The sequence below is a fragment of the Triticum urartu genome, chromosome 1A (genome assembly GCF_056163025.1).
Source record: "Triticum urartu cultivar PI428250 chromosome 1A, HENAU_Tu73, whole genome shotgun sequence".
Lineage (NCBI taxonomy): Eukaryota > Viridiplantae > Streptophyta > Magnoliopsida > Poales > Poaceae > Triticum > Triticum urartu.
The window spans coordinates 448,572,860-448,644,948 of NC_141873.1; the positions used below are offsets into that span (position 1 = coordinate 448,572,860).

General features: G+C 44.6%; 1 protein-coding gene and 1 long non-coding RNA gene across 11 annotated transcripts; both read left to right on the forward strand.

The window, feature by feature from the left end:
* Window positions 1–9,876: 9,876 nt before the first annotated feature.
* LOC147991647 (uncharacterized) lies at window positions 9,877–13,435 on the forward strand. The gene is made up of 4 exons (XM_087538754.1): window positions 9,877–10,583; window positions 10,670–10,769; window positions 11,298–12,804; window positions 13,323–13,435. The coding sequence occupies exons 1-3, from the start codon at window positions 9,877–9,879 to the stop codon at window positions 11,730–11,732; spliced, it is 1,242 nt and encodes a 413-aa protein (XP_087394880.1). The 3' UTR covers window positions 11,733–12,804; window positions 13,323–13,435.
* An 8,710-nt stretch (window positions 13,436–22,145) lies between these two features.
* On the forward strand, window positions 22,146–27,451 carry LOC125517371 (uncharacterized). Of its 10 annotated transcripts, none has more exons than XR_015603612.1 (7): window positions 22,146–22,238; window positions 22,497–22,668; window positions 22,757–23,714; window positions 23,884–23,957; window positions 24,507–24,792; window positions 26,071–26,120; window positions 27,008–27,407. It is a non-coding gene; the product is annotated as an uncharacterized LOC125517371 (long non-coding RNA). The 10 variants fall into 10 exon arrangements; XR_015603619.1 differs by lacking the exons at window positions 22,146–22,238; window positions 22,497–22,668 and adding an exon at window positions 25,357–25,423 and having other exon boundaries at window positions 22,675–23,714; window positions 24,507–24,568; window positions 24,659–24,792; window positions 27,008–27,451; XR_015603614.1 differs by lacking the exons at window positions 22,146–22,238; window positions 22,497–22,668 and adding an exon at window positions 25,357–25,423 and having other exon boundaries at window positions 22,675–23,714; window positions 27,008–27,451.
* Window positions 27,452–72,089: the final 44,638 nt, after the last annotated feature.

Sequence of the window (72,089 nt, forward strand, 5' to 3'; positions counted from 1 at the left end):
TGCTTATTATGCCATGCTATGCTAGTAGACGTGGATTGGGTGAGAGAAATCCATGACAGATGTGAGATTGTTAATTAATGGTTTATCTAAGGTGGCAACCTAACACACATCTGGGTGGATTGAGGCACCTGGTTTCCAGGACTTGCCTGTTTTCTTTTGGACCGCCACCCAGGCTCAAAGGGATCATGAGATTATTCATACTAGAAACTTCCGTGTGCAGCCACAAGCCATTATGGGCTCTGGCATAGTTGACTAAGTTGTGCGAACTCTTACAGTGGTAGACTAGCAGATGTAGGGGATGTAGGTGGTACGGTCTACCTGATCGTAAGGTGCTAGCGCTTCTGAAAGACTATGTCTCGGTCATCCGTCTTCTCAAACACCCTGTAGTGCGAGAAACCAAACGGAGGCGATCGAGTCTTGTGGGGAAAAGTGCGCAAACCTCTGCAGAGTGTAATAAACTAATCATGATTAGCCGTGTCCCCGGTTATGGACATCTTGAGTATCTAGTACCTGGATTATCATGTGAATCTCAACATGTTACTCTAAAGTTAATTTTGTTGGGTTTAATGATGCTATTTTAATTGGGATTGAGAATGCTGTCAACCATTCTCAATGTTTAACAACGACCATGATAGTAATTAAATTTATTCCTTTGAAGTAGGGAAAAATTGGCTTTATGCAAAAACTGTAACCATAGAGCTTTCCACCAGCCAAATATGCATATAGTATAGTTGTTGCATTCCATTACTCTCTATGTGTTACCTTGCCAGCATATTCCATGTGCTGACGCGTTTTCGGGCTGCAACATTAATGTTGCAGACTTTTCAAACGATGATTAAGGAGTTTTTAGGTCGTGGTTCTATACTCAGTGATGCCGTTGGAGTTGATGGACTCACTTACCTTCCAAGCCTTCCGCTGTTATCGTTATTAGATGGCCTTAAGCCATATTTATTGTAATAAATTCTCTTTTGAGACACTCGATGTAATAAGTGTGTGATTGCTACTCTGCTATAAATCCTTCGAGTACTGTGTGGTGTCAGCATTACTAATCCAGGGATGACACCGGAGCACAGAGATCAGACTGTTTGAGGTCTGGTCACTACACATACTTTGTTAGCTCCCTTTGGATCGACAAAACCTTCCAGTTGCATCATATACAACTCTTCTTCCAGAAATCCATTCAGGAATGCAGTTTTGACATCCATCTGCCAAATTTCATAATCATAAAATGCGGCAATCGCTAACATGATTCGGACAGACTTAAGCATCGCTACGGGTGAGAAAGTCTCATCGTAGTCAACCCCTTGAACTTGTCGAAAACCTTTTGCGACAAGTTGAGCTTTGTAGACAGTAACATTACCATCAGCGTCAGTCTTCTTCTTGAAGATCCATTTATTCTCAATTGCTTGCCGATCATCGGGCAAGTCAACCAAAGTCCATACTTTGTTCTCATACATGGATCCCATCTCAGATTTCATGGCTTCAAGCCATTTTGCGGAATCTGGGCTCACCATCGCTTCTTCATAGTTCGTAGGTTCATCATGATCTAGCAGCATGATTTCCAGAACAGGATTACCGTACCACTCTGGTGCGGATCTCGCTCTGGTTGATCTACGAGGTTTAGTAGTATCTTGTCCTGAAGTTTCATGATCATCATCATTAGCTTCCTCACTAATTGGTATAGGTGTCGCAGAAACAGTTTTCTGTGATGTACTACTTTCCAATAAGGGAGCAGGTACAGTTACCTCGTCAAGTTCTACTTTCCTCCCACTCACTTCTTTCGAGAGAAACTCCTTCTCTAGAAAGGATCCATTCTTAGCAACGAATGTCTTGCCTTGGGATCTGTGATAGAAGGTGTACCCAACAGTCTCCTTTGGGTATCCTATGAAGACACATTTCTCCGATTTGGGCTCGAGCTTATCAGGTTGAAGTGTTTTCACATAAGCATCGCAGCCCCAAACTTTAAGAAACACAACTTTGGTTTCTTGCCAAACCATGGTTCATAAGGCGTCGTCTCAACGGATTTTGATGGTGCCCTATTTAACGTGAATGCGGCCGTCTCTAAAGCATAACCCCAAAACGATAGCGGTAAATCAGTAAGAGACATCATAGATCACACCATATCTAGTAAAGTACGATTACGACGTTCGGACACACCATTACGCTCTGGTGTTCCGGGTGGCGTGAGTTGCGAAACTATTCTGCATTGTTTCAAATGTACACCAAACTCGTAACTCAAATATTCTCCTCCACGATCAGATCGTAGAAACTTTATTTTCTTGTTACGATGATTTTCAACTTCACTCTGAAATTCTTTGAACTTTTCAAATGTTTCAGACTTGTGTTTCATTAAGTAGATATACCCATATCTGCTTAAGTCATCTGTGAAGGTGAGAAAATAACGATATCCGCCACGAGCCTCAATATTCATCGGACCACATATATCGGTATGTATGATTTCCAATAAATCTGTTGCTCTCTCCACAGTACCGGAGAACGGCGTTTTAGTCATCTTGCCCATGAGGCACGGTTCGCAAGTACCAAGTGATTCATAATGAAGTGGTTCCAAAAGTCCATCAGTATGGAGTTTCTTCATGCGCTTTATACCGATATGACCTAAACGGTAGTGCCACAAATAAGTTGCACTATCATTATCAACTCTGCATCTTTTGGCTTCAACATTATGAATATGTGTGTTACTACTATCGAGATTCATCAAAAATAGACCACTCCTCAAAGGTGCATGACCATAAAAGATATTACTCATATAAATAGAACAACCATTATTCTCTGATTTAAATGAATAACCATCTCGCATCAAACAAGATCCAGATATAATGTTCATGCTCAACGCTGGCACCAAATAACAATTATTTAGGTCTAGTATTAATCCCGAAGGTAGATGTAGAGGTAGCGTGCCGACCGCGATCACATCGACTTTGGAACCGTTTCCCACGCGCATCGTCACCTCGTCCTTTGCCAGTGTTCGCTTAATCCGTAGTCCCTGTTTCGAGTTGCAAATATTAGCAACTGAACCAGTATCAAATACCCAGGTGCTACTACGAGCTCTAGTAAGGTACACATCAATAACATGTATATCACATATACCTTTGTTCACCTTGCCATCCTTCTTATCCGCCAAATACTTGGGGCAGTTCCGCTTCCAGTGACCAGTCTGCTTGCAGTAGAAGCACTCAGTTTCAGGCTTAGGTCCAGACTTGGGTTTCTTCTCCTGAGCAGCAACTTGCTTGCCGTTCTTCTTGAAGTTCCCCTTCTTCTTCCCTTTGCCCTTTTTCTTGAAACTAGTGGTCTTGTTAACCATCAACACTTGATGCTCCTTCTTGATTTCTACCTCCGCAGCTTTCAGCATTGCGAAGAGCTCGGGAATAGTCTTGTTCATCCCTTGCATATTATAGTTCATCATGAAGCTCTTGTAGCTCGGTGGCAGTGATTGGAGAATTCTGTCAATGACGCAATCATCTGGAAGATTAACTCCCATCTGAATCAAGTGATTATTATACCCAGACATTTTGAGTATATGCTCACTGACAGAACTGTTCTCCTCCATCTTGCAGCTATAGAACTTATTGGAGACTTCATATCTCTCAATCCGGGCATTTGCTTGAAATATTAACTTCAACTCCTGGAACATCTCATATGCTCCATGACGTTCAAAACGTCGTTGAAGTCCCGATTCTAAGCCGTAAAGCATGGCACACTGAACTATCGAGTAGTCATCAGCTTTGCTCTGCCAGACGTTCATAACATCTGGTGTTGCTCCAGCAGCAGGCCTGGCACCCAGCGGTGCTTCCGGGACGTAATTCTTCTGAGCAGCAATGAGGATAATCCTCAAGTTACGGACCCAGTCCGTGTAATTGCTACCATCATCTTTCAACTTTGCTTTCTCAAGGAACGCATTAAAATTCAACGGAACAACAGCACGAGCCATCTATCTACAATCAACATAAACAAGCAAGATACTATCAGGTACTAAGTTCATGATAAGTTTAAGTTCAATTAATCAAATTACTTAAGAACTCCCACTTAGATAGACATCCCTCTAATCCTCTAAGTGATCACGTGATCCAAATCAACTAAACCATAACCGATCATCACGTGAGATGGAGTAGTTTTCAATGGTGAACATCGTTATGTTGATCATATCTACTATATGATTCACGCTCGACCTTTCGGTCTCCGTGTTTCGAGGCCATATCTGCATATGCTAGGCTCGTCAAGTTTAACCTGAGTATTCTGCGTGTGCAAAAACTGGCTTGCACCCGTTGTAGATGGACGTAGAGCTTATCACACCCGATCATCACGTGGTGTCTGGGCACGACGAACTTTGGCAACGGTGCATACTCAGGGAGAACACTTCTTGATAATTTAGTGAGAGATCATCTTATAATGCTACCGTCAATCAAAGCAAGATAAGATGCATAAAAAGATAAACATCACATGCAGTCAATATAAGTGATATGATATGGCCATCATCATCTTGTGCTTGTGATCTCCATCTCCGAAGCACCGTCATGATCACCATCGTCACCGGCGCGACACCTTGATCTCCATCATAGCATCGTTGTCGTCTCGCCAATCTTATGCTTCCACGACTATCGCTACCGCTTAGTGATAAAGTAAAGCATTACATCGCGATTGCATTGCATACAATAAAGCGACAACCATATGGCTCCTGCCAGTTGCCGATAACTCGGTTACAAAACATGATCATCTCATACAATAAAATTCATCATCATGCCTTGACCATATCACATCACAACATGCCCTGCAAAAACAAGTTAGACGTCCTCTACTTTGTTGTTGCAAGTTTTACGTGGCTGCTACGGGCTTAAGCAAGAACCAATCTCACCTACGCATCAAAACCACAACGATAGTTTGTCAATTTGACTCTGTTTTAACCTTCGCAAGGACCGGGCGTAGCCATACTCGGTTCAACTAAAGTTGGAGAGACAGTCGCCCGCAAGCCACCTATGTGCAAAGCACGTCGGGGAACCGGTCTCGCGTAAGCGTACGCGTAATGTTGGTCCGGGTTGTCTCGTCCAACAATACCGTTGAACCAAAGTATGACATGCTGGTAGGCAGTATGACTTATATTGCCCACAACTCACTTGTGTTCTACTCGTGCATATAACATCAACATATAAAACCTGGCTCGGATGCCACTGTTGGGGAGCGTAGTAATTTCAAAATTTTCCTACGCACACGCAAGATCATGATGATGCACAGCAACGAGAGGGGAGAGTGTTGTCTACGTACCCACGCAGACCGACTGCGGAAGCGTTGACACAACGTAGAGGAAGTAGTCGTACGTCTTCCCGATCCGACCGATCCAAGCACCGTTACTCCGGCACCTCCGAGTTCTTAGCACACGTACAGCTCGATGACAATCCCCGGGCTCCGATCTAGCAAAGCGTCGGGGAGGAGTTCCGTCAGCACGACGGCGTGGTGACGATCTTGATGTTCTACCGTCGCAGGGCTTCGCCTAAGCACCACTACAATATGATCGAGGTGGAATATGGTGGCAGGGGGCACCGCACACGGCTAAGGAACGATCTGAAGGATCAACTTGTGTGTCCTAGGGTGCCCCCTGCCTCCGTATATAAAGGATCCAAGGGGGAGGGGGCGGCCGGCCAAGGAGGGCGCGCCAAGGGAGTCCTACTCCCTCTGGGAGTAGGATTCCCCCCCAATCCTAGTTGGAATAGCATTCCTCGAGGGGGGAAAGAGAGAGAGGGGGGCGGCCACCTCTCCTTGTCCTAATAGGACTAGGGGAGGGGGTAGGCGCGCGGCCCACCTTGGGCTGCCCCTTTCTCCTTTCCACTAAAGCCCACTAAGGCCCATATAGCTCCCGGGGGGTTCCGGTAACCTCCCGGTACTCCGGTAAAATCCCGATTTCACCCGGAACACTTCCGATATCCAAACATAGGCTTCCAATATATCAATCTTTATGTCTCGACCATTTCGAGACTCCTCGTCATGTCCATGATCACATCTGGGACTCCGAACAATCTTCGGTACATCAAAATGCATAAACTCATAATAACTGTCATCGTAACGTTAAGCGTGCGGACCCTATGGTTCGAGAACAATGTAGACATGACCGAGATACGTCTCCGGTCAATAACCAATAGCGGGACCTGGATGCCCATATTGGCTCCTACATATTCTACGAAGATCTTTATCGGTCAGACCGCATAACAACATACGTTGTTCCCTTTGTCATCGGTATGTTACTTGCCCGAGATTCGATCGTCGGTATCCAATACCTAGTTCAATCTCGTTACCGGCAAGTCTCTTTACTCGTTCCGTAATACATCATCCCGCAACTAACTCATTAGTTGCAATGCTTGCAAGGCTTATGTGATGTGCATTACCGAGAGGGCCCAGAGATACCTCTCCGACAATCAGAGTGACAAATCCTATTCTCAAAATACGCCAACCCAACATCTACCATTCGAGACACCTGTAGAGCTCCTTTATAATCACCCAGTTACGTTGTGACGTTTGGTAGCACACAAAGTGTTCCTCCGGCAAACGGGAGTTGCATAATCTCATAGTCATAGGAACGTGTATAAGTCATGAAGAAAGCAATAGCAACATACTAAACGATCGGGTGCTAAGCTAATGGAATGGGTCATGTTAATCAGATCATTCAACTAATGATGTGACCTCGTTAATCAAATAACAACACTTTGTTCATGGTTAGGAAACATAACCATCTTTGATTAACGAGCTAGTCAAGTAGAGGCATACTAGTGACACTAAGTTTGTCTATGTATTCACACATGTATTATGTTTCCGGTTAATACAATTCTAGCATGAATAATAAACATTTATCATGATATAAGGAAATAAATAATAACTTTATTATTGCCTCTAGGGCATATTTCCTTCACGAACGATAATCTGGTCATACTGAGAGTCGTAGCTGGCATCGACGGCGGCCATCCACCAGCCGGTCGCCAACACCGTGTGGAGACGATCCACGGTGCCATGCCGCAGGCCGGCGTCGTGGACCATCTGGCACAGCCGCTAGCCGCTCATGCGCGTCGCCTCCATGGGTCTGGAGTGAGCACTTTTGTGCTTATTAGTGTAGGTGCTTAGGCAAATGCTTAGATGCGTACGATGTGGTAGATGCATTGGAATGGAGGGGCGCCTTTATATGAGTTCAAACTAGGTTGCATTCACATCGTGCTGCCTCTTTTACCGGTCCTCCTCCCATTACTTCCCTCATGAATTCAAACTATACTAATTGAAGGAGGATGCATCATTGGCCGTTCAACATTTCAGGAACCGTTACCCTCTCCCTCGACGCATTAAAGTCGTATCAGGAACTATGCCACCCGCAGTCAAATCGAATAATACTACGCCGCCCGCTTGTAGCGACCCGACCTTAGACGGTCAAGTCTCTGTGATTCAGTGTCATCCCTGGATCGATAATGCTGACACACACAGTACTCGAAGGATTTATAACAGAGTAGCAATCACACACTTATTACATCGCATGTCTCAAGAGAGAACTTATTACAATAAATATGGCTTAAGGCCATCTAAACTAAGATAACAACGGAAGGCTTGAAAGATAAAGTGAGTCCATCAAATCCAACGGCATAGCTGAGTGCATGACAACGGCCTAGCGAACCATACTCCTTGTCTGAAAAGTTTGCAACATGATACGTTGCAGCCCAAAAATGGGCCAGCACATGAAATATGCTGGCAATGTAGCACAGTAGCGTAATGAATAGATAAAGGCTATCATTATATGCATATATGGCTGGTGGAGGCTGTATGGTTAATATGTTTTGCGAAAAGCCAATTTTTCCCTACAACAAAGGAATATATTTTATTTAACTAGCATGATAGTTGAACAACATTGAGAAGGTTCCTCCAACTCAATCCCAATTAAAAGTAATTATCAATCCAACAAATTAATTTAGAGTGATGAGATCCATATAATAATCCAAGAACCGGATACTCAAGATGTCCATAACCGGGGACACGGCTAACCATGATTAGTTTGTACACTCTGCAAAGGTTTGCGCACTTTTCCCCACAAGACTCTATCTCCTCCGTTGGATTTCTCTCACTACATGGTGCTTGAGAAACGGATGACCGAGACAGTCTTTTAGAAGCAGTACCTCTTTACTCTAGGTGGACAGTTACACCTACTTTCCCCTATATCTGCTAGCCCACCACTGAAAGAGATCATACAACATACTCAACTATGCTAGAGCCCATAATAGCTTATGGATGCACGCGGATGTTTCTAGCATGAATAATCTTATGATCCCTTTGAGCCTGGGTGGCGGACCGCAGGATGATCACACGGGTACTCCGGGATATCCTAGGACAACACTGGATTCTCCAGGTGCCCACAAGCAATCCACCCAGATGTGTATTAAAGTTGCCACCTTAAGTTGAACCATTAATTAACAACTCATATTTGTCATGGATACACTCAAACCCAATCCACGTCTACGAGCATAGCATGGCAGCATAAGCATAGCGTAGAAGTAACTCCCAGGGGTTTGATAATAAAACAGGTAATAGGTTCTACCACATCATCTACTGCCCAGACCCACATGTTAAGAGATCCTACTCATGCAATGTGTGAGGGTTGAAACTAATGCATAAAAACTGGGTGATAAAGGGGTATGATCAAAGTATTACTTGCCTTGCCAACGATCCGCAAAACCTAGCGACTCGTAGTAGCACGCTTCGCACTCCTGGTGTTCTATCGCAAACAAACAATAGCATACATAAGCAATCAAGCAAAGATTCACAGGTAAAACTCAAATAATAAGATCTAACCAGAAAGTTCAACTGAAGAACTCTGGTTTGCAAAAAGAATCAAATCAAACGAAGCAACAAAACTCAAACCACGAAAGAAACAAGATACGATTACTAATCTGAAGTGAAGTCAAATTTTACAGTACCAAAATCTTGTTCAAGTTGGTTAAACAGAAAGAGGACTTCGGGACGAAGATCTAGGCGCTTATTTCACCCAATTTGGATAAACAAGCGAGAAGTTATACTAGATCGAAGATTAGGGCAGAAATCGCAATCGAAAAATAATCGCAAAAAAACCCTTGGAAAAAGAAAAACTGACGAACAGGCTAACGAACGAATGTTCGTTGTCTGCGGCTAACGGATGAACGACGTTCGTTAAAACGAACGTACGGACGAACGTCCGCTAAATAAATAAACCGACAGAAAACCGAACGAACCGATCTATTAAAAAATTAGATCTAGGGTTTCTAAAAATGAAGGTTAACCGAAAAATACGACAACGGTGGTGGCGGCGTCGACTACCTCCGGCGAGGCGGCGCGGCATCGGGCTTGCGGCGGCGGGGCGTCGGCGAGCTGTGTGGCGGCGGCGGCTTGCGGCGGCGAGCTGCGGGGCAGCGGCGGCTTGCAACGGCGGGGCGCGCACGCGGCGGTGGCATTGGGTGGCGGGGTATGGCAGCGGGATATTTAAGAGGGGGTGTCGGGGTCGAGGCCGACTTGGAGGAGGGGGCTGCGCAGCAGCGTGGCGCAGGCGGACTCCGGCGAGTCCGTCTCGCGCACGGGAGGGAGGCGGCGGCGCTGGCTGGGCCAGCTGGGCCTCGGCCCAGTCCGGTCCAGCGGGATTTTTTTTAAAACCAGAATTTGCCCGAAAAAATCCTAGAAAATAAAATCTCTCCCTAATAATAAAGCATGGATTGAGTCTCCGGGTTCACCGTCGCGGCGCTCTTGCATAAATGCCCCTACGGTTTCTTCTATTCAACCCGCAGTCCTTTCTTTATTTAGTGAATATGGGGAATGTTTCAAAATTTATAGAAAATCCCCTGTACTCATCAAGAGATATGAACCGGATGGATGCCGGAGGCTCCTCAGCGATCAGGCACTCTTGGCCGTCGGATCGAAAGTTCCTCGCGACACAGACCGTCGGATCTCGATCCAAATCTTTGTGGGTCGTTGGATATTTACCCGATCAACATCAGCCGTTGGATAAAATTCCAATTGCAACAGAACGTAAATACAGTGCCCCTACCGGGGCATTTTGGTCATTTCGCGGAGGGGTGGTATAAAAGGGGTGGCTCCCGTGGGAAAATCCCTAGCCGGCTCCCCTCGCGCGCGCCTCCTTTCCCCTCCCGCACGCCTCCTCTCCCCTTCTCCCACCCACATCGCCGCTGCCGCCACCTACCGCCTCGAACCGCGCCGTCCGCGGCCAGATCCGCCGCAACAGAGCCCCCCTTCCAACGACGACGAGCAGCAGTGGAGGGAGGACGAGGAGCACGACGATGGCGGCAGCGGGGAGCAGCAGCGGCAGGCCAAGGCGACGCAGTAGGCAGCGGGGGGAGGACGAGGAGCACGGCGGCGGTGGCGGCAGGGAGCGGCGTACAACGCCGCCAGGGCCGTGCTGATGAGTCCTCCTCCTCCTCCTTCCACCCCTGCAACCTCAACCGCCGCCCGGAACCCTACCGATGGCGCCATAGATCAGATCCTCCTCTCTCCTCATCTCCCTCGCACTACGCCGGCTGCAGGCCATCTCCGACGAGCTCATCCACGGGTCTCCGACTATGGTGCGTGCGCATGATCCCTAAATCCCCTCTCTTGTCGGTTTCTTAATCTCCCCTCCTTATGATTCCTTTGTTTGTTTTGTGTGCAGCTGCTCCGATCTGGAAGAAGGGGCCGGTGGAGCTGCTGCTGCTGCAGGTGGACGAGGCACGAGCTCTCATGGCTCCTCCCTCCTCCTACCCCCTGACGTGGTGAACTCCACCCCCTCTTCCTACCCCCTGCACATCTATCTTATTTTTATTGCAATTGTGGTTCTGGACACAACCTGGTGGTGATTGCTATTGTGCAATCTCATTCAATTTTAATCAATACACGTTTTGTTTCAGTTTGAATGTGTGTGCAACCAATCGGATTTCTATTGTGATGTTTAATGCTTGCTGGCCCCTTGTTGTTAACTAGGGGAAGAAGAAGAAACCTTATCTATTTGATTTGAGGAGAATCATGTGTATTTCTTTCATTAGAAGTACCACTGCTTGTATTTGCGTGTTTCCAGCAGCCATCTATCAAAAAAAACTACAGTTTTGGATTGTTGATTTAGCGGCATCAATCATTAATTGTTCTGCTATGTATGTTCTTAACTATGACTACCCGTTTAGGCGGCTCTTAGGTTAATATGGTCTTGGTTCTGAGTGGATCTCTGACTATTCCGGGTGGCATGAATCTCTTCTTTGTTTCTTCATCTCCTATTATTCTGATTCCTGCGTTTATTTTATGTGCAGGTTTCCCTGATGAGGACAAGCTGCTTCTGCAGGTGGACGGGCCCTCATGGTTGCTGCACTCTCTCATCGGGAGTAGGCAGGAGAAGTGTTAGCCGCCGAAGCAGACGAGCCGAGCCATCAGTGGTTGCATCTTTGACATCCTTTCCTAGCGTGGTCGCCAGCAGAGTGCTCGAGTCTGGAGGGGCAGCAGACGGTGGTGGGCGCTTGCGCCGCCGCCATCTCGTTCGTCCTGCCCGCCCGACCCCCGATGCTCACTTCCTCGGCGTCGTCGCCGTCGTCCACAACCACCGCCACCGCGCCCCCACCCTCTCCCCATCGCTGCAGGGCCCCACCTTCTCCCAATCCCCTCATCCTTCTCTCCCGTGGCCAGTGGATTCGCCCCTCACGGGATCGATTCTTGTGTTTGTATTTGTTGGATTGCTTGCTTATGTCTAATGAAGAGAGTATATGTCCTGCCGTATACCTAGAACTCTTATGTTTGGTTAATTATTTTGATTTAGTTCCTTAGGTTAATATAATTTTATTGTGGTTTTTTTACAGATGTTTCATTTTACCTAGGGATAAAAAGTGCAATATAAAGGTTCATTAAACAAACTGAACTTATATATGATCATTTAGGTGCTGAATTTGTCTATCTGAACTTTATTGGTACTGAAATTATCTCATATAAAGTAAGTGATTCATTTCCCCTCGAGTGGATAAACATATAGTGGAAGAAGGGCTTCTATGTCATACCCATGCCTTCATATTTAGTTCCATGCTAAAGGATCACTAAATCTCGGCTCATCCATTGTTTTTCTTATCAAACTAGAGGGCTTCATAAATATTGTATATATGTCTTATCAAGACATTTTCTAAGTAACATAGTGAGTTCAAATTGTTTTTTCTGTAACCTTTGATAGAAGGATCCACACATGTTTTGTTTTCTGCGTGTATATTTGTGCTACCAAGATTGCATTATATTTTTCGGAGTCCAGAGAGATGGACCTTGCTCATGATGGCAGTCAGTGTTATGTTTACTTGATAATCCTTAATTTTCCAATTCACAGCTTTGTGTACTGCTGTTATACACACACTTCCAAAAGAAATATCAGATTTTGTTCTTTCTTCTTTTAAAATTAAATATGCTTGAATTTCCTTTTGTCGATTTCTAAACTCACCTTCCTGATAGTTTCCATACATGCATATACCCTTTTTGGTCATTATAGAAATATATTGTTTTAACGATGCCTGTTAGCTACATATGTCAGAATGTAACTAATTAATTTTACTTCTTGCGAAGTATATTTCTTTTGTTTCAATAAGAATTATGCACAACTCGATATTTAAAGGTGCATTTGTCTAATTTTCTTTATTTCAAAACTGCATATGCAGGAGAGGCTCACACTAAGGGAGGGCTAAATTGTGAGATATCCTTGTTTGGTCCTTTCCATGTACCTACAAGGCATGAATCAAGATGGCATGGTTTATCATTGAACTGAATGCTTCCATGGAACTTTGGTTTCAGGTGATAACATGAATATATACTTTTTATGGTTTGGCTAGATGGTCCTTCTAGATTTTGTCTGATTGTGTACAAGTAGTCGGGTTATAATTACCAAAACTTACTATTTTCGACCGTGGCTGTTACTACCTTAAACAACGCTGATTTTCTTTTAGTACTACAGTTGTTGCCCACTGCCGCCACGTCCGTCCAGCTAGCGCGTCACATCTGCCACTTCTCCTCCACGGTGTTTAACATAGGTAGCACGTGGGTTGTGCCTATGTGAGCCATGACGGTGCTGCCCGCACCCCTGCCTCATTCGTGAGCATCTCCAAGCACTAGGAGTCTAGGACTGACATGTAACTGGAGTATTGAGTACTGAGTTTCAATACACCACGTCGATTAACCTCTGTCCAAGGCGAACATGAGAATGATACTCTAGATATGGTCCCACTTATTCTGGTTCACAAAATGCAGTAGGTAAGGAATTCATTTATATTTTCCATTACATTTGGTCATAAGATTTTACTTTGCTTTGCCAGGAGAGTTTCACTTCATGTAGCGGCGTGGATGTCCGGGGAAGTGGTTCCTTGCCGGCTGGATGGCGTTCAGGCGCAACCCCGGCGCCCACTGATTACTGGCTCGGCTACAACCTGTTGGGGAACATAGTAATTTCAAAATTTTCCTACGCACATGCAAGATCATGATGATGCACAGCAACGAGAGGGGAGAGTGTTGTCTACGTACCCACGCAGACCGACTGCGAAAGCGTTGACACAACGTAGAGGAAGTAGTCGTACGTCTTCCCGATCCGACCGATCCAAGCACCGTTACTCCGGCACCTTCGAGTTCTTAGCACACGTACAGCTCGATGACAATCCCCGGGCTCCGATCCAGGAAAGCGTCGGGGAGGAGTTCCGTCAGCACGACGGCGTGGTGACGATCTTAATGTTCTACCGTCGCAGGGCTTCGCCTAAGCACCACTACAATATGATCGAGGTGGAATATGGTGGCAGGGGGCACCGCACACGGCTAAGGAACGATCTGAAGGATCAACTTGTGTGTCCTAGGGTGCCCCCTGCCTCCGTATATAAAGGAGCCAAGGGGGAGGGGGCGGCCGGCCAAGGAGGGCGCGCCAAGGGAGTCCTACTCCCTCTGGGAGTAGGATTCCCCCCCCCCCCAATCCTAGTTGGAATAGGATTCCTCGAGGGGGGAAAGAGATAGAGGGGGCCGGCCACCTCTCCTTGTCCTAATAGGACTAGGGGAGGGGGAGGCGCGCGGCCCACCTTGGGCTGCCCCTTTCTCCTTTCCACTAAAGCCCACTAAGGCCCATATAGCTCCCGGGGGGTTCCGGTAACCTCCCGGTACTCCGGTAAAATCCCGATTTCACCCGGAACACTTCCGATATCCAAACATAGGCTTCCAATATATCAATCTTTATGTCTCGACCATTTCGAGACTCCTCGTCATGTCCATGATCACATCCGGGACTCCGAACAATCTTCGGTACATCAAAATGCATAAACTCATAATAACTGTCATCGTAACGTTAAGCATGCGGACCCTACGGTTCGAGAACAATGTAGACATGACCGAGACACGTCTCCGGTCAATAACCAATAGCGGGACCTGGATGCCCATATTGGCTCCTACATATTCTACGAAGATCTTTATCGGTCAGACCGCATAACAACATACGTTGTTCCCTTTGTCATCGGTATGTTACTTGCCCGAGATTCGATCGTCGGTATCCAATACCTAGTTCAATCTCGTTACCGGCAAGTCTCTTTACTCGTTCCGTAATACATCATCCCGCAACTAACTCATTAGTTGCAATGCTTGCAAGGCTTATGTGATGTGCATTACCGATAGGGCCCAGAGATACCTCTCCGACAATCGGAGTGACAAATCCTATTCTCAAAATACGCCAACCCAACATCTACCATTTGAGACACCTGTAGAGCTCCTTTATAATCACCCAGTTACGTTGTGACGTTTGGTAGCACACAAAGTGTTCCTCCGGCAAACGGGAGTTGCATAATCTCATAGTCATAGGAACATGTATAAGTCATGAAGAAAGCAATAGCAACATACTAAACGATCGGGTGCTAAGCTAATGGAATGGGTCATGTCAATCAGATCATTCAAATGATGTGACCTCGTTAATCAAATAACAACACTTTGTTCATGGTTAGGAAACATAACCATCTTTGATTAACGAGCTAGTCAAGTAGAGGCATACTAGTGACACTAAGTTTGTCTATGTATTCACACATGTATTATGATTCCGGTTAATACAATTCTAGCATGAATAATAAACATTTATCATGATATAAGGAAATAAATAATAACTTTATTATCGCCTCTAGGGCATATTTCCTTCAGTCTCCCACTTGCACTAGAGTCAATAATCTAGATTACACAGTAATGATTCTAACACCCATGGAGCCTTGGTGCTGATCATGTTTTGCTCGTGGAAGAGGCTTAGTCAACGGGTCTGCAACATTCAGATCCGTATGTATCTTGCAAATCTCTATGTCTCCCATCTGGACTAGATCCCGGATGGAATTGAAGCGTCTCTTGATGTGCTTGGTCCTCTTGTGAAATCTGGATTCCTTTGCCAAGGCAATTGCACCAGTATTGTCACAAAAGATTTTCATTGGACCCGATGCACTAGGTATGACACCTAGATCGGATATGAACTCCTTCATCCAGACTCCTTCGTTCGCTGCTTCCGAAGCAGCTATGTACTCCACTTCACATGTAGATCCCGCTACGACGCTTTGTTTAGAACTGCACCAACTGACAGCTCCACCGTTTAATGTAAACACGTATCCGGTTTGCGATTTAGAATCGTCCGGATCAGTGTCAAAGCTTGCATCAACGTAACCTCTTACGGTGAGCTCTTTGTCACCTCCATATACGAGAAACATATCCTTAGTCCTTTTCAGGTATTTCAGGATGTTCTTGACCGCTGTCCAGTGATCCACTCCTGGATTACTTTGGTACCTCCCTGCTAAGCTTATAGCAAGGCACACATCAGGTCTGGTACACAGCATTGCATACATGATAGAGCCTATTGCTGAAGCATAGGGAACATCTTTCATTTTCTCTCTATGTTCTGCAGTGGTTGGGCATTGAGTCTGACTCAACTTCACACCTTATAACACAGGCAAGAACCCTTTCTTTGCTTGACCCATTTTGAACTTCTTCAAAATCCTGTCAAGGTATGTGCTTTGTGAAAGTCCAATTAAGCGCCTTGATCTATCTCTATAGATCTTTATGCCTAATATGTAAGCAGCTTCACCGAGGTCTTTCATTGAAAAACTCTTATTCAAGTATCCCTTTATGCTATCCAGAAATTCTATATCATTTCCAATCAGTAATATGTCATCCACATATAATATCAGAAATGCTACAGAGCTCCCACTCACTTTCTTGTAAATACAGGCTTCTCCGAAAGTCTGTATAAAACCAAATGCTTTGATCACACTATCAAAGCGTTTATTCCAACTCCGAGAGGCTTGCACCAGTCCATAAATGGATCGCTGGAGCTTGCATACTTTGTTAGCTCCCTTTGGATCGACAAAACCTTCCGGTTGCATCATATACAACTATTCTTCCAGAAATCCATTCAGGAATGCAGTTTTGACATCCATTTGCCAAATTTCATAATCATAAAATGCGGCAATCGCTAACATGATTCGGACAGACTTAAGCATCGCTACGGGTGAGAAAGTCTCATCGTAGTCAACCCCTTGAACTTGTCAAAAACCTTTTGCGACAAGTCGAGCTTTGTAGACAGTAACATTACCATCAGCGTCAGTCTTCTTCTTGAAGATCCATTTATTCTCAATTGCTTGCCGATCATCGGGCAAGTCAACCAAAGTCCATACTTTGTTCTCATACATGGATCCCATCTCAGATTTCATGGCTTCAAGCCATTTTGTGGAAACTGGGCTCACCATCGCTTCTTCATAGTTCGTAGGTTCATCATGATCTAGCAGCATGATTTCCAGAACAGGATTACCGTACCACTCTGGTGCGGATCTCGCTCTGGTTGATCTACGAGGTTCAGTAGTATCTTGTCCTGAAGTTTCATGATCATCATCATTAGCTTCCTCACTAATTGGTATAGGTGTCGCAGAAACAGTTTTCTGTGATGTACTACTTTCCAATAAGGGAGCAGGTACAGTTACCTCGTCAAGTTCTACTTTCCTCCCACTCACTTCTTTCGAGAGAAACTCCTTCTCTAGAAAGGATCCATTCTTAGCAACGAATGTCTTGCCTTGGGATCTGTGATAGAAGGTGTACCCAACAGTCTCCTTTGGGTATCCTATGAAGACACATTTCTCCGATTTGGGCTCGAGCTTATCAGGTTGAAGCGTTTTCACATAAGCATCGCAGCCCCAAACTTTAAGAAACGACAACTTTGGTTTCTTGCCAAACCATGGTTCATAAGGCGTCGTCTCAACGGATTTTGATGGTGCCCTATTTAACGTGAATGCGGCCGTCTCTAAAGCATAACCCCAAAACGATAGCGGTAAATCAGTAAGAGACATCATAGATCGCACCATATCTAGTAAAGTACGATTACGACGTTCGGACACACCATTACGCTGCGGTGTTCCGGGTGGCGTGAGTTGCGAAACTATTCCGCATTGTTTCAAATGTACACCAAACTCGTAACTCAAATATTCTCCTCCACGATCAGATCGTAGAAACTTTATTTTCTTGTTACGATGATTTTCAACTTCACTCTGAAATTCTTTGAACTTTTCAAATGTTTCAGACTTGTGTTTCATTAAGTAGATATACCCATATCTGCTTAAGTCATCTGTGAAGGTGAGAAATAACGATATCCGCCACGAGCCTCAATATTCATCGGACCACATACATCGGTATGTATGATTTCCAATAAATCTGTGGCTCTCTCCACAGTACCGGAGAACGGCGTTTTAGTCATCTTGCCCATGAGGCACGGTTCGCAAGTACCAAGTGATTCATAATGAAGTGGTTCCAAAAGTCCATCAGTATGGAGTTTCTTCATGCGCTTTATACCGATATGACCTAAACGGCAGTGCCACAAATAAGTTGCACTATCATTATCAACTCTGCATCTTTTGGCTTCAACATTATGAATATGTGTGTTACTACTATCAAGATTCATCAAAAATAGACCACTCCTCAAAGGTGCATGACCATAAAAGATATTACTCATATAAATAGAACAACCATTATTCTCTGATTTAAATGAATATCCGTCTCGCATCAAACAAGATCCAGATATAATGTTCATGCTCAACGCTGGCACCAAATAACAATTATTTAGGTCTAATATTAATCCCGAAGGTAGATGTAGAGGTAGCGTGCCGACCGCGACCACATCGACTTTGGAACCATTTCCCACGCGCATCGTCACCTGGTCCTTTGCCAGTGTTCGCTTAATCCGTAGTCCCTGTTTCAAGTTGCAAATATTAGCAACTGAACCAGTATCAAATACCCAGGTGCTACTACGAGCTCTAGTAAGATACACATCAATAACATGTATATCACATATACCTTTGTTCACCTTGCCATCCTTCTTATCCGCCAAATACTTGGGGCAGTTCCGCTTCCAGTGACCAGTCTGCTTGCAGTAGAAGCACTCAGTTTCAGGCTTAGGTCCAGACTTGGGTTTCTTCTCCTAAGCAGCAACTGCTTGCCGTTCTTCTTGAAGTTCCCCTTCTTCTTCCCTTTGCCCTTTTTCTTGAAACTAGTGGTCTTGTTAACCATCAACACTTGATGCTCCTTCTTGATTTCTACCTCCGCAGCTTTCAGCATTGCGAAGAGCTCGGGAATAGTCTTGTTCATCCCTTGCATATTATAGTTCATCATGAAGCTCTTGTAGATCGGTGGCAGTGATTGGAGAATTCTGTCAATGACGCAATCATCTGGAAGATTAACTCCCATCTGAATCAAGTGATTATTATACCCAGACATTTTGAGTATATGCTCACTGACAGAACTGTTCTCCTCCATCTTGCAGCTATAGAACTTATTGGAGACTTCATATCTCTCAATCCGGGCATTTGCTTGAAATATTAACTTCAACTCCTGGAACATCTCATATGCTCCATGACGTTCAAAACGTCGTTGAAGTCCCGATTCTAAGCCGTAAAGCATGGCACACTGAACTATCGAGTAGTCATCAGCTTTGCTCTGCCAGACGTTCATAACATCTGGTGTTGCTCCAGCAGCAGGCCTGGCACCCAGCGGTGCTTCCGGGACGTAATTCTTCTGAGCAGCAATGAGGATAATCCTCAAGTTACGGACCCAGTCCGTGTAATTGCTACCATCATCTTTCAACTTTGCTTTCTCAAGGAACGCATTAAAATTCAACGGAACAACAGCACGAGCCATCTATCTACAATCAACATAAACAAGAAAGATACTATCAGGTACTAAGTTCATGATAAGTTTAAGTTCAATTAATCAAATTACTTAAGAACTCCCACTTAGATAGACATCCCTCTAATCCTCTAAGTGATCACGTGATCCAAATCAACTAAACCATAACCGATCATCACGTGAGATGGAGTAGTTTTCAATGGTGAACATCGTTATGTTGATCATATCTACTATATGATTCACGCTCGACCTTTCGGTCTCCGTGTTTCGAGGCCATATCTGCATATGCTAGGCTCGTCAAGTTTAACCTGAGTATTCTGCGTGTGCAAAAACTGGCTTGCACCCGTTGTAGATGGACGTAGAGCTTATCACACCCGATCATCACGTGGTGTCTGGGCACGACGAACTTTGGCAACGGTGCATACTCAGGGAGAACACTTCTTGATAATTTAGTGAGAGATCATCTTATAATGCTACCGTCAATCAAAGCAAGATAAGATGCATAAAAAGATAAACATCACATGCAGTCAATATAAGTGATATGATATGGCCATCATCATCTTGTGCTTGTGATCTCCATCTCCGAAGCACCATCATGATCACCATCGTCACCGGCGCGACACCTTGATCTCCATCATAGCATCGTTGTCGTCTCGCCAATCTTATGCTTCCACGACTATCGCTACCGCTTAGTGATAAAGTAAAGCATTACATCGCGATTGCATTGCATACAATAAAGCGACAACCATATGGCTCCTGCCAGTTGCCGATAACTCGGTTACAAAACATGATCATCTCATACAATAAAATTCATCATCATGCCTTGACCATATCACATCACAACATGCCCTGCAAAAACAAGTTAGACGTCCTCTACTTTGTTGTTGCAAGTTTTACGTGGCTGCTATGGGCTTAAGCAAGAACCAATCTCACCTACGCATCAAAACCACAACGATAGTTTGTCAATTTGACTCTGTTTTAACCTTCGCAAGGACCGGGCGTAGCCATACTCGGTTCAACTAAAGTTGGAGAGACAGTCGCCCGCAAGACACCTATGTGCAAAGCACGTCGGGGAACCGGTCTCGCGTAAGCGTACGCGTAATGTTGGTCCGGGTTGTCTCGTCCAACAATACCGCTGAACCAAAGTATGACATGCTGGTAGGCAGTATGACTTATATTGCCCACAACTCACTTGTGTTCTACTCGTGCATATAACATCAACATATAAAACCTGGCTCGGATGCCACTGTTGGGGAGCGTAGTAATTTCAAAATTTTCCTACGCACACGCAAGATCATGATGATGCACAGCAATGAGAGGGGAGAGTGTTGTCTACGTACCCACGCAGACCGACTGCGGAAGCGTTGACACAACGTAGAGGAAGTAGTCGTACGTCTTCCCGATCCGACCGATCCAAGCACCGTTACTCCGGCACCTCCGAGTTCTTAGCACACGTACAGCTCGATGACAATCCCCGGGCTCCGATCTAGCAAAGCGTCGGGGAGGAGTTCCGTCAGCACGACGGCGTGGTGACGATCTTGATGTTCTACCGTCGCAGGGCTTCGCCTAAGCACCACTACAATATGATCGAGGTGGAATATGGTGGCAGGGGGCACCGCACACGGCTAAGGAACGATCTGAAGGATCAACTTGTGTGTCCTAGGGTGCCCCCTGCCTCCGTATATAAAGGATCCAAGGGGGAGGGGGCGGCCGACCAAGGAGGGCGCGCCAAGGGAGTCCTACTCCCTCTGGGAGTAGGATTCCCCCCCAATCCTAGTTGGAATAGCATTCCTCGAGGGGGGAAAGAGAGAGAGGGGGGCGGCCACCTCTCCTTGTCCTAATAGGACTAGGGGAGGGGGTAGGCGCGCGGCCCACCTTGGGCTGCCCCTTTCTCCTTTCCACTAAAGCCCACTAAGGCCCATATAGCTCCCGGGGGGTTCCGGTAACCTCCCGGTACTCCGGTAAAATCCCGATTTCACCCGGAACACTTCCGATATCCAAACATAGGCTTCCAATATATCAATCTTTATGTCTCGACCATTTCGAGACTCCTCGTCATGTCCATGATCACATCCGGGACTCCGAACAATCTTCGGTACATCAAAATGCATAAACTCATAATAACTGTCATCGTAACGTTAAGCGTGCGGACCCTACGGTTCGAGAACAATGTAGACATGACCGAGATACGTCTCCGGTCAATAACCAATAGCGGGACCTGGATGCCCATATTGGCTCCTACATATTCTACGAAGATCTTTATCGGTCAGACCGCATAACAACATACGTTGTTCCCTTTGTCATCGGTATGTTACTTGCCCGAGATTCGATCATCGGTATCCAATACCTAGTTCAATCTCGTTACCGGCAAGTCTCTTTACTCGTTCCGTAATACATCATCCCGCAACTAACTCATTAGTTGCAATGCTTGCAAGGCTTATGTGATGTGCATTACCGAGAGGGCCCAGAGATACCTCTCCGACAATCGGAGTGACAAATCCTATTCTCGAAATACGCCAACCCAACATCTACCATTGGAGACACCTGTAGAGCTCCTTTATAATCACCCAGTTACGTTGTGACGTTTGGTAGCACACAAAGTGTTCCTCCGGCAAACGGGAGTTGCATAATCTCATAGTCATAGGAACATGTATAAGTCATGAAGAAAGCAATAGCAACATACTAAACGATCGGGTGCTAAGCTAATGGAATGGGTCATGTCAATCAGATCATTCAACTAATGATGTGACCTCGTTAATCAAATAACAACACTTTGTTCATGGTTAGGAAACATAACCATCTTTGATTAACGAGCTAGTCAAGTAGAGGCATACTAGTGACACTAAGTTTGTCTATGTATTCACACATGTATTATGTTTCCGGTTAATACAATTCTAGCATGAATAATAAACATTTATCATGATATAAGGAAATAAATAATAACTTTATTATTGCCTCTAGGGCATATTTCCTTCACAACCTCCCTCGGTGATCTCCAACTTCCTCCTGCTCCTCAATTTCTGTTTGGGGAATTCTTCAATTGATAAATTGAAATGACTGCTGGTTAGGTAATTAGTTCACTGAAAAGATAGGCCATTGTCGTTTAATATAGTTTTTGGTCTCATTAACAACACACGTTGGTGTCAAGACGAGCGACATGGCCTGTTATGATCAACAACTTCTGAGTCATAGGATTTGATGCACTATTCTGTGTGAAAAGGGGCAATGAATGCGTGAATTAAGTTTTTTTGGTTTGAAGCAACTAGCAATGTCTATGTATAACTATACTAATAGATGAGAGCATGTGTGCATATGTGGTTTTCAAGGAGAATTATGTGACCGTGGCGTTCGTGCTCGTCGGCGGGACGATGCAAGGCGCAACTCCGACGCGGTCGCGTGGTGGATGTGCGGTGTAGGAAGCGGTTCCTTGCCGGTTGGATGGTGTTCACGCGCAACCCCGGCGTGAAGTGAGTACTGCCTCGGCTACAACCTCCCTCGGTGAGCTCCATCTTCCTCCTTCTCCTCTGCTTTGGCTACTGTATGGGACATGGCCATCCAGAGATAAGAATATAAGCTCTCCTTCCAGCTCCTCAGCGATTTGGGCTCCTGGCCGTTGGATCTGCGCGCTTGATGCGATCCGAGCCGTCGGATCGAGCCCTGGAACGACCTTGTCCGTCGGATAAAAAATAGTTACTGCTGGAATGAACAGTTACACCTCGACCGTGCCACCGCGCGTAAATAGCCTGCCCCACCGGGGGCATTCTCGCCATTTCGCTTTGTCTGTGGCTGGCGTTCGTGCTAGGGCGATGATGATTAACTGTGGCTGGAATAAGTGTGCCTTTGAGCAATCAAGGCACCTGTGGGTATCAAGTTGGATCCTCCCTGTTGTCTCTAGAATCCTTTTTGATCCTGTGATACCTATTGATCTGTCCTTGGATGGTCATTCTTGTTGAGTGATAACCAGGGCAGCTCCATTGTGTAAACAGATTGATCTGGTGATAAGAGATGATGGGGATAGGTTATATGATCGAGAAAAGGCGAATCTGAGCCCACTATGCAATAAAACTGCAGCTACCTCCCCTAATGTGTGTAGTATTGAAGGCAAAAGAGAACTTTTAATGTCTTGCTACTTTAAAATTCCAAAAAGGTGCATTCTTCCTTTGCTGGTTACTGATTCTTCATCTTAAGGTGACCCCATTTATATAGTGGTTCTATCCATTTGATTTGAACTGGGAGAGGGCCACTGATTCTTGATCTTAAGGTGACCCCATTTTTCTATGCCTCATGCTCATGCTGCTCTATGTTCCCTTTTAAAGATTCTTGCTTGCATTTTGGGTTGGTTTTCTGCTCTATGTTCCCTTTTAGCATTTCTTTCTGCTGTTGCTGCATTCCCTTTTTTGTATATTACATGTTCTTTTTGTATCTCATTCTGCATGTAACATAACTAAATAATACATTGAGATGAAAGGTTATATCTGATATCATTGAGAGGAGCAGGCCAACATCCCTACCTCCCTCTTCAACTCCCACCCAACACAATTGTGGTGAGCCCCCCTCTCATTCTGGTTAACTGCAGCTCATCCATGGTTTTGTTTTGGACCGTCTAAATTCTGGTTAACTGCAGCTCATCCATGGTTTTGTTTTGGACCGTCTAAATTCTGGTTAACTACAGCTCATCCATGGTTGTACCTTTTCCTCTTTTTCCCCTTGCAGGTTGGTCCGCTGTCTACAGGTGCTCGTTATTCTGGCCAGTTTGTCGTGCTCTATCTTCGACCACCTCTTTGCAGGTTGTCCCCTTCTCCCCCTCTCTTCTATGCTTTCCAGGCCTAGGCTTACATTTCTTCCTGTATGAAGCGGCTGTTAGATTTTGTTTGGACAATGGATGTATCTGCCTTTTGTTCTCTTATTGGTAGAAGCCTAGCATGTAAAACTATTATCCCCTGCCTTTATTTTTGTCCTTGCTTGGCATTTGGAATTGGGCATTTTGGTCACTTCTATAGATCCTGGTAGGACCTAGCATTTTGGTCACTTCTATAGATCCTGGTTGTGCTCAAATTTACACGGGGTGGCTGTCTCTCTTCTATACTTCTATAGATCAGGTTTCTCCGCTTATGTTTAGCCTTTGTTAGGTATACCTCTTTGCTGTCTTGATGTGCGCATGTGCTACCTTCTAATATTCATGCCTCATTGCATTCTAATATTTTCCTTGCTTGTACTCAGGTTCCAACTGTTATTTCAATGCATCTTATTCATGGATGCATGCTTTACATGCTCTTCTAGCATATGTTTGTTCTTGTGTTGCTTTCTCTTATCTCCTAACTGCCTCTTGAGTGCAGGAAAATGCCTCAATTAATTAGTTTGTCGCTCCGTTAGTCGCCATGGTCAGATGATGCTTCAGGTTTGCACTTCACATTGAGGTATTGGCCTGGTTACTAGCATAGGTTTTCCTGTTGTGCCGCTTACTGCAATTTCATTATTGATTTGATAGGAAAACTGGTGTTTATCTACATGAGGGACCTGGTTGTATTACCTACTACATGCATCGTTAACTGGGCACCAAAAAACCTAGATTGTGCATCTCTGTTTGTTCATGTGGTGATTATCCTATTGTTTTCGGCATCAGTGAGTTATCTCTTCCCTGTGTTTTTTGCGTGAAGTCTTAGCCAACACCCAAGGTTCTGTTCCTGTGTAATTATTTTGCATTGTTTCAGTTTGTTGTATTACGATGCCTATTTTGCAGTCACACAATCCAAATATAATCGTAGGGAGAAAGATGATGATGTTGTGCTTTATATCACAATTCAAATTCTAGAGTCGCACTTTTTGTTGATTAATCATTCTGACCAGCAATGATTATTCCTCTTTATTTTATTGTATTGTTGGCCAATTAAAAAAATTGTAGGTGTATATTTTCTGTATGGTATATATTATGCGAGTTATTTCTAACGCATCTTGATTTTATTTTAGAATCATCTAACTCAAGCTCATGCCTTTGATCTTTGTTAACTAAAGCTTCTGTTATATTGGATATCAAATTATCTACACTTGAACTTAAGATGTGATGTATCATACTAGATTTTCACTCCTTTAAAAAATCTTAGTTAGCATTCAGATTTTTTTAGAATAGATGCTCCTATATTTTTGTCAGCGCTTGATGTACTTTTTTTAAATGTTTCTTCCTGGTAGGATCGATTGTAAACAGTGGATGAATGCATACCTTTTCAAGCTTAAGCATTTGATGTTTGGTGATGTGGTATTTTCTCTTTAAAGACGTTCCTACTACTTTCTTTTTTGATAAATAGACAAGTTGGATCCAGTGTATGTCCATGTGTGTGCCTTGGTTCGGTACGCAATGAAATCAGGGAAAGTGGCTTCTGTTTAACATTGTCATGAAAGATACATTCACATGTCTTGAACTTTCTATCTTGGTTCTATTTGTATTGTTAGTTTCAAAAGATATATTCACTTCTTTGCGACTTTTATCTCTATAACATGTCTACTCTTCGTTTAGATATATTTTTTATTCCAGCTATGTTGTTGTGAGGGAGCAGGCTTCTTATGGGGAATGGTGATGATTTCTTGAGCTTTCATTTTGTTCTCCTTTCTATCCCAAACATAGTTTTCGCAGAGTCGATGTATGTGCCGGTTTGCCCGGATAATCCATGTAGCGGTTAGTCTGTTTTTATTCATATAATTACTGGACTCCTATAAAAAACACGGAGATGTACTGCGCTATATGTTCTCTGATCCGTTGAGCCCAAACATGTACAAGTGGATCTGATCGTTAGATTTTAATTATATTTTGGACGTTGTCATAGCTAGCAATATATAGTGCAGTTTACTTTCTTTGTCCTCTTGTGGCCACTAACTAAATCTTTTGTGTTTTCTTCTTTTGCTCAGGGCCCTATGCTCCTATAGCTTGAATTAGGGTGGTGCCAGTGATTCACAAGGTAATTTCACCTCCTTTGAAAATAAAGTGTCTCCGTGCTTCACTTTTGGCCACTTTGATTCTAATGCACATATGTGCATTCCTTTTTTGTCATTTATGCGAATTGTGTACTTCTATAATGACAAATCGGTATATCTTAGCTGTATGTTGTTGAGTCATTTAAAATGGATGCAGAACCCTACATTATAAGTTGATCATGCTGATTTATAATACCTCTGATCCATAATAGGTGTCGCAGTTTTGAACATTTTGGATCGGAGGGAGTAGTTTTGTTGCCTACTATTGGTGTAAAGCTCTTGCTCTAGGCTCACACGATCTAATTATTGTTCTATATAGAACACCACCTTTTAGTTTTTTATAATCCCTCAATTTTCTACAGAAATATGTTGCCCCAATATGCCTAATTTTATATTCAGAGGTAGCATTGATGCACTTGCCTCCTTCAAAAGGCCATATGTGTTGCTTTGTGCTACTTCTCTTTCATATCCAGTTATCTAGAAATAGCTATGGTAACCTTTTCTATTGCATTCATTTAGCTGCATTTTAGATTCAATCTGTTTTCTTAACTACTTATTATAGTGTCACATGAACCTTTCTTTTACTGGCCTACATGAACAGTGCGAACACTGGTTCTTTATAAAGGCGTTATAAAGATGTAGGTACTCTTCAAAGTAATTAGAAAGAAATAAAGCCTCAATCAACGTAGTTCAGAGGATAGAGCCCATGGTGGCTACCATTGATGTCTGAATTGTGAAGTACAATCTTCTGCACTTTGCTCTACAGGCACAGTGTTACTAATTTGTGTTCAATCTCAGTATTCCATTTATCTAAATTTTGTATAGTTTGCATAGTGCTTAGGTTCATTAGCTAATTATATTGTTTTTGTAGATCTTCCATATTATCATTAGCAAGGTGAAGTCATTCAAGTATTGGCCACTACTATCTGCCTTAGCTTCGCCTCAGAAAATAACCTTTTCACTTGGAAGGAGGAAGTAGGAGTTCTCAGTAATGGTTAACTACAAGCTACAGTAGATGTTCTTTGATTAACAAAGACAAATGTCCTACTATTATCGATGTTTCCAGAGCTTCGTTCTCAATTTGTCTGTTATCTCATTATGTTTATGAGCAGCTCCAAAATCTGACACTTATGCTTGCCAGTATGAATTTCTTGGCTATATTTTATAGAACTTATGTCTTGACGCTTTGTACTGAACTTGATGCAGTCCAATTCAAGTCAGTTGTCCTGAGCAAGCACTATGTCTTGCTTTTGGTACACTTTGTGCCTTTATGCTTTGTAGTAAAGTTCAAGGCCAGTTGTCTTGGGAACAACAATACCATACTTCTGGTATATCATTAATTTGTATGCTCTATGCTAAACTCAGTTATCTGGGCAGCAACTATATTACTTACTGTTTGTGATCTGTACAAAATAAATTTAGCTTGAGTGATTGTTCTGATTTTCTTTGGATGTACAAAATGCTTTATTATATTTGAGTTCTATACGTTGGGTCATTGTGCTGAGCCAGGCACCGGTGCGCCAGGGGGCACTTCCGATCTAGTATGTATTCAACCCGCGATCCTAAATCTAACATCCCCGATTGAGAAGAGGGCTAGGTCACGCCGCCGCCGCCGCCTCCGCCATCACCCCGCCCGCACGCCGCCACCTCCGCCATCATCGCTCGCTGCTGCTCGGACATGAGCACGTGCATCATGGACGCCGCGACATCCACCGGGACTCCTCCCCGCTAAAAAAAACACCCGCACCTTCCCCAGCCCGCACTCGATCGGCAACCCCATCGCATCGCCGTGCCCGCCGCCCAACTGCTCTCGGCCGTCGCCGGGGTTCCGCGGCCGCCACAGCTCTCCCTGATGATGTGGCATCGTTCCTACACGACGCCCCTCCCCCCTCCCATGGATCCTTCCATCTCCAAACAGAGACCTACAGATGGTGAGGTAGGATCCGGCGAGGCCAGGAGTAAACCAGCGACCTCGCTGGCTACACTGTCCAGCACGACGTCTCCACCCGCAACACCACTAGTACGTTGCTGTCCTGGTTGCCGGTCATCGCGGTCTAGAGGAGCGCCCGCCTCCGCCAAGGCGATGGCCGGGGTCGCGAACTCACACAACATAGAGCTAGATGGAGTGGTAGATGTCGGTCCTGCAGAGCAGAATAAGTGTCTCTGCACAAATACACCAGCGATGTTTGACGCGGACACTATATCCATGCTGGCTGTTTACTACAGATTAGACATTAGACATCGGATGTTCAGTGTATTCTACAAATTGACCGCGGGCGTGCAACATTGTTGAAGGGCAAAGGTACTCTAAGAAGCTAAATGATAAACAGGTCACCAACATACTTAGAGCTTCCTTGGGTTTGTGCAGGACATCTCCGATTTCAGTAAGTCAGTTTCACTTTCACAAAGACAGTGGAAAAGCAGAAAAAGGAAAGCACGTGGATTAAGAAATTTCAGCATTGTAGAACTCAGTTGAAAGGGAAAACGAGATTTATAGCATGTAGGCAGAGTGGTGATTTGATTTTTGATGATTGGTACTTTGGTTGTAAGGTCGATGAAGACATGAGATGAATTTGGGTGGGGCAGTGGGTTTGCTCGTGAGGAGGTGGGAAGGACAAAGATAGTGGAAGAACCTTGAGATGATGGTGATATTACTGAATTGGGTCTGTTTATAACTTTGATGAAAAATTATATTCCCTTAGATGGTCAAGGTTCTAGAGCTCATTGCTATGGAAGAAGGCATAGATTTGATTCACGGAATTGCCAGTAGAATTGGAGTGAGCATGAGTAGAATTTGATACACTCTTTTGAAGCTATGGCTGTGGGGTCGTAAGGCAAAAAATTCCTTGCGCCTCGTCCGGTCTTTGCTGCCGGGCCATGGATGGGTCTTTTCTTATGGACCGTCCATGCGAAAAAAGGTATGAGTGTAGGGGGATCCAATGAACGTGCAAAGAATATCCAACAGATTACCCTTACTACTATATTCCTGATCCACGAATGTCATCTTGGTACCCTTACTACTATATAGCTCTATTTTGTGTGGATCTTTCAGGTGCATGAATAGTAACTTGTGCAAAACTACGCTTCCCTTGTCATTTGATAATTTTTATCTTTATGGTGCTCATAACATATTTTTCATCTATACTTATAGGAGTTTCTTACCTCCTTTTGGTCGAAGAATAAGATGGATAATATATGCATTGCCGACTTAGCTTAAATTTTTTTTAACAGAATTTCTATAAATTTTATACAGGTATTGTGTTGAAGTCCGTGAAATAGATTAATGGTCGAGAGTGTTTATAAGTTATCAAGTCGAGCACATAAGTCTGGAAAGTAGCTAAATTTCCTACTGAAAAGTAGATAGAGGTTTCTGAAGACATTGAGACATTACTACATAGTATACATAGCCGTCTTCTGAATTCTATGATTCTTCATACCTTGAGGCTGTTAAACGTCTATGCACCTTTCACTTGATGAGGTACATTCAAATTGGGTTTGTTTATAACTTTGATGAAAAATTATATTCCCTTAGATGGTCAAGGTTCTAGAGCTCATTGCTATGGAAGAAGGCATAGATTTGATTCACGGAATTGCCAGTAGAATTGGAGTGAGCATGAGTGACAATCTCCTACAGACAATACACTCTTTTGAAGCTATGGTTGTGGGATCGTAAGGCAAAAAATTCCTTGCGCCTCGTCCGGTCTTTGCTGCCGGGCCACGGATGGGTCTTTTCTTATGGACCGTCCATGCGAAAAAAGGTATGAGTGTAGGGGGATCCGATGAACGTGCAAAGAATATCCAACAGATAACCCTTACTACTATATTCCCGATCCACGAATGTCATCTTGGTACCCTTACTACTATATTCCTGATCCACGAGTGTCATCTTGGTCCCCTGTACGAGTTGATTACATGATGTCGTGTTCTCAAGTTTTACTCTGAATTATTTATTAGATGCTCGAAGAAATTCACAACTAAGCAATTTTTTCTTCTGTCTTTTTAGTGATGGAAGGTAGATTGAGCTGATAAATTTCTGCACCCACCTTGAGGTCCATAACATTTTCTTAATTATATGCAGCCCAATTCGTATAGATGTATTTGTTTGAGGGAGAGGACTGTCTGCGATCAGAAGAAACAGTATGTGATCATCATGTGTGCGAGAAATGGCAAGAGTATGTGATGAGATGGCAAGAGTATGTGATATGTATTTCTTTCTACACTACTAATATGTATTGACTGTTCATGTTGATACAGTAGGTTCATGATTGATTATGGAAACAATAAAATTACTTGAGAAGGATTTTATGTGTATGTACTTTGAGACTTGAAAGGCTGTTATTGGCAGGGATTCTCTGTCTACTAGAGAGGTTGGTGTCAAATCAACATTAGAACAAGGGCAATATAAGTGGAATGAGGTAAAGTCCTTTTTTGTCTATCTCCATGGTATGCTGATACGTTCAAACCAGCATTTTAAGTATTGATACATATAATTAATTGATTAACTCAAACAAATGAAACTAGACATCAACTACTGCAATTGATCGATGAATATTTGTTAGGTCGTAGTATCTAATCTAACATCTAGAAGGGAAAAAATCTGATGAACATTTTTTCACAAGGTTATGTATATCTTTAAAATGTGGCACAGAGAGCAGAAGGTCTTAAATACTTGCAAATCCTCAGTTTTAAGAGCAGCACCTGGATCCAACAAACCAAATATGCAAGCACGCAAGACAGTGATGTTTTTTCCTCCATTAGTCAATCTTCTTTTTCTAAGTCGTATTTAGTTAGGTAGGCACCTATCTAGATTTTCTGAGAGACTGGCTACACGGTTGAGTTATCAGATTCAGATCCGTCTTTTCTTCTTGCTGCATCTTCTCGCATTGCTGTTCGCATGTTATCTGTGCTCCTTTATATCCTTTCATAGTGTATCTTCAGATTTTTTTTTCATATGGCTGCAAACATCCCTTACTCCATGTCAGCACTATTCCACCACCGTTCTACTATTGCTATTCAGTTCACTTCACATTCAACTTAATAGTAACAAAAAGGTAAATCTGTGGAGTTAGATAATACAGTACACTACTTCTCAATAGCTGCATAAAGAATCAATAGCCTTAATAACTTATATAATTTTCTATTGTGTTTAATTTTCATTCATTCTAATTTTCTTTCTCAGAGATCTTTAATTAGCAATTATGCCGGCCTTTTTTCATTCATCAATTTTGATCTGAAATCTTATCCCAATACTTTTGACCATTACTGTACATCGATTTCAACAAGAAGAATTGTTTCAACTTGCCATGTGGAAAATCAAGTAAGAGCATATCCATGTTTAATTATTAGTTTTTTTCGAGAATGGTACGGAATTTACAAACTGAAAAAGTATTAATTGTTTGAAATAATTGTTCTGATATGGCTGTTTGACTGATTGCAATGTTTTTTAGTGGTAGTTTTTTTCCAACTGTCTAAGCATATATTTCTTATCCAGACGGTGGTGTCGATGGCCGTATTGTCAGCCGATGGCACGCCAGCACCCTCCTCGGCGGCCTCAACCGGCACGGCCTACTACGGCGGTGGTGGTCCATGGCTTCGAGGATCCTCCTCCAACGCTAATTTTTTTGGCATTTTGGGAAGAACCACGATTTGTACTGCGTACTGCACCGGAGAAGGACATGGGAATCTGAGCTAAAAAATATTCTAAAAAAACACCTCAAAGTAAAAAAAGTTCGTGTTTTTCTGAACAACAAAAATAAAATGGATTGATAAAAACAATTCGTGTTTTTGGATGAAATGAAAGTGCAGAGCTGAAATAAGTAATGACAAACATTGTTACGGCACGTCCGAATTTCATGGTACAAAAGAAATACTCAGTCTAACCTTACTTTGACGTTTGCAAAAATTGGATTATAAAAATGCTGCAAATCGGATGAAAACGTTTGCAAAATTTGGATTTAGAAAAATAAATACTCATTGTTATATTTTATTTTTCGCCCGATGCAACGCACAGGCATTTGCACTAGTAAAAATCTAAAAATACCAAAATAAATTTTCACCGTCTAAATAAAATATTTAGAACAAGATGAACATTTTCTTGGCCCTAAAATGCAATTTTAAAAAATGCATATTCTTTTCTAATTCAAATAAAATCACAAATAAAATTCAAATAAAATCATTTATTTGATTTTAATATTTTTCCTTCAATATCTCATTTTTTGGAGAAGTCATATTATCTCCTCTCGTATATTTTAGTAAGAAATATATTCGGAGAGAAAAATTATTAAAACCAAAATGATCCCTGTTTCAATATTTGATAAAATGCAAATATGAAAAACGTGAAATCCCCAACTCTATCCGTGGGTCCTTGAGTTGCTTAGAATTTTGAGGATCGCAAAACGAAAATGCAATAAAATATGATATGCAGGAATGATCTATGTATAACATTCCAAATTAAAAATTTGGGATGTTACAAACCTACCCCCTTAAGATGAATCTCGCCCTCGATATTCGGGTTGGCTAGAAAACAGGTGTGGGTGGTCTTTGCGTAGATCATCCTCTCTTTCCCAGGTGGCTTCATCCTCGGTATGGTGGCTCCACTGAACTTTGCAAAACTTAATAACTTTGCTGCGAGTAACTCGGCTGACAAACTCGAGAATCTTGACAGTGTTCTCCTCATATGTAAAATCACTGTCCAACAGAATTGCTTCTAGGGGCATTGTATCTCTTAGAGGAATATCGGCCATCTTTGCATGACACTTCTTCAACTGGGAAACGTGAAACACATCATGTACTCCTGATAGTCCTTCGGATAACTCCAACTTGTAGGGAACCTCTCCCATGCGTTCCAAAACTCGGTATGGTCCTACAAATCTCGGGAATAACTTTCCCTGAACTCCAAAACGCTTAACTCCTCGTAGAGGTGACACACGCAGATATGCTTTATCTCCGATTTCATAGACTACCTCCTTGCGTTTTGAGTCTGCATAACTCTTCTGTCTGGACTGAGATACCTTCAGTCTATCTCGAATCAACTTAACCTTCTCCTCGGACTCCTTAATCAAATCCGGTCCAAACAACTGGCGGTCTCCAAATTCATCCCACATCAACGGTGTTCGGAATCTTCTTCCATACAGGGCTTCAAACGGTGCCATCTTCAAACTAGCCTGGTAGTTGTTGTTGTACGAGAACTCTGCGTAGGGTAAATTATCATCCCAACAAGATCCATAGTCTAGCGCACAAGCTCTCAACATGTCCTCCAGAATCTGATTGACTCTCTTGGTCTGTCCATCTGCCTGCGGGTGAAAAGCTGTACTGAACTCCAGCTTGGTTCCCAAAGTCTGGTGCAGTTGGTGCCAAAACTTTGAAGTAAACTGTGTTCCCCTATCTGATACGATGGTCCTCGGAACTCCATGCAGACATACGATCTTGGTCATGTATATCTTGGCCAACTTCGCACTTGTATATGTTGTTTTCACTGGGATAAAGTGAGCTACTTTGGTCAACTGATCCACTACTACCGAGATAGAATCATATCCCGATCGGGTCCTGGGTAATCCGGTGATAAAAATCCATGCCAAGTTTATCCCACTGTCACATCCTTAGTTCTGGTATGATCTAGGCTTGCTTTGTGCATCATGTTTAAGTTTCAAATGAAATTGAAATGGGGAATGTTTCAAACCCTAGAACCAAAGCAAATTCAAATAGATTCAAATTAAAAATGGTATTTCAATGAACCCAAAATACTCTTCAAATATGTTCATGGTCTTTGGAAAATGTTGGAAACAACAACCAGAGGTGATGCACATTTTTGCTAAACATTTTGGATTTTTGAATGAACCCATATGTATTTGAATTGGAGCTGTTTAAATAATATAAATATTTTAAAGGCTCCAAAAATGTTGGAAATTGGTGAGGGCCTCTGGTATATTATAACTAGTGGTCACAAGGAATCTCAACATTTTTAGAATTGTGCTAGTATTTATTTTAAGTCAAAAATAAATGTCAGAAATAGAAAAGAAAACAAAAATATGGGAAAACTTACCTGTGCTCACCTGAGGCCTGGCACTGTGCGGCCCAGCTGGCCGGCCCAGCCAGCTGGCCCTGCCAGTCGTCCCTCTCCTCTCGCCAGGAGGACAGGGGGATGTGCTCGCCGCGTGCGCGCACGCGCTCGGCCAGCTCCTGCTTGCCGCTGCTGCTGGAGGCCGCTACGAGCGCCACGCGACCCCCCAGGCCTCTCTCACTCTCTCTTGTTCTCCCTCCTCTCCTGGATCCCTCTCTCTCGACCCACCCGAGCGGAGCTCATTGCCGCCGCTCACTGCCCGCGCAGCCACCGCCTTCCCCTCGCCCTCTCTTCGTGCCGGGTGCTCCGCCTCGTTGCCTGCATCGTCCTCGACGAGCCAAGCGACCAGGGACGCGCTGCATTGCCGCCACGATCATCGTCTTCACCTCCGGCCGCCCGTGATCGCCTTCGCCACACCGCCCGCTCCGGACCGTCCCCGAGCTCACCGTCCACTCCACGGAAATCGCGTGAGCTGCTGACCCTCTCCCCATTCTCCGTTTGCCTTCTCGTGCACCGTGGCGACCGCACCTTGCTTGCCCGCACCTGCCGCCGCTTGAGCTCGTCGCCGACGTAGATCCGGTGACCATTTGGTCACGCGCTAGTGCCTAACGCACCCACCACACCCCGTAGCGCCTCGCTAGTGCATCCGCTCGCCCGCTAGCACGCCGCAGCAACAAAACCACCGATGCCCAAGCTCCGGCCGCCGCACCCGTCGCCGGTACCACTCCGGCCACTCCCCGGCCGCGCCACCACCACGGTTGGATGCAGACGAGCGTCCGCATCCCGTAGCTGTGCTCCGCGCGCCAAATGGTGCTCTATAGGCAAATCCCACAATGCACCGCCGCGTCTGGACTCGCCGGTGGCTAAACGCCGGCGACCGCTGACCCGTTGACCGGCGTGGGTTGAACCCACTGCCCGGTCTGACCTCCCCCTCTCTCTCACTGACTTGCGGGCCCCGCCCAGCTAATTACTCTAGTTAGCACTAATTAACTAGTTAGGTTAGTTAGGGCTAACTAACTTAGTTAGTTGACCGGGTCACTGACCAGTGGGACCCACTGGTCATGTTTGACCTGGTCAACCCCGTTTGACTCGCTGACGTCATACCATTGTCTTGCTGATGCAGTTATTCATTTTTTGGTATTAAAATAAATTAGGAAAATCCAGAAAATGATATAAACTTCTAAAATTCATAGAAATTCAACCGTAGCTCAGAATGAAATAATTTATATATGAAAATTATCAGAAAAATGCAAGGAATCCATTTATGCCAGTTCCATGCATGAAAAAACAACTTATAAATGTTGTATAAGTGAACACATAATATGGGCATTTCAAATGCTTCATTTTGAATTTGCATTTGAATCTTTGATTCAAATGGGCTTCAACCAACTTGGTAGCATCTTGCATTAGCCCAAACACTAGCATTTGCACATGTCATGTCCATGCATCATATTGTTGCATTTGTTTGTGTATTGATTGCCGGCACCGTTTCTTCTCGATAGGTTCCACTCCGGAAGGTGTTCCCGAGTACCTGTCAGAGGAGCAGTGCCCCTTCATTGATCTATCAGGCAAGCAATCCCCCTTGAGCATTTGGATAAAATCCCACTCTCTCGCTCCTGCTCCTTATACTGCATTAGGACAACAACAATTCAACTGCTACTTTTCTGCTGCGGTAGTTGAATCCATTCCTCTGCATGACCTATCATTGCCACAGTAAATAGTTAAAACCCACTAGCATGAGTAGGAGTTGCTTGAGCCTTGATGTGCCTACTCATCCATGCTTGTTTTCTTTATGCTAGCTATGCTTAGAGTTGTGTCAGGTCTGATTCATCGGGAATGAATCGGAGTGGTGAACATGTCCTACCGATAAAGGCTAAGTGTGTGAACACATTTTGGTAAAGGTAGCGATGAGAGGACATGTAGGAGTACATGGTGGGTTGTCTCATTGGAACCGTCCTAAGGACTGAGTTCTGTGTATGTTATCCAAGTCCAGTTACTACCACACATTGGGTTCCAGTTATCCAGCCCCTCTCGGCTTATTAATTTACTTGATCTCTGTCCAGGAGTTGCAACTAGTTTCTGGCGTTTGTAGGTAGTGTTAGTTGTCTACCAGGTGGTGTACGACAGACTAGGCACCGTGGCACAGTGTACCAAGTGGCACCCGGATGGTGGGCTTGGGAACCCTGCACACATCGTTTGGGGCCATATTGGAGACTTCGGCCGGAACTCCATGCAGATGGAACTCGAATAGGCGATAAACCTGGATGAGAGACTTGTGTGGTTAGTCAGGTCGTGGCTGACACCCTCGTCCGACTTCTGCTTGAAGGTTGCCGAGGTACATGACGTGTACAGGGCGATAAGTGGCGAGAGCATGTGTGAAGAAGTACACCCCTGCAGGGTTAACGTTATCTATTCGAATAGCCGTTTTCCTCGGATATGGAAACTTAGAGGACTTATGTAGTACATAGACAACTTGAAGTGGATACTGTAAGTGCATCTAGTGCCACCCCTAGTTGGTTTTGGAGTATTGACGACAAACCTAGTTGAGGGACTAATGTGTTTGTGAGAATTGCAGGATAACACAGGTAGAAGTCCCTCATTGATTCGGTTTTACTACCAGAGATGACCCCTAAAAATGTATGAATACATTGAAGTCAAAGGTGGTATATGAAGATATTCACATTGAAGACTATGACAAGAGAAGACACGATATGAAGCCTATGGAGCTCGAAGACTTAGATCTTTCGTAGTTCTTTTTCTTTTGTGTTGAGTCATAGGAACCACCGTACTGTTAAGTGGGGTCCAAGAGAACCAGTCAGAATGACTGAAGTGATGCCTAAACCAAAAACCTATGTCTTCGAGTGAAGACTATGAGAGCGAATCTTGTCCAGAGTCGGACAAGTCAGCTTTGCTTGTAGCCCAAGTAAAGTTGCCGTGTGAGTTTGAAATCTGACCATTGGAACACGTGTCAGTTCCTTAGTGACCCAGGGTCATTTCGGAGAAATCAGGTCGGGTTGCCAAGTGGCTATAAATAGCCCACCCCCTACAACCATAAACTGTTGGCTGCTCAGATTGAAAGTACGGCTTTTGTCGTTTGAGAGCAACCCACCTCGAAGCCTTTTAGAGAGAATTCCTTGTGAGGATAAAGCCCTAACCACCAGAGCCAGAGAGAATTGGGCATCACTTAAGTCTTCTTGTCTGTGTGATCTGAAGACTTATTACACTTGAGGACTGTGCATCCTCCAGCCGGTTAGGCGTCACGTTCTGAGCATCCAAGAGACATTGTGGATTGCCAGTGAACAAAGTCTGTGAAGGTTTGGGAGTCTACCTTGAAGACTTACCAGAGTGATTGGGCGAGGTCTATGTGACCTTAGCTCAAGGAGAATACGGTGAGGACTGGGTGTCCTGAGCTGCGTGTTCAGGACTAGGTGTCCGGGACTGTGTGTCCTAAGGTTTAAATACCTAGCCGCTCCAACCAGACGTACAGTTGTCACAGCAACTGGAACTGGTTCAACAAATCATTGTCTTCAACGAGTCACCGGTTTCATCTTCACTTCACTTTACTTACTGTTACTCCTTGTGAAGTCATTGTATGTTTGCTCTATCATTTGTCTTCACTGAGTGACTGCGGGTTCTGTTTGCCTTCACAATATCTTCCTACCTGATCCTTACAACCTAGCTGCTATTAGTCTTTGTGCTTTCACTTCATTGAATACTTGACTATGGTTTGCCTAGTGTAGTCTACCTTCCGCTGCATGGTAATAGGTTTAATTTTATCGTTTGTCTTCAAAACTCCCATGTTCTGAAGACTTTCATAAAAATTGCCTATTCACCCCCCTCTAGTCGATATAACGCACTTTTAATTGGTATCAGAGCAAGGTGCTCCCTTGTTCTGTGTGATTCGGTTTAACCACCTGGAGTTTTAGCTATGTCGACTGCAGGGATAATTAAAGTCTCCGCTGCGTGCCCCGTCTTCAATGGAATTGAATATCCCTACTGGAAGAATAAGATGTGCATGCATCTTGAAGCCATTGACGTCGACCTATGGTATGTCGTCGAGAACGGCGTTCCCAAGGCTGGAGAAGGTGTCACTGCTGCTGATGTCAAAAAATTCGTTCAATTGGACTCTACTGCCAAGAATATCATCTGTGGTCATCTGACCAAAGGATAGTATGGCCGTGTGAGTGCTTTGAAGACATCCAAGCTGGTCTGGGACTGGCTCTCCAAGGTCAATGAAGGCATCTCAACCCAGAGAGATCAGAGAATCAGTGTCCTTCGCAACCTCTTCAACCGCTTCAAGCGAAATGACAATGAGAATGTCCAGCACACATTTGACCGACTCACTGACATCACAAATGAGCTTCAAGCCCTCGGCGCCACTGAGATTACCAAACGCGAAGTCGTCAAGACGCTGCTGAGATCACTTGATAGTTCATTTGACATCCTGGCCCTGATGATTCAAGAACGTCCTGATTTCAAGACACTCGATCCGTCTGACATACTTGAGAGGCTCAACACACATGAGTTTCAGCTTTCAGAGAAAAGAGATATCTACGGTCCAAACTATGGGCGAACTCGTGCCTTGAAGGCAAAAGCTGTCTCCTCATCTGAAGAAGAATCTGACAGCAGTTCTGATGATCCTGAAGACATTGGAAGGGAACTTGCTATGCTTGTCAAGAACTTCCAAAAATTCACCAAGAAGAAAGGCTTCAGAAAGTCTTCCCGATCAAGTTCAAGGAATGATGAAGCTCCTGCTCATGACTACAAGAAGAAAACATGTCACAAGTGCAAGAAACTTGGCCACTTTATCTCAGAGTGTCCACAGTGGGACAATGAGAACAAAAAGAAGAAGAAGAGCAAGGAATATGACTTTGACGACAAGAAGAAGAAGAAATACTCAAAGTCTTCTTCCAAGTCTTCCTCAAAGTCTTCATCACACAAGAAGAGCTCATCTGGCAAGGCACGTGCGTTTGTTGGCAAGGAAATGGATTCAGAGGAGGAGTCTGCTTCTGAGGAGGCGGAGGTGGAGTCTGAGGAGGAATCCGACTCAGGCGTCGCAAGCCTGGCTACAGCATATGTTGCCAAGTCCATCTTCAACACTGAAGACAATGACTTCATCACCGACACCGATGCAAATGCCAAGGACTACTCCGCTTCTACCTACTGCTTCATGGCACGCGGTGCCAAGGTAAACACACGCACTACTCACTATCAAACATCTAGTGACGATCACTCTGATTGTGGTTCAAAACCTAGCTACAAAACACTTGCTAAAATTGCAACTGAACAACAGAAAGCTACGGAACATATTCAAAAACTGTTAGACAGAAGCGATGATCTGTTAGGTGCTGAAATGACTCGATTTGAATCCTTAATTGAAGACATTAAAAATCTTCATGTTAAGTATCAGGAACTTGAAAGTCATCATGAAACTCTCTCAACAACTCATGAAAAGCTTTCCTATGATTATCTTCAAAGGAAGCAAGATCTTGAGAAATTGAGAGCGGTTCATGAAGATCTTCAAACGGAAAACGAGTCACTTCGCGCCAAACAGATCAGTCCCACTCAGGAAGGATTTGAACCACCATGTCTTAAATGCATTGAGCGTGATAATGCTACTTCTGTTGCTGAATGTTCTACTGCTACTGCTGTTGCAATATCCTCAACTGTTGATGCGGTAACTAACCCCTCTGCTGAGGATACCACCGCTATTGCTGATGAGAATGCTAGGTTGAAGACATTGCTTGAAACAGGGATGTACAAAAGTCTTAAAGGGCATCAGACGCTATGTGATGTCCTGAAAAAGCAGATTCTGAACCGAAACCCTAGGAAAGAGGGTGTAGGGTTCGTAAGGAAAATGAATGCAGATGGCTCTTACTGGAAACCTAAGCAGTACCCCAAAACCATGTGGGTTGCTGCAAAGGAACCTTCAGCAGATCCATCCAATCTATCTGGCTTCACTTGTGCTAACCCCATTATCATTGATGAATCCTTTGATGCAAACTATATACTGTTTAAGAATCAGAATGGTGAAGTGTTTGCTAGGTACATTGGTACTAACTGCAGGAATGGACCGCCTATGAAGAAGATCTGGGTTCCGAAAAGGTGTCTGGAGAGTCTTCCTATGAATGTCATCATGACATCTCACGTGAAGAAGACAAACCTCAGACCAAAGGCTTCATACGGTCCAAAGGCTTCATACAGACAGAGGACTCACCTGAGTCGCACTAATGCAAATGTTTTGCAGGGAAATCATACTCAGGCATATGAATATGAGAGCGGTTCATCAAACCGCCATGTTCATAAGACCAAGAACTATTCTGCTTATTTTTATGAGTACTATTGTCCGCCTGCAAGACTGTTTGCTAAGGCTTCAAAGCCAAAATTCTCAGATGCTGCACTTAGACTTATTGCTTCTAAGCCACCCTTGAAGATGTGGGTGGTTAAGAAGGCTTAACTCTCTTTTGCAGGGAAAGGTCTCCAGCAAAAAACCAAAATCGTCTGACGCTATCGCTGGGGACCTTAAACATCTTGTAGGGCGCAAGATCAAATGCCCAAATGGTCTTACTATGTACTTCGTACCTGAATCGCTTGCTACTCTCCCTATTAGTGCTAACCTGGATCTAAGCTTTCATAACCCACTGGTTCGTCAAATGTTTTTGCTCCACAATGCTCTTGGTGAAGCCTATCCCCCTAACTGCACTGTAGGGTACGACACTAGCGTCTTCAGAATGGATTATTGACAGTGGGTGTACAAATCACATGACTGGCAAAAGAAGTCTTCTTATGGACTCAACCTTACGTCCATCCGACAAGAGCCACATCACATTTGCTAACACTGGTAAAAGTAAGGTATTGGGTCTAGGTAGAGTTGCAATCTCAAGGGATCAACACATGGATAAAGTCATGCTTGTTGAATCCCTTGGCTTCAACTTAATGTCTGTCTCAATGCTTTGCGATTTGAACATGATCGTAATGTTTGGAAAATATCGTTGCCTTGTACTAATGGAATCTGACAAGTCTCTAGTGTTTGAAGGGTATCGAAAAGATGATTTGTATGTGGTAGACTTCTCAGCAGGACCACAGCTTGCAGTATGTCTTCTAGCAAAGGCTTCAGAATGCTGGCTCTGGCATCGGAGGCTTGGACATGCTGGCATGAGGAACCTCCACACATAGCTTGCAGTGTTTCACTCATGGCGTTACCTTGCAATGTCTTCACATTTGGTTTGGCTTCGATCTCAACATATTTTCATGATTATCTTCACTATGTTGATTATAGACACATATATATATATGCTAGTGTTCTGTCCTCTACAACATTCACTTATAGCTATGTCTTCGTGTTGAATCTTTTGAACTAAGTGAATGTGATCGGACCCTAACCTCTCTATGCTTTCTATCTCAAACTCTATCTCTCCAAGTCATATGCATTCTATTGAAACTGTCGAATGTCTTCTCTGCGTCCTTGTCAGCAGAAGATACAGAGACAACCATTAAGTCCGTTTTCAATGCTCATTGCTCCACATGAAATCCGGAGAAGTAGGAACGACCACCCGACAATCCAGGCATGCGTGGGACGTGGAACAAACCCCAAAATTCCGCATAATGGCTACGTGTTCCTCAGATGCGAATCGCCAGGGGCACCTGTGTAATAGCACAGTGCCGCCCCTGTGCCTATAAATACACACTCACAGCGGTCATTATCTCTTCTTCCACCCTCGCACGAACCCTAGCGCCACCGCTAGCTCTCGACGTTGCCGGCGACGAAGCACTTCGCTGCCGCAACCTCTCCGATGCCGTCTTCACGCCGACCGCGGACATCGTCCTCTCCGCCGTCACCGTAGGTGTCCTCCGTCGCCAAGTTAGGGCACGGAAGAGTGAACTGCTCGGCCTCATCTCCCACTCCGTCTAGCAGTTCTCAGTGTGGTAAATAAAACTCCCTTCTTACAGCACCGTTGATCCTATTGATCTGTCACTTTCTACCACAAGCAGTTTCTGTTCACACAAGCTAGATCTCTCTCACACTGCATCTCATAACATGCCTAGTATATTCACTTGTGCCTCACAAAGTAGTTAGATTCCTCACTTGTACTGATCTGTGGATTCGTACAAATCTGGAACCAACCTCTTATCTATGAGTGAATGTCTTCGCACGATGAGGTCAATGTCTTCTAAACTGATTTATCTTCAAAATCTTCTGAGAATGCATATGACCTCTTCCCCTTCCCTCGCACCTTAATGCTGTCACAGGTACATGTCCGTGGGAGAATCCTTTGGTTCTCATAGTCTGCATTCATTTGCAGAATTCTTACAGCATCACATAAATTCTCCCGAAGCCAGTTCATGTTGGTCCAGCAAACGAAAACCTTTGAAGCCTTTGAACGTCTTGAAGCCTTTCAAGTTAAAGTTTATGGCTTCAGAGAAGGCAGCAAGGAAGGGTGGCAGAAAGCGTCGTGGTGAGACCTCCAGAGATCTGCCAGATGAACTCTCAGAAATGTACAAGACAGATCCTGAAGAGGATTACAGTGAGGCAAGACCCGAATCCAATGGATTCGAAGATATTGGGTAGAACAATGGTTCAAGTACAGATTTGTGACCTAGGAGTATGCTGAGAAAAACGCCATCAAGAGACCGTGGGGAGACATCCAATTCAAGAATCTTCTACCCAGGTCCAGAGATGAAGCCATTTCTCAAGGCTTCTATCCATGCATGGTCCGTGGACCACAGCCTACTGATGCACACTCGTCGTCACTGCTATGGTGTCATGACGACAATCTGTTCAAGCGCAACTTCCAGTTTGCTCAAAACTCTGCGAAGCAGAACAATAAGACTTTTGGGTTAGACTTCAACCCTGGTCCCTCATCTCCAAGGGCAGATGGCACACGACATGCAGAACCCAATGTCATGGGTCCTTTCGCCAACCTTGAAGGCCTCATCACCTACATCTTGGTTCAAGGGACTGCAGTGAATGAGCCTGCAGCTGACACTGAGTCTGATGATGCTCCTGTAGTGCCGAAGCCAAAGCAGTTGAAGAAGCCAAAAGCTTCAAAGCTGGCCCATTCACCAAAAATCTCAAGGGCGAAGCCATTGGCAACTGCACCTCCTGAAGACAGTGTGCAGTCTGAAGACTTATCACACGTCTCCAAGCCCCAGAAGGCCAAGATGCCTCTATCTCACACTGGCAAAGAGCTAACAGCTGCTGCCATTCTGCGCAACGACGACATTGATCTGTCAAGTGATGAAGATCTTGCAGATGACACTCTTGAGCAACTCATCAAGAGCAAAGAAGAAGCAGAAATCTTCAATGATCTGCCTCTCTTTGATGTCACCATCATCCACAACTTCATTGACGAGTGGTTTGACACGCCAAACATCAGTTTTGAAGATCTGCAGCTACCCATTGGCCTCAGTGTCGCCTTCCAAGGCACCATTGCTTCAGAACTTGCTATTGCCCAGCGCATTGTTGAACTGAAGCAGAAGATTGACTATGAAAAGTCTCAGTTCAAGAAGCATATGGCCAAGCTCAGCGTGCAAGAAGTGAAGAACTTCAAGACAATGATGCACGAGCTCAAGGAAGCCTTTGTGAAGAAGCGTGCAGAAGCTCAGGGTTCGCGTGAGCGCATGAAGACTCTGGCTGACAGATGTGTGCAAGCCTATAATGAGGCTGAGAAGCGCAAGGCACTTGGGCGCCCTGGCATCGACCCCAGGATGGCTGCAAATAAGAAGAAGAAGCCTGCTACGGCTGAACCTGATGCACCACGGCAAGAAGCAGTTCCGATTGTCTTCCCAACTAGACTGACTGGCTCGAAGCCAAAAAGCCGGTCAACAGCTTCACAGCTCAAGAAGACAAGAACTGCTGAGGCTGAAGCGAGGAAGATGAAACGCTCTAAAGCCTCTCCTACTGCCCCCACCAAGAAAAAGAGAAAGACCAAGAAAGCTCGGGCTGCTCCCACAGAGCCCTTGATAGTTGAACCCATTTCTATGGTTCATCCTGACGCAGAACATCAACTGACAGTTCATGAGCCTGCTTCCACAGAGGCTCCTGAAGCTGAAGACATTCCACCAGCTGATCCCATCGCTGCTGAAGACATTGGTCATCATGACAATGTAGAAGATGATGCAGTCCTTCCTCAGTTTGAAAACAGCGAACTCATCAGCATTGGTCGTCCACTGACGCCAATTGCACAGGATGCTTCATGGGCGGATCGCCCACAAGAGGAAGAAGACTATGAGGCCCAGCCCACTCCAACTCCACAGGCGTCGTCTGCATTCCGCAGGCTTCGCAAAGGTCCAAGGCCTCAAGTCTCTGCTGAAGACATTCCGGCTGCATCAGCCGCAGAAGAAGAAGGAGTCCCACAAGATCCCACTCCCCTGCCCACCAAGAAGCAGTTCTCCCGGAGAATGTGCTTGTGACCGACCCTCTAGCTAGTCAAGTGGAGGATGAAAATCGTGAGGCTGCCACAACCACCAATGAAGCTAATGTGGAGCCCTCCCTAGAAAAAGCTTCAGAAGACAGCGAAGCCACTGATCCCGCCACTTCTGTTCCTGAGTCTGCTGCCGGTCCCCAATTCAACTATCATGTTGAGCATAGGCCTCAGGTCCAGAAGCCAATCCCAAGACTGCCAAGGTTTCCAGGTCCTGCATCAGCACCTGGCTCCTTCAACATCAATGGCTTCAGGGCAGACAACACATTCTTCAATAGCTCCAGGAACCCCTACTCAAGGGAAAGGATATCATCTGATCGGTTCTAGAGCTATCCTCAGCGAAGCTATTACTCTTGCATTCTTTACAACCAAGGTCGCATCTTCCCACACAAGCGCCTTGACGTTGAAGCTATAGCTGGTCTGCCCTGTCTACAAGAAGCGTTGGATTGCTTCAAGCAAGTGGGTCTGCTGCAGTTTGTTACTGATAAAGAGCACTGGAATGAAGAGCTGCTGCTACAATTCTATGCCACACTTCACATCAAAGGGTATAGCAGAGATCCGAAGACTTGGGTCCTGGAGTGGATGACTGGCAACGTTCATCACGAAGCCAATGCATTTGACATCATTGAGCTCACTGGCTTGCCCACTCCTGGCGATCTCTTCGAGCAAGGCTGTCAGCTGCATGCTGAAGCTATTGACAGCATCTTTCAGCGGCCAGAACCTGATATGAGTCAAATGCTTAGCATGATGAAGCCATTGCCACAAGATGCTGCTTATCCCATAGAGTTCTTCGTTGAAGACCTTGAGTACCTGCTCAGAACCATCTATCACATCATCAGGCGAACTCTCTGGCCTATCAAAGGGCACTCTCCAAATGCCAAGCTTCAGGGTGCAATGAAGACTTTGGTCTTCTATATACTTCATGGCAAATGCTTCAATGCACAGGACTTCTTCATACGCCAACTTGCTGCATCAGGCATTGATCTGTTTGGTTTGAAGTTCTACGCCCCTTGGGTCATGCGGCTGATCAAGCTACACTCCGCCATCTCGTATCAGCCCTCAGCCCGCAACCATCGGATCTTCTTGCCTGACATGGACATGTCTACTGAAGCCATATATTCTGAGCCTGCCAAGCAACCTCTAAGTCTTCAGAATGCAGAACATCAGAGTTTTACTCAGAACGTTGAAGGCGTTGAAGCAGTTTCTCGGGTGTATCCTTTGGCTGGCACTACACGTGCACCACACCCTGCTTCCACTGAAGCCACTGACAGTGCCACTGCTCCAAGACCCAAGAAGCGCACTCGTGTTCTCAACGACCGAGAGCTTCTTGTGGCTCTACATCAGAAATAGGATAGGCATCATGACTGGCTGAAGCGTCAGATGAAAAGCCTCTTGGTGGATGTTAATCGCACTCAAAATCTTGCCACCAAGAATGCTTTTGTTACCCATGAAACCTGTCTCCGCACATGGAAAGGGCTCACGACAATCTGTTCTGAAGCTGATCTTCAAGAGGATGGCTTCACTGAGAGATTCAAGTTTGACTCCACACCTCCTCGAAGGGCTGTGCTGCTAGGAACTCCATCACTTGAAGACTCTGAGTTCTCTTCCTCTGCTGCCACCGTGACTGCCAGAATTATTGAGGAAGAAGACGATGCTACTTCATCGCCACCTCCTTCAGCACCTCCAAGCTCTTCTGCACCGCCAAACAACACCAACAACCCTGCTACTTCACCTACTCCTCATGGGAACGAGTAGAGGCTCTATGTCTTCAAACCTTTTTGCTCATTACTGACAAAAGGGGGAGAAGCATATGAGATTGATAGTCTTCAAGCGGGTCCATATGGGCGGGTGCTCTATATTTTGCTTCATGCTTACAACTCTCGTTTTTGCTACATTTGGTTCTTATGAGTTGTAACACTTAAACTAGATGGTCGTCTGCTACTTTTTTGCCACCTTGTTTTGCGAAGATAAATTCCGCATGTGCGACGATAAATTCTGAACTTAGCTCATTCTGCAGACGTCCATTTTCCATTATGCATGTCATTATCTTCATATACTTTCACATGCATAGTGGATTGTCATCATAAGTTGAAGTGGATCTCCACAAGCACAACCTGCCATGTGCATTTGCATTCCAAAAGCGAAATTAACTCATATGCACATCTTCAGGGGGAGCCCTTGCAACTTATGAAGACAATTCCTTATTCTTTACAATTTCACAGATTATATTCCCCATTGAAAACTTCAACTAGTTTGTCATCAATCACCAAAAAGGGGGAGATTGTAAGTGCATCTAGTGCCACCCCTAGTTGGTTTTGGAGTATTGACGACAAACCTAGTTGAGGGACTAATGTGTTTGTGAGAATTGCAGGATAACACAGGTATAAGTCCCTCATTGATTCGGTTTTACTACCAGAGATGACCCCTAAAAATGTATGAAGACATTGAAGTCAAAGGTGGTATATGAAGATATTCACATTGAAGACTATGACAAGAGAAGACACGATATGAAGCCTATGGAGCTCGAAGACTTAGATCTTTCGTAGTTCTTTTTCTTTTGTGTTGAGTCATAGGAACCACCGTACTGTTAAGTGGGGTCCAAGAGAACCAGTCAGAATGACTGAAGTGATGCCTAAACCAAAAGCCTATGTTTTCGAGTGAAGACTATGAGAGCGAATCTTGTCCAGAGTCGGACAAGTCAGCTTTGCTTGTAGCCCAAGTAAAGTTTCCATGTGAGTTTGAAATCTGACCGTTGGAACACGTGTCAGTTCCTTAGTGACCTAGGGTCATTTCGGACAAATCAGGTCGGGTTGCCAAGTGGCTATAAATAGCCCACACCCTACAACCATAAACTGTTGGCTACTCAGATTGAAAGTATGGCTTTTGTCGTTTGAGAGCAACCCACCTCGAAGCCTTTTAGAGAGAATTCCTTGTGAGGATAAAGCCCTAACCACTAGAGCCAGAGAGAATTGGGCATCACTTAACTCTTCTTGTCTGTGTGATCTGAAGACTTATTACACTTGAGGACTGCGCATCCTCCAGCCGGTTAGGCGTCACGTTCTGAGCATCCAAGAGACATTGTGGATTGCCAGTGAACGAAGTCTGTGAAGGTTTGGGAGTCTACCTTGAAGACTTACCAGAGTGATTGGGCGAGGTCTATGTGACCTTAGCTCAAGGAGAATACGGTGAGGACTGGGTGTCCTGAGCTGCGTGTTCAGGACTGGGTGTCCGGGACTGTGTGTCCTAAGGTTTAAATACCTAGCCGCTCCAACCAGACGTACAGTTGTCACAGCAACTGGAACTGGTTCAACAAATCATTGTCTTCAACGAGTCACTGGTTTCATCTTCACTTCACTTTACTTACTATTACTCCTTGTGAAGTCATTGTATGTTTGCTCTATCATTTGTCTTCACTGAGTGACTGCGGGTTCTGTTTGGCTTCACAATATCTTCCTACCTGATCCTTACTACCTAGCTGCTATTAGTCTTTGTGATTTCACTTCATTGAATACTTGACTATGGTTTGCCTAGTGTAGTCTACCTTCCGCTGCATGGTAATAGGTTTAATTTTATTGTTTGTCTTCAAAACTCCCATGTTCTGAAGACTTTCATAAAAATCGCCTATTCACCCCCCCTCTAGTAGATATAACGCACTTTCAGATACTCTAAAATACGCAAGATAAGCGTGAGTGCTTTGGGTGGCCTTCTCATAGGGAGACGGGAACGGATCCATAGTGGAGTTTTGATATGGTGAATATGTGGACTCGTGTGTGTCTTCTCACCTCAAAGAAGTTTCTGATACTCGTAGTATAGGTTAGCCACTGAGTCAAAGCTGGCTTGCTGCTGTTAAAACTCCACCACCCCCTTTGTTGATAATGTTGCATATGTAGATAGTTCTGATGTAAGACTTCCTGAGTACCTTCTTACTCACGTTTGCTTATTTATGTTTTGCAGTTGGTTACACTAGTGACTTCGACGAGTAGCTTGTATCCCAGCTACGATCTTGTGCCCTTGGGAGGGTCTTCTAGATAGTCAGGCTTCTCAGCCTTTTTCTTTCGTAGTTGTTTGTACTCAGACATGTAATGCTTTCGTTGCTTGTATGCTCTGAATGATGGGTCATGAGACCCCTGTTTGAATTGAATGCTATGTGGCTCTTCTGGGCCTTTAACCATTATAGTTTGAGTTATGTTGTGATGCCATGTTGTAGAGCACATACTTGCATGTTATGCATACGTGTGACGTGTATTGCTAAGTGTGGGATTCGACAATCTAGTTGTTTATCCTTGGTAGCCTCTCTTATGGGGAAATGTAGCCTAGTGCTTCCACTGAGCCTTGGTAGTCCGCTACAGCCCGGTTTACCAGAGTCCTGCTAGCCCAGCACTACTGCTCCGGAACACTTAGACTGGCCGACATGTGATTCACTTTGTTCCTGTGTCTGTCCCTTCGGGGAAATGTCACACGAAGACATCCGGAGTCCTGTTAGCCTGCTACAGCCCGGGTTCCCGGAGTCCTGTTAGCCCAGTTGCTTCAGCCCGGATTCATACGCTATTGACCGACATGCTCGAGGTTGATTCATGTATGCATGTCCCTATAAGTTAGTGCCACTTTGGGTTCATGACTAGTCATGTCGCCCCGGGTTCTCTATCATATGGATGCTAGCGACACTATCATATATGTGAGCCAAAAGGCGCAAACGGTCCTGGGCAGGTAAGCTGGCACCCGTGGGGATACCGTGCGTGAGGCCGCAAAGTGATATGATGTGTTACATGCTAGATCGGTGTGACTTAGGATCGGGGTCCCGACAGCGTTGGTATCAGAGTTTGACTAACTGTAGGATTACCAAGCCAAACTGGTCGAAGTTGAGTCTAGAAATGCTTTAGTTATATAAGGGAATTGATTATGGAAGGGAACGTAAGGCTCTTTTTACTCCTTTACCTCATGTCATTCTTTCTGAGTCAGCCTCTTCTTTTCTACGAGGGTTAAGGACTAGGCTTCTCCTCTATCTCTTAGGATGACGTGTTACTAAACCGTAAAGTCTTAGGATTGTTGGGTTTGTGTCTCCGTACAGTTCTACTACTTCCGTGTGTCATCAGTTTGACCTAGAACCTTGATATTATGATGCTGAGTGATTATGCTATTCTTTTGATGAATGTCTCAAAATCCTTTTTGAGCATTTATAGCCGTTATGCTGCCGAAATTGTCCTAGGATTTCAAGAGTTTCCAATGCTTTTGCATTACATTTTGCATCCTTATGTCGATGCTAATTCCATCCTTGTTTCCTTGGTTTCTGTGCCAGGATGTCGTCTACTAACCGAGGTTCAGTTGCTCATAGAAAGAACCACAGAGATGGTAACTATGAGGATCCTCCTGACCAGCCTTTGATGGCAGAGTTCTTGTTAGCATCCGAGAGGAACAAGCGTGAGACTAACCGCTTGCTGGCACAGATTGAGCAGAACACCACACATCAGCGTAAGACCGACTTCATTGGCCTGAAACCACCCACCTTCCATCATTCCAGTGAGCCACTCGATGCAGATGACTGGCTTTGTAGCATCACTCTTAAGCTATGTTCTGCGAACGTGGCTGAAGGTGACAAGGTCACTTATGCTACCTATCACCTAGAAGGTCCTGCTAGTATTTGGTGGCAGAGCTATGAGGCTATGCTTCCAGCTGGCCAGATTCCTACCTGGAGGGATTTCACCGAGGATTTTCGTGAGCACCACATTCCTCAGGCTCTCATTGACCGCAAGAGGGACGATTTATGTAGTTTTACCCAGGGTAAGATGCCTGTTGATGCTTACAGTAGAGAGTTTGGAAACCTCGCCCGCTATGCTATAGAAGAAGTGTCCACGGACGCCAAGAAGCAGGCTAGATTCCGGAAGGGTCTCAACCCCAAGCTGCGTCGTGATCTCCACCTGCACCATTGTGATACATGCCAGGCTCTTGTGAAAAAGGCCATCAATGCATAGACGGCTCATCTCACTTACGAGGAGTCTCGTAAGCACAACCGTGATCTGGGTTCTTCCTCCTGCTCTGGCTCTTAGAAGCGGCGGATTTGGATTCCGAACTCAACTCTTCCACCGAGATATGCACCGAGGCCATCCGATGTGGCGCCTCACCCAGCTCAGCAATGTGCTCCACCCAGGCCTATTAGTGGACCACTTGCCAATGTAGGTCCACGTCCTACCTCAGGAACTTGCTTCACCTGCGGAGAACTAGGACACTATGCACGTGACTGCCCTCAGTCGAGTTATACTCCACCCCAGTCTGAGAGATCTATTGGCAGTGAAAAGCCATCAGGCAAGATGATCAGTACCAAGCCAACCACCACTGAACGAGCATGTGTGCACCACGTCTCAGCTACAGAAGCTCAAGATGATCCCGACGTCGTACTAGGTATGCTTCTTGTCAATTGTCACCCAGCTTCAGTTCTGTTCGATACTGGAGCATCTCACTCTTTCATATCCGAAGGTTATGCTCGATTGCACGACATGTCATTTTGTGATATGCCAACTCCACTAATAATCCAGACTCCTGGTTCCAAATGGCAAACCTCCAAGGTAAGCCATGGTAATGAAATCCTTGTTGACAGATTGGTATTTCTTGCTTCTTTGATATCTCTCAAGTCTTCAGATATTAACATCATCTTGGGCATGGACTGGATGACAGCTCATCATGCCAAGATCGATTGTTACACTAGATCTGTTCAACTTACACATCCATCTGGCAAAATAGTCACTATCTCCACTAGAGTTGCAAAGCGTCAACTCTATTCTCTTAATGTCAGCCCTCTTCCAGACCTTGAAGATATTTCGGTAGTCTGTGACTTCCCGGATGTCTTTCCAAAAGAACTGCCAAGTGTTCCACCTGACAGAGATGTAGAGTTTGTCATAGAACTTATCCCAGGAACTGTTCCAATCTCTAGGAGACCATACAAGATGGCACCGTTGGAGTTAGCCGAGCTTAAGAATTAGCTTGATGAGTCCTTGCAAAAGGGTTTCATCCGTCCCAGTTCTCCTCCTTGGGCTTGTCCCGTCCTCTTCGTCAAGAAGAAGGATGGTACGGATTGGATGGTTGTAGATTATCGTCCCGTTAATTTGGTCACGATAAAGAAGAAGTATCCGCTCCCCAGGATCAACAACCTGTATGATTAGCACGCTGGATCCTCAGTCTTTTCCAAGATGCATTTGAGGTTAGGCTACCACCAAATCAAAATCAGAAACGGGGACATCCCCAAAACGGCCTTTGTCACTCGTTATGGTCAATACGAGTACACCATGATGTCTTTCGGCCTAACCAATGCTCCAGCTACTTTCTCCCGCTTGATGAACTCGATCTTTATGGAGTACTTAGATAAGTTTGTCGTGGTTTACCTCGATGATATTCTTATTTACTCGAAGAACGAGGAAGAGCATGCCCAACATCTTAGACTTGTGTTAGAAAAACTCAGAGAGCACCGCCTTTATGCCAAGTTCTCCAAGTGTGAATTTTGGTTGCTAGAAGTGACCTATCTAGGCCATGTGATCTCTGGTAAGGGCATTACTGTCAATCCCGAGAGAGTTAAAGCCGTTCTCGATTGGACTCCACCCGAAACGGTCAAACAAGTTAGGAGTTTCCTTGGTCTAGCTAGTTATTGTCGCCGCTTTGTTGAAAACTTGTCCAAAGTGGCCAAACCCCTCACGGAACTTCTCAAGAAAGATAAAAGGTTTGAGTGGACCCCACAATGCGAGCACAGTTTTCAGGAACTGAAAAGACGCATGACTTCTGCGCCCATACTCGTGCCACTGGATTTCACTAAAGACTTTATTATCTATTGCGACGCTTCGCGTCAAGGACTAGGTTGCATTCTTATGCAGGATCGTCATGTGATTGCCTATGCATCTCGACAGTTGCATCCACATGAGGAAAATTATCCTACACATGATCTAGAGCTTGCAACTGTAGTCTATGCACTTAAGACTTGGCGACATTACCTTCTTGGTAACCGTTGCGAAATCTACACTGACCATCAGAGTCTCAAGTATATCTTCACCCAACTGGATCTGAATCTCAGACAGAGACGTTGGATGGAGTTGATCTCGGATTACGACTTAGGAATCACCTACACCCCAGGAAAAGCTAATGTCATGGTTGATGCTTTAAGTCGTAAATCCTATTGCAACAACCTCATGTTGCAACAATGTCAACCACCCCTCCATGAGGAATTCTGTAAGCTTAACCTTCACATAGCTCCTCATGGTTCCCTTTCTACCTTGGTGGCGAAACCTACCCTTACAGATCAGATCATAGAGGCTCAGAAGCATGATACGGGAATCTCCCGGATCAAGAAAAATATTTCCAAGGGAGTTGCTGGCTGTTTCTCTATGGATGAACGAGGTGTTGTTTACTTTGGAAACTGTTTGGTGGTTCCCAAATGTCAACAGATGTAGCAACTGATCCTTAAGGAGGCCCATGAATCTCCTCTCACGATTCATCCCGGTAGTATCAAGATGTATCAGGACCTACGCCAGAGGTTCTGGTGGACTAGGATGAAGAGAGAAATCGCTCAGTATATTGCCAACTGTGGCGTTTGTCGTCGCGTTAAGGTAGAGCATCAAAGACCTGCTGGCACCCTTCAACCTTTAGCTATTCCCAAGTGGAAATGGGACAAAGTTGGTATGGACTTCATCACCGGCTTTCCCAGGACCAAGAAAGGAAATAATGCTATCTTCGTAGTCATTGCCCGTGTTTCCAAAGTGGCTCACTTCCTACCTGTTCGAGAGAGTATCACTGCTAGTCAGCTCGCTGACTTATATATCTCCCGAATAGTGTCACTCCATGGTGTTCCACTAGAGATCAATTCAGACCATGGCAGTATTTTCGCCTCTCATTTCTGGGAAGGTTTCCAGAATGCTATGGGAACCCATCTTTCTTTCAGTACCGCTTTCCACCCTTAGTCAAGTGGTTAGGTGGAAAGGGTCAACCAAATTCTCGAAGACATGCTTAGAGCTTGTGTTATCTCATTTGGTATGGATTGGGAGAAGTGTCTTCCTTTCGCCGAGTTTGCTTATAACAATAACTATCAATCCAGTCTTAATAAAGCTCCTTTTGAGATTCTCTATGGACGAAGATGTCGAACACCTTTGAACTGGTCAGAAACTGGTCAAAGACAATTCTTTGGACCGGATATGATCCAGGAGGCAGAAGAGAAAGTTCGCATCATTCGTGAGAATTTGAAAACAGCCCAATCTCGTCAAAAGAGCCAGTATGACCGTCATCATACGGAAGTGGCTTATGAAGTTGGTGACAAGGCTTACCTTCGGGTTACTCCTTTGAAGGGAACCCATCGTTTTGGTATCAAGGGAAAGTTGGCTCCTCGTTACATTGGTCCTTTTCGCATTCTCGCTAAACGAGGATAGGTTGCCTACCAGTTGGAACTACCCCCACATCTTTCTCGAGTTCATGATGTCTTCCACGTCTCTCAACTCAGGCGTTGCTTCTCGGATCCCATCCGCGGAGTGGACCACGAAACACTTGATCTCCAAGATAACCTCACATATCGAGAGTACCCTGTTTGCATTCTTGATCAAGCAGAGTGTGTCACTCGACGTCATAACATTAAGTTTCTCAAGGTTCAGTGGTCTCATCATTCTGAGAGAGAAGCTACCTGGGAGCGAGAAGATCGTCTTCGACTTGAGTACCCCACTTTCTTTCCGCCAACTCCTGAATCTCGGGACGAGATTCTTTCGAGTGGGGGCGAGTTGTCACATCCCTAGTTCTGATATGATCTAGGCTTGCTTTGTGCATCATGTTTAAGTTTCAAATGAAATTGAAATGGGGAATGTTTCAAACCCTAGCACCAAAGCAAATTCAAATAGATTCAAATTAAAAATGGAATTTCAATGAACCCAAAATGCTCTTCAAAACTGTTCACGGTCTTTGGAAAATGTTGGAAACAACAACCAGAGGTGATGCACATTTTTGCTAAACATTTTGGATTTTTGAATGAACCCATATGTATTTGAATTGGAGTTGTTTAAATAAAATAAATATTTTAAAGGCTCCAAAAATGTTGGAAATTGGTGAGGGCCTCTGGTATATTATAACTAGTGGTCACAAGGAATCTCAACATTTTTAGAATTGTGCTAGTATTTATTTTAAGTCAAAAAAAGTCAGAAATAGAAAAGAAAACAAAAATATGGGAAAACTTACCTGTAATTACCTGAGGCCTGGCACTGTGGGGCCCAGCTGGCCGGCCCAGCCAGCTGGCCCTGCCAGTCATCCCTCTCCTCTCGCTAGGAGGATAGGGGCGTGCGCTCGCCGCGCGCGCACGCGCTCGGCCAGCTCCCGCTTGCCGCTGCTGTTGGAGGCTGCTACGAGCGCCACGCGACCCCCCAGGCCTCTCTCACTCTCTCGTTCTCCCTCCTCTCCTGGATCCCTCTCTCTCGACCCGCCCGAGCGGAGCTTGTCGCTGCCGCTCACTGCCTGCGCAGCCACCGCCTTCCCCTCGCCCTCTCTTCGTGTCCGGGTGCTCCACCTCGTCGCTTGCATCGTCCTCGACAAGCCAAGCGACTAGGGATGCGCTGCATCACCGCCACCATCGTCCTCTTCACCTCCAGCCGCCCGAGATCGCCTTCGCTGCACCGCCCGCTCCAGACCATTCCCGAGCTCGCCGTCCACTCCACGGAAATCGCCGTGAGCTGCTGACCCTCTCCCCATTCTCCGTTTGCCTTCCCGTGCACCGTGGCGACCGCACCTTGCTTGCCCGCACCTGCCGCCGCTTGAGCTCGTCGCCAAAGTAGATCCAGTGACCATTTGGTCAAACGCTAGTGCCTAACGCACTCACGGCACCCCGTAGCGCCTCGCTAGTGCATCCGCTCGCCCGCTAGCATGCCGCAGCAACAAAACCACCAACGCCCAAGCTCCGGCCGCCGCACCCGTCGTCGCCGGCGCCACTTCGGTCACTCCCCGGCCGCGCCACCAACACGATTGGATGCGGACGAGCGTCCGCATCCCGTCGCTGTGCTCCACGTGCCATATGGCGCTCTGTAGGCGAATCCTGCAGCGCACCGCCGCGTCTGGACTCGCCGGCGTCTAAACGCCGGCGACCACTGACCCGTTGACCGGCGTGGGTTGACCCCACTGCCCGGTTTTACTTCCCCCCTCTCTCACCGACTTGCGGGCCCCGCCCGGCTAATTACTCTAGTTAGCACTAATAACCAGTTAGGTTAGTTACTTCGGTCACTGACTAGTGGGCCCTGCCCAGTTAGTTAGGGCTAACTAACTTAGTTAGTTGACTGGGTCACTGACCAGTGGGACCCACTGGTCAGGTTTGACCTGGTCAGCCCCGTTTGACTCGCTGATGTCATACCACTGTCATGCTGACACAGTTATTCATTTTTGGTATTAATATAAATTAGGAAAATCCAGAAAAAGATATAAACTTCTAAAATTCATAGAAATTCAACCGTAGCTCAGAACAAAATAATTTATATATGAAAAATTATTAGAAAAATGCAAGGAATCCATTTATGCCAGTTCCATGCATGAAAGACCAACTTATGCATGCTGTATAAGTGAAAACATAATATGTGCATTTTAAATGCTTCATTATGAATTTGCAATCTTTGATCCAAATTGGCTTCAACCAACTTGGTAGCATCTTGCATTAGCCCAAACACTAGCATTTGCACATGTCATGTTCATGCATCATATTGTTGCATTTGTTTGTGTATTGATTGCCGACACTGTTTCTTCTCGATAGGTTCCACTCCGGAAGGTGTTCCCGAGTACCTGTCAGAGGAGCAGTGCCCCTTCGTTGATCTATCAGGCAAGCAATCCCCCTTGAGCATTTCGATAAAATCCCACTCTCTCGCTCTGATCCTCATACTGCATTAGGACAACAACGATTCAACTACTACTTTTCTGCTGCGGTAGTTGAACCCATTCATCTTCATGACCTGCCATTGCCACAGTAAATAGTTGAAACCCACTAGCATGAGTAGGAGTTGTTTGAGCCTTGATGTGCCTACTCATCCATGCTTGTTTTCTTTATGCCAGCTATGCTTAGAGTTGTCTCAGGTATGATTCATCGGGAATGAATCGGAGTGGTGAACATGTCCTACCAATAAAGGCAAGTGTGTGAACACGTTTTGGTAAAGGTAGCGATGAGAGGCCATGTAGGAGTACATGGTGGGTTGTCTCATTGGAACCGTCCCTAAGCACTGAGTTCTGTGTATGTTATCCAAGTCCAGTTACTACCACACATTGGGTTCCGGTTATCCGGCCCCTCTCGGCTTATTAATCTACTTGATCTCTGTCCAGGAGTTGCAACTAGTTTCTAGCGTTTGTAGGTAGTGTTAGTTGTCTACCAGGTGGTGTCCGACGGGACGGGCTTGGGACAGACTAGGCACCGTGGCACGGTGTACCAAGTGGCACCCGGATGGTGGGCTTGGGAATCCTGCACACATCGTTTGGGGCCATACTAGAGACTTCGGCCGTTACTCCTTGCGGATGGAACTCGAATAGGCGATAAACCTGGACGAGAGACTTGTGTGGTTAGTCAGGTCGTGGCCGACACCCTTGCCCGACTTCCACTTGAAGGTTGCCGAGGTACATGGTGTACAGGGCGATAAGTGGCGAGAGCGTGTGTGAAGAAGTACACCCCTGCAAGGTTAACATTATCTATTCGAATAGCCGTTTTCCTCGGATATGGAAACTTGGAGGACTTATGTAGTACATAGACAACTTGAAGTGGATACTCTAAAATACGCAAGATAAGCGTGAGTTCTATGGATGGCCTTCTCGTAGGGAGACGGGAATGGATCCATAGTGGAGTTTTGATATGGTGAATATGTGGACGCGTGTGCATCTTCTCACCTCAAAGAAGTTTCTGATACTCGTAGTATAGGTTAGCCACTGAGTCAAAGCTGGCTTGCTGCTGTTAAAACTCCACCACCCCCTTTGTTGATAATGTTGCATATGTAGATAATTCTGATGTAAGACTTGTTGAGTACCTTCGTACTCACGTTTGCTTATTTATGTTTTGCAGTTGGTTACACTAGTGACTTCGACGAGTAACTTCTATCCCAGCTACGATCTTGTACCCTTGGGAGGGTCTTGTAGATAGTCAGGCTTCTCAGCCTTTTTCTTTTGTAGTTGTCTGTACTCAGACATGTAATGCTTACGTTGCTTGTATGCTCTGAATGATGGGTCATGAGACCCCTGTTTGAATTGAATGCTATGTGGCTCTTCTGGGCCTTTAACCATTATAGTTTGAGTTATGTTGTGATGCCATGTTGTAGAGCACATACTTGCATGTTATGCATACGTGTGACATGTATTGCTAAGTGTGGGATCCGACAATCTAGTTGTTTATCCTTGGTAGCCTCTCTTATGGGGAAATGTAGCCTAGTGCTTCCACTGAGCCTTGGTAGTCCGCTACAACCCGGTTTACCAGAGTCCTGCTAGCCCAGCACTACTGCTCCGGAACACTTAGACTGGCCGACATGTGATTCACTTTGTTCCTGTGTCTGTCCCTTCGGGGAAATGTCACACGAAGACATCCGGAGTCCTGTTAGCCTGCTACAGCCCGGGTTCCCGGAGTCCTGTTAGCCCAGTTGCTTCAGCCCGGATTCATACGCTGTTGACCGACATGCTCGAGGTTGATTCATGTATGCTTGTCCCTGTAAGTTAGTGCCACTTTGGGTTCATGACTAGTCATGTCGGCCCGGGTTCTCTGTCATATGGATGCTAGCGACACTATCATATACGTGAGCTAAAAGGCGCAAACGGTCCCGGGCAGGTAAGGTGGCACCCATGGGGATACCGTGCGTGAGGCCGCAAAGTGATATGATGTGTTACAGGCTAGATCGGTGTGAATTAGGATCGGGGTCCCGACACCCACTTCCATTCGAGTACCGGCATAGGCTGCAATAATCCTGGTGGCTTCTGATGTTCTACCTTCACTCTCTGACATACATCACATACGGCTACATACTCCGCAATATCCTTCTTCATTCCAGTCCACCAGAAATGCTCCTTCAAATCCAAATACATCTTGGTGTTTCCAGGGTGTATCGAGTAGGGTGAGTCATGAGCTTCCTGTAATATCAACTTCCTGATCTCTGCATTGTTGGGCACGAATATACGGTCCTCAAACCACAGGGTGTCGTTCTCATCCTCACGAAAACCTTTGGCTTTTCCTTCACTCATCTTCTCCTTTATCTCGGCAATTTCTTTGGCATCCTTCTGGGCTTCTCGAATCTTCCCCAACAATGTCGACTGAACTTCCATGGTTGTAACAAAACCTCTAGGAACAATCTCTAAACGTAGCTCCCTGAAATCTTCTGCTTACTCCTTTGGCAATCCTTTACTTAAAAAGGTGTTGGCATAACTCTTCCGGCTCAAAGCGTCTGCTACGACATTGGCCTTTCCTGGATGATAATGAAATTTCATGTCATAATCCTTTATAAGCTCCAACCATCTTCTTTGCCTGAGGTTCAACTCCTTCTATGTGAAAATGTACTTCAAACTCTTATGATTCGTTTACACATCACAATGGTTCCCAATAAGAAAATGTCTCCAGGTCTTGAGTGTATGCACTACTGTTGCTAACTCCAAGTCATGCGTGGCATAATTCAACTCACGCAGTCGAAGTTGTCGTGAGGCATACGAAACAACTCTTCCGTCTTTCATAAGTACTCCTCCAAGTCCTGAGCGAGACGCGTCGCAATACACTTGGAAATCCTTGCGTATATCAGGCAAAATCAGCACTAGGGCTGTAGTCAAATGTTTCTTCAACTCCTAGAAACTTGCATCACATTCTTCAGTCCCATGGAACTTGGTGTCCTTCTTCAACAACGTCATCATAGGCTTCGCAATCTTAGAGAAATTTTCAATGAATCTCTGATAGTATCCCGCGAGTCCTAGAAAACTGCGAATCTCTCCAACTGAGGTGGGTGCCAACCACCCAGTGACCGACTGAACTTTGGTGGGGTCTACCACTATACCTTCTCCTGATATAACATGTCCACGAAATCCAACTTCCTTCAACCAAAACTCACATTTGCTGAACTTGGCATACAGCTGATGTTCTCTGAGTTTTTCGAGAACTAAACGCAAATGCTCCTTGTGTTCCTCTTCATTCTTCGAGTATACTAAAATATCATCAATGAACACGACGACAAGCTTATCCAAGAACTCCATTAACACCTTGTTTATCATACTCATGAAATAGGCAGGGTATTAGTCAATCCAAATGACATAACCGTATACTCATATAGCCCATACCTTGTGGTGAAAGCTGTCTTAGGTATATCATTTTCTCGAATCTTCAGCTGGTGATATCCTGATCGCAGATCGATCTTTGAAAACACTTTAGCTCCTTGCAACTGATCAAACAAATCATTGATCATCGCCAGTGGGTACTTGTTCTTGATCGTCACTTCATTCAACACACGATAATCAACAATCATTCTCAAGGATTTATCCTTCTTCTCAACCAAGAGCACTAGGGCTCCCCATGTTGATGAACTCCGTCGGATGTAACCTTTCTCCAATAACTCCTTAATCAGCTTCTTGATCTCCTCTAGATCATTTGCGGGCATCCGGTAGGGTCTCTTTTATATAGGCTCGGTGTCTGGCAACAACTCTATCAAAAACTCGATGTCTCGATCTGGCGGCATGCCTGGTAACTCCTCTGGAAATACATCTGGGTAATCCTTCACAACAGGCACTTCCTCCTGAACAACTTCCATGAGAGAATTTACTTGGGTTCTCCTTGGTGTATGCCTGGATACATACTTGATCCTTTTTCCCTCCGGGGTGGTAAGCAAAATTGACTTACTGGCGCAATCGATGTTTCCTCCATACATTGACAGCCAATCCATTCCTAGTATCACATCCAATCCTTGCGACTCCAGAATTATCAAGTTAGAGGGGAAAACATGACTACCTATGGTTAATGGCATCTGAAAACATCCACTGCTTGCCATATACTCAGCTCCGGGTGAGGTTACTAGCATAGGTTTCCTAAGAACTTTAGTGGGTAACTTATACTTATCCACAAATCCCCTTGATATGTATGAATGCGATGCACCAGTATCAAAAAGAACGATCGCAGTAAATGACTTAACTAAAAACTTGCTGATAACTACATCTGGCTGCTCTTCAACCTCCTCCACGTTCACGTGGTTCACTTGTCCTTTGTTAAATGGATTGGGATTCTTCCCAGAGCTCCCATTACCATTTCCGTTCTTTGCTTCAGGGCACTTAGTGGCATAGTGTCCAGTCTTCCCGCACTTGAAACAAGTAACATGGCTTAGGTCCCTCTTGGCGGGTGTGGCTGGATTGGAGCGGTTCTGATTGTTGCTTGCTCCATTCCCATTCCCATTCTTTGGGCCATTATGATTATGAGAACTTCCTCCATTGTGAGTGTGGCCTCCATGGTTATGGGTCAGCCCTCCCGAGTTCGGGGTAAAGCGAGGCTTCTGCTGAGCTCCTGAATTGTACTTCCCTTGTCCATATTTCCTCTTGCGGCTCTCTATCTGCTGCTGCTTCCCTTCGATCATGAGAGCTTTATCTACCAACTCCTGGTAGTTGTTAAAGGTTGCCACCATTAACTGCATACTCATCTCATCGTTCAGCCCTTCCATAAACTTCTCCTGCTTCGCGGCATCTGTGGCCACATCATCTGGGGCATAGCGGGATAACTTACTAAACTAATCCACGTACTGGGCTACAGTACGGTTCCCCTGGCGTAAGTTGCGAAACTCACGCTTCTTCATGCTCATAGCTCTAGTTGAGACGTGGGCTATGCGGAATGCTTGCTGAAATTGCTCCCAAGTGACATTGGCTATAGGAAAAGTGGATGTGTAATTATCCCAACATGAGGCTACTGGTCCATCCAATTGGTGTGCGGCAAAATGCACCTTCTCAGCATCTGTGCAACCTGCGGTGGTCAACTCTCTTCCAATCCCGCGCAGCCAATCGTCAGCAACTATTGGCTCAGTGCTATTGGAAAACACCGGTGGCTGCAACTTCAGAAAACGGGCTAAGTTGTCGACTGGAGGTGGTGGTGGTGGGTTGTTGTTGTTGTTGCCTTGGTTCTAAACTAACAACTGCATCAAGGCATTCTGCTACTGGATCAACTGAGTGAGCTCCGGTGGGAAAGCAAAACCGGGGTCACGTCTCGGAGGCATCTGATGGGTTTAGAGGGAAGAGATTAGAATAGAATGAGGTCTAGTGAGAAAGCACTACCCATATGCACATGAGATAAACACAATCATATCATATCACTCAATCAATCAAGCAAGGGCATATAATCGGTCTAACTATCGTTACAGTGCTCGGACTACTAATATTTACATGGGGGAATACCACTAATAGTATGGTGGTTTACTAGAAATTTTGATCGGTGGAAGACTCCATGATATCTGCTCCAGCTTCGTCTTCATAGTCATCATCGCTACTATCAGGGTCGAAGTTAGTGTCGTCGATGATGATGTAGTCTTCAGAACGAATCTCCTTAGGTTCGTCGTCTTCTCCTCCTGGCGCGGGGTCTCCCATGAAAACTCCTAGCTTCCTTGTCATGTCGTCATTCCTCTCCATAAGTATCATCATTTCCTCCTCATATCCATCGCGTGTAGACTTGAGTTCTTCCTCCAGCTCCGTGATCTTGGTCATCGCCTTCTTCAAATCTATCATGCTTGCGCACATCTGGTTCTCCTGGCGATGAATGTGATGGTTTAATTCCTGGATGAATGTTGCAATGGACCTGTCCTTCCTGGTGCTGACCATCTCCCATTGCTCATCTCGGCACCCACATATCTGGTAGATAGTGTCCTTAAGCTCCTTGTGGTAAACTTCGCCGATGCGTCCTATAGAAATGTGGGTTGCCATACTCTTGCCTAGACTCCAGGTTGGTGCTTCAAAGGAAAACTCTATGTGTTTAGTGACTGGCATGAACGTCCTTCCTGGAACTTGAACTCGAATCATCCAACGCTCCTCTTCTGGCAATGTGGCGGTGTATGTCCTGGTGAAGCTTGGTATTCCGATGTTCAAGTACCTAGTGACTTCCTTCAAGTGTCGTCCAAAAGGTGTGTCTTCATCCAGTTGTGCAAACTTGTTCCTCGAGTTCGCCATCCTAAAGAGTAGAAAATGGAGAGGAGTCAGAAATGAGTAGAGAAGAGTGGCCTATGGCTTTTCTTATTGGTCGTGTCCTACATTCAGCGTGTTCTCTGATATCATCTTGTAGCGACCCGACCTCAGACGGTCAAGTCTCTGTGCTTCAGTGTCATCCCTAGATCGGTAATGCTGACACACACAATACTCGAAGGATTTATAACAGAGTAGAAATCACACACTTATTAAATCGCATGTCTCAAGAGAGAACTTATTACAACAAATATGGCTTAAGGCCATCTAAACTAAGATAACAGCGGAAGGATTGGAAGATAAAGTGAGTCCATCAACTCCAACGGCATAGCTGAGTGCACACATGGAATATGCTGGCAATGTAACACAGTAGGGTAATGAACAGATAAAGGCTATCACTATATGCATATATGGCTGGTGGAGGCTATATGGTTAATATGTTTTGCGAAAAGACAATTTTTTCCTACAACAAAGGAATATATTTTATTTAACTAGCATGGTAGTTGAACAACATTGAGAAGGTTCCTCCAACTCAATCCCAATTAAAAGTAATTATCAACCCAACAAATTAATTTAGAGTGATGAGATCCATATGATAATCCAAGAACCAGATACTCAAGATGTCCATAACCAGGGACACGGCTAACCATGATTAGTTTGTACACTCTGCAGAGCTTTGCGCACTTTCCCCCACAAGACTTGATCTCCTCCGTTGGATTTCTCTCACTACATGGTGTTGGAGAAACGGATGACCGAGACACAGTCTTTCAGAGGCACTAACTCTTTACTCTGGGTGGACAGTTACACCTACATTCCCCTACATCTGCTAGCCCATCGCTAAAAGAGGTCATGCAACATACTCAACTATGCTAGAGCCCATAATAGCTTGTGGCTGCGAACGGAAGTTTCTAGCATGAATAATCTTATGATCCCTTTGAGCCTGGGTGGCGGACCGTAGGATGATCACACGGGTACTCCGGGATATCCTAGGACAACACTGGATTCTCCAGGTGCCCACAAGCAATCCACCCAGATGTGTATTAAAGTTGCCACCTTAAGTTGGACCATTAATTAACAACTCACATCTGTCATGGATACACTCAAACCCAATCCATGTCTACACTACTAGGAAAAGGCCTACTAATGGCGCACCAGTTTTGCCTACTAATGGCGCACTACTGGTGCGCCATTAGTATCACGCCACTAGTATTTTTACTAATGGCGCACTACTGGTGCGCCATTAGTATCACGCCACTAGTATTTTTACTAATGGCGCACTACTGGTGCGCCATTAGTATACCAGATACTAATGGCGCACCAGTAGTGCGCCATTAGTAATAATTTTTTTTCAATTTTTTTTTCATTTTTTTCTTAATCTCGGGTCACTATGGCTTAATCTCAGGTCACTATGGCTTAATCTCGAGTCAATATGCTTAAACTCAGGTCAAATCGCACTCTGTGGTCAAACTTCCCGAAAGGTCACCCATCCTCACACTACTCCAGCCCAAGCATGCTTAACTTCATAGTTCTATCCAACCCCAGCACCACCTCACTTCACAGGCACTTGTTGATATATCTATCATATCAATCCTATTAAACCTTGCTGATGTCTAGGACTTTGTTCATGTTCATGAGTATGATGAAATTTTGAAAAAATATTTCAAACTTCCCGATCATATTACGTATCATATTTTGAAAAATAATTCAAATTTTTTTTCAAAACCAATTTTTTTTCTGTTACTAGTGGCGCACCTAGCATACGGTGCGCCACTAGTAAGTTTGAATTTTTTTGAATTTTTTTGCCTTCGGATCTTAGAAGCCCCGTAACTTTTTTTGTTAGGTTTTTGGGGATTTTGAAAATGTTTAACGGGTTTCCCCCAGTTAAATTCGGATGTAACTTTTTGAGTAGATGATTTTTCATATAAAAAACTTTTTCATCCGAGTTCATACGCAAAAGTTATGCCCATTTTACAAATTCTCGAGAGATTTCGCAAATAAAGTCGAAATTCATGTTTGTAAATTTTCACAACAACTAGACCACATATCACATGGGAAACTTATTTTCTTTTATTTTTTGACATTTCCATCATTTATTTTTATTTTTTTAAAAACTGAAAAGGCAGTTCACCGGGAGGGGGGGTGTGCATTCGGTAGAAGTGCTGGCCAAGTTACTAATGGCGCACCGTGGGAGTGGTGTGCCATTACTAGTTCAACTAGTAATGGCGCACCACTCCCACGGTGCGCCATTAGTAGTTTTGAAATTTTTTTAATTTTTTTTTACTAATGGTGCACCGTGGGAGTGGTGCGCCATTACTAGTTCAACTAGTAATGGCGCACCACTCCCACGGTGCGCCATTAGTAGTTTTGATTTTTTTACTAATGGCGCACCGTGGGAGCGGTGCGCCATTACTAGTTCAAGTAGTAATTACGCACCCCTCCCACGGTGCGCCATTAGTAGTTTTGAATTTTTTTTTTTAAAATTGTTACTAATGGCGCACCGTGTATGTGGTGCGCCATTAGTATTTGGACACTAATGGCGCACCAACACACGGTGCGCCATTAGTATATACTAATGGCGCACCATATGTCTGGTGCGCCATTAGTGTCATTCCAATCTATAGCCCTTTTCCTAGTAGTGCTACGAGCATAGCATGGCAGCATAAGCATAGCGTAGAAGTAACTCCCAGGGGTTGATAATAAAACAGGTAATAGGTTCTACCTCATCATCTACTCCCCAGACCCACATGTTAAGAGATCCTACTCATGCAGTGTGTGAGGGTTGAAACTAATGCATAAAAACTGGGTGATAAAGGGGTATGATCAAAGTGTTATTTGCCTTGCTGAAGATCCGCAAAACCTAGCGACTCGTAGTAGCAAGCTTCGCACTCCGGGTGTTTTGTCGCAAACAAACAATAGCATACACAAGCAATCAAGCAAAGATGCACAGGTAAAATCAAATAAGAAGATCTAACCAGAAAGTTCAACTGAAGAACTCCGGTTTGCAAAAAGAATCAAATCAAACGGAGCAACGAAACTCAAACCACGAAAGAAACAAGATCTGATTACTAATCTGAACTAAATTCAAATTTTACAGTACCAAAATCTTGTTCAAGTTGGTTAAACAGAAAGAGGACTTCGGGACAAAGATCTAGGCGCTTGTTTCACCTGATTTGGATAAACGAGCGAGAAGTTATACTAGATCGAAGATTAGGGCAGAAATCGCAATCAAAAAATAATCGCGAAAAAACCTGGAAAAAGAAAAACTGATGAACAGGCTAACGAACGAATGTTTGTTGTCTGCGGCTAACGGATGAACGGCGTTTTTTAAACGAACATACGGATGAACGTCTACTAAATAAACAAACCGATGGAAAACCGAACGAACCGATCTATTAAAAAAACAAGATCTAGGGTTTCTAAAAAACCGAACGGTTAACCGAAAAAAACGACAACGGTGGTGGTGGCGTCGACTACCTCCTGCGAGGCTCCGGCGAGGCGGCGCGGCGTCGGGCTTGCGTCGGCGAGCCGCGGGGCAACGGCAGCTTGCGGCGGCGGGGCGCGCATGCAGCGGTGGCGTTGGGTGCCGGGGGTGGTGGGTGGCGGGGTAGGCCGGCGGTGACGGGGTATTTAAGAGGAGGGAGGGGTCGGGGTCGAGGCCGACTTGGAGGAGGGGGCGGCGCGGCAGTGTGGCGCAGGCGGACTCCGGCGAGTCCGTCTCGCGCACGGGAGGGAGGCGGTGGCGCTGGCTGGGCCAGTTGGGCCTCAGCCCAGTCCGGTCTGGCGGGATTTTTTTTAAACGAGAATTCGCACGAAAAAAAAATCCTAGAAAATAAAAGAAAAAACAAAAAATACCAAAATAAATTTTCACCATCTAAATAAAATATTTAGAACAAGATGAACATTTTCTTGGCCCTAAAATCCAATTTTAAAAAAAATGCATATTTTTTCTAATACAAATAAAATTCAAATAAAATCATTTATTTGATTTTAATATTTTTCCTCCAATATCTTATTTATTTTGGAGAAGTCATATTATCTCCTCTCATATATTTTAATAAGAAATATATTCAGAGAGAAAAAATATTAAAAACAAAATGATCCCTGTTTCAATATTTGATAAAATTCAAATATGAAAAGCGTGAAATCCTCAACTCTCTCCGTGGGTCCTTGAGTTGCTTAGAATTTCGAGGATTGCAAAATGAAAATGCAATAAAATATGATATGCATGAATGATCTATGTATAACATTCCAAATTGAAAATTTGGGATGTTACACCGCTGCACGCCCGGCTAAACACGCCTCCTCGCCTCCGTCTATGCTTAATTACTGAATTTTAGTTGCAAAAATTAGATACTGCTAGTGATTTTTAGCTTCATATTTTGACAAATCGCGGTGTTAAAAGGTTGGCAAATGACAATTTTACTAGATCAACAAATGTCAATCTTTCTAGTTTGACAAATGGCAACATACGGGTCATCCAAATTGCACCAAATTGTTTGTAAGTGGTTCACACGGGTCAGCCAAAAGAACCATTTGTGTTCAAGAGATGCACAAATCCTGCTCTCACTTTGCATACGGGTGTTCTATCTAAAACGTTTGCGATCAAAAGCCATTAAAACCTATAGTCATTAAAACCAAGACACGTGGCGTCACGTGAATGGTTAACATAACGCGCACGGTTTGAATTATACAAACATTTGAGATATTAAAGTGGCAGCTATTTTTTCAAAATGCCTTTGTTGGCTGTTATTCGAGTGCACCTTCTCTCAAAATGGACACGAAAAATACCACAACATGTTGGGTGCCATTCCATTATAGCATGCCAAGTTTCATGAATTTCAGACGAGTTTTGGATTTACTAGAATTTAAAAATAAAGTATCTCAACATTTTGCCGGCGAGTGACGGTGGTAGGGTGTTTGACATTCATTCCCAATTCTTGCATGGGACCTAAGCATGCACCATAGGACAAAGATTTGATTTTTCAACCAATTTATATGCACTATAGCATGTGCATGTAGTTCAAATTTGAATTATGCACATAAATGCATTGAAAACTCACTTAGTGCATAAAAATGTCCAAACGAACAACGAAAAATCACAAAAAAACACAACACTCCTGTTGTTCTATGTTGACACAAGAAATTTTTTGAAAGCAATAAGAGGCAATGGATATTGTTTCGTCCCCAAAGGTGGGGCGTTCCCTACCAAAACCATCATGCTTGCTGTGAGAAGCTCTGGTTTGTGAGAAACATATACCCAAACCTGCCCCAAATGGGACAAAAAATTTACCACGGCATGTTGATGCCATTCCATGAAAGCATGCCAAGTTTCATGAATTTCAGACGAGTTTTGGATTTACTAGAATTTAAAAACAAAGTATCTCAACGTTTTGCCAGCAATCAACGTTGCCATGGTGTTTGATATTGATTCCAATTTCTTGCATGGGACCTAAGCATGCACCCAAGGACACATATTTGAATTTTAACTATATTTATATGCATTAGAGCATGTGCATGTAGTTCAAATTTGAATTATGCACATAAATGCATTGAAAACTCAATTAATGCATAAAAATGTCCAAACGAACCCTGAAAAATCCCAAAAATTGATACAACACTCATGTTGTTCTATGTTGACATGAGAAAAAAATTGAAATCAATAAGAGGCAAATGGATATCATTTCGTCCCCAAAGGTGGGACGTTCCCTACCGAAACCATCACGCTTGTTGTGAGAAGCTCTGGTTTGTGAGAAGCATATCCCCAAACCTGTCCCAAATTGGACAAAAAAATTACCTTGGCATGTTGATGCCGCTCCATGATAGCATGCCAAGTTTCATGAATTTTGGATGAGTTTTGGATTTACTAGAAATTAAAAACCAGGTATCTCAATGTTTGCGGCCGAGTGACCGTGCCCTGGTGTTTGACATTCATTCCCATTTCTTGCATGGGACCTAAGCATGCACCCAAGGACACATATTTGATTTTTCAACCAATTTATATGCATTAGAGCATGTGCATGTAGTCCAAATTTGAATTATGAACATAAATGCATTGAAAACTCAATTAATGCATAAAAGTGTCCAAACGAACCTCGAAAAATCCCAAAAATTGACACAACACTCCTGTTGTTCTATGTTGACATGAGAAAAAAAATTAAAAGCAATAAGAGGCAATGGATATCGTTTCGTCCCCAAAGGTGGGCGTTCCCTACCGAAACCATCATGCTTGTTGTGAGAAGCTCTGGTTTGTGAGAAGCATATACCCAAACCTGCCCCAAATGGGACAAAAAAATTACCACGACGTGTTGATGCCGCTCCATGATAGCATGCCAAGTTTCATGAATATCAGACGAGTCTTGGATTTACTAGAATTTAAAAACAAGGTATCTCAATGTTTGCGGCCAACTGACGGTGGCAGGGTGTTTGACATTCATTCCCATTTCTTGCATGGGACCTAAGCATGCACCAAGGGCAAATACTTGATTTTTCAACCAATTTATATGCACTGGAGCATGTGCATGTAGTTCAAATTTGAATTATGCACATAAATGCATTCAAAACTCAGTTAATGCATAAAAATGTCCAAACGAACCCTGAATAATTTCAATTCTTTTATGACACACATATAGTTGCATGTTCACTGCAGATAAAAGGTCTAGCAATTCAAACACCGTCCATGGCCGCTATGACCTCATTATGTAATTCAAATCGAGACAAAAAATCAAGTAGATCCCACATAGTTTATTATAACCAACCGTGTGAGATGCAGCACAAAATATCTTGGAGCACCGTCGGAGTATAGTACGCTTACGGCTTACACAAGAAGGTGCGACAGCTATAGTCCACATCCCGCTCTGAATAAGGTACCGTGTCTGATGACACTTTGCGCGCCAATTTTTTCGCTGAAGCGATTCCAAATTTTCGGCTTCCGCGGAAATATCTACCTCCCCGTCCCCTCCCCCTTACCAAAAGCCACATTTACCCTGTTTCCGCCTTCCTTTCCAAGTTGAATCCTTCACTCCTTGCTTGCAGCACTGCCTCCTCGCCGGTGACCCTCCTTTACGCTGCTCGGCCTCGCCTATCCAGGCAGGTAATCCACACCCGACCCCCATCCTCCTCCTCCTTCCACATCCCACATGCCCCGACAGCTGGCGCGAGCGCGAAACCTTCCACCCAAATCAACCCTCCACCAAATAAGCGCTGGCCTAAGCCATGGTGCACGTAGTATAGCCAGGATCTCAAGGAGCATTTGGTAGCGGAGAAGCAAATCGCGGCCGCATGCGCGGATGAGGTCGTGATGGCTGCCATTCGTGCCGACCCCCAGATCTTGGAGGAGCACCTCACCGTCGAGGCCACCATTGAGGCCTCACGCACTGACGGTGCGACGCGGTTGGCTGCTTTCAACGACAGTTCGTGGCGTTTTATCGAGGCCACCATCGGTGCCTTCGACAAAGACTACGAGGTGTTTTCTCAGCGTGCACATGCTTACCTCATCTTGAGAGGCAGCAGGTTGGTGCCCGGCATGGCTCAGGCAACTCACCACTACCACGAGGGCACCCACGATGCGGAGGCCCATGTCCAAGGAGCCAATCGTCATCAATATCTCCGATAATGACGAGTAGCTTGTCTTATTAGCTCACTATAAGGACCCATGTTCAGTTTGCTAGCTACTTCCTTCCCTTAACAAATTCTAGTGAATTGTGCTATCTACTTTTACCATGCAATCTTCTGCTATAGTGTATGTGTTCTATATGTCGTGCAATGTGGTGTTCAGTTAACTGCTTGGTCAATTTTGCAAATGTCATGTTCAATTCTTCAGGGTGCAATATTTCCAAGTTGTTAAGCATGCTTGGTTTGGTTAACTGTCCGATCTTCTATTACGAGTATGTTATATTGTGCAATGTGGTGCTCAGTTAACATTTGGGTCACTTGTTGTGGTGTTTAGTTAACTGCTTTGGTTCAATTTTGCAATGCGATGTTCAATTGTTGTGGCTGCATTCTGTTATTGTATACCATGTGAGGAATAAATTGAATTTGGTTGTACTAAATACATGAGAAACAAATACAATTGCTATATTTCCATGTGAGGAATAAATGGGTTTTCCATGTGGCTTGAATTAATCTGATGAATCTGCAATGTGCTTATTTATCATCAACATATTTTACTGATAGCATGCAAACCCTTACTTAACCTGATGACTAACTACCTTATATGTGTTGCAGGGAAACAATGGGAAGCACTGAGGTTTACAAGATGGCACTAACTATTATACCTTGCCTTTTTATTCCTTTGCCCCATTTCCAATATAGAGAAGATATTTGTGCACATCCTTGTTTTCAGGCTTCACTGATGATTACCTCTCAAACCACCTCTGTGGTCAGGAGGCGAGGAAAGTTTTCATACTACACCCATGGTTCAATATTTGTTCCTGAAGAGATCGAAGGATGGACGGTCAATCGTCCATAGGCACTGGCCTAAAGTTGCAAAGACCTTCAACATGAATGAACACTCAATATTCTCCTTCTGCTTCAGTAGTTTCCCAGATGAGATGCATCTCTCTATGTACCGTCTATGATGCTAATTTCAAAATGTTCTAGATGTTGCATGTGAAACTTGCTATTGGTGCATTTGTGTAATGGGCTAGCTGAGTGCTGAAGCTATCTCATGTTGTACTCTGATGTATTTAAATTATGAAATCCTGCTTCCTTAATATGGAAATGGAATATATTATGTGCTTAATATGACTGTCAATTAGATTAGTAAATGGATTATTAATAATAGGTCAATTAGCCCACTAATTGGGTTTTCCTATTGCAAACGGTTATTGAGAAAACACCATGGGCGATGACCTCAGGCAACGCACACAATTTCTAGGAATAAACCGTGTTGGATCAATGAACAATCACACACGACGTTTTCCTTGGAGTGAGTGTGTAGGATGTATATACGAACATAAACATTTAGCGATGACTGACTGTGTGGGATGTACTTACAACTGGAAATGATTTCTCCTGTATAATTGTATTTTTTTAGCACTACAGTACGTATTTTTGTATTTGAGTGTTTGTCGGTCGCACATGACCTCATTTTGCCAAGTGTGTGTGCCAGGAGGGCCTATCCCCCATGATTTCTGGGTCGTGTGGGAAGGACCCCCTATCGCCCACACTCACTTGGCGACGGTTCTAAATGCTGTCGCGGGAAGGGGTTAAAAACCGTCTGTATAGCACCGACGCGTACCAGTGACTTCCAGTGTTAAGCCGTGCAGCGGGCCTCCATGCCGGGTATTACTGCATTAAAGGTAGTATTATTGGGCTTGATTCTATAGGGGTCGATA

Bases quoted from the DNA above. Each gene is read 5' to 3' on its own strand.
- LOC147991647 (XM_087538754.1), top strand. From the start codon at position 9,877: ATGCCGGAGGCTCCTCAGCGATCAGGCACTCTTGGCCGTCGGATCGAA. The intron at 10,584-10,669 runs GTGCGTGCGCAT...TTTTGTGTGCAG, and splicing joins TCCACGGGTCTCCGACTATG to CTGCTCCGATCTGGAAGAAG. The intron at 10,770-11,297 runs GTGAACTCCACC...TTTTATGTGCAG, and splicing joins TCCTCCTACCCCCTGACGTG to GTTTCCCTGATGAGGACAAG.